This window comes from Podarcis pityusensis, assembly GCF_964106645.2.
Source record: "Podarcis pityusensis genome assembly, chromosome: 3".
NCBI classification, from domain to species: Eukaryota; Metazoa; Chordata; class Lepidosauria; order Squamata; family Lacertidae; genus Podarcis; species Podarcis pityusensis.
This window is the reverse complement of record NC_138026.1, coordinates 62,670,290-62,731,237: the sequence shown is the minus strand read 5'-3', so window position 1 is coordinate 62,731,237 and position 60,948 is coordinate 62,670,290. Positions and strand designations below refer to the sequence as shown.

Sequence of the window (60,948 nt, the reverse complement as noted above, 5' to 3'; positions counted from 1 at the left end):
GCCTGGAAGCGCCATGCTGTCCACGTCTGCTGAGTTCACTAGGGCTTACTCCCAGGAAAGTGAGCCTAGAAGGGCTGCAGCCTTAGACGTGCCGTTACGCCCGAGCCCATAAACTCGACCAGGCAAGTCCAGCAGCTTGGAAAACCTTTTGGGGCCGCAGCCTCCTGTGGTCACTTCCCCCGCCCCTGTCGCGGGGAAAGCCTCTGTCTTTAACTTGGGTGCTACGCAAAGGAGGAGAGCCGCCCCCTCCATTCAGCGCCAAGAGACCAAGTTGGTAGCTTTTCTCTAACTGTTCGCTCCTCCTTGCGGAGGCGGACCCTCGCGCGTATAAAGGGCTGGTGTTGCGCGGAAAGCAGGGAAAATAGACCCCGGCTTCTGCCCGGCAGGAGCTGTCCAACCTCAGCTGCTCCACGCTCTGGAGAGAGGAGCAGAGCCGTCCAGGCTTTCCTAGAAAGAGGAGCCGCCAGCATCGCCCAGCAGAATCGCGCGACTCTTTTCGCCTGCTTCACCTCGCAAAAGACCCAACAGGCTGGATACCGATTTCTTGACTCAGATCCTACCTAAACAGCACTTACTTGAACAGAAAGCCTTTGGGACTCCGGAGGGACTTCCTTCTGCAGAAGCATCCCAGGAAAGCTTGCCCCGACGGTCGTCTGGGTTGTCCAAAACCTGGGCTCTCCTTTGGAAGAAGAGACAGGTTTGCCTTTGAGCGCATCGTCCTGTGCCTGTCCGTCTGGGGGTGCGGGAAGGCGCAGAAGTCCGGAGAGAGCCCTGATCCTTCGACGGGCGAGGCTATGTCGTTCAGCTGGACGGGGCTGGGCAGCAGCGCGTCCGCCTGGGGCAACCTGACAGCGGAGGGCAACGGCAGCGGCGAGGCGGACCCGGCTCCTGTCCAGGCGTCAGAGCGGCTGCCCTCGTCGCAGCAAGCCCGGGCGCTCTTCATCATCCGCTGCGTGGTGCCCTCGCTGTACCTGCTGATCATGGCGGTGGGCTTGGTGGGCAACGCCACCCTGCTGAAGATCTTCGTGGGCAGGAGCGCCGTGCGCAGCGTGCCCAACATCTTCATCTCCAGCTTGGCTGCCGGCGACCTGCTGCTGCTGCTCACTTGCGTGCCCGTCGACGCCTCGCGCTTCTTCCTCGAGGACTGGCTCTTCGGCGAGGTGGGCTGCAAGCTGCTGCCGGCCATTCAGCTCACCTCGGTGGGCGTCTCCGTATTCACGCTCACTGCCCTCAGCGCCGACAGGTAAGACGAGGCGAGGGGCAGGCGGTAGAAGATACACCCGGGGAGAGAGAGAGAGAGAGAGAGAGAGAGAGAGAGAGAGAGAGGGCAGACAGACGACAGTCATAGAGTCATAGAACTGGAGAGTTGGAAGAGACCACGAAAGACATCGAGTCCAACTCCCTGCAATGCTGGAATTTATTTTGGCAGAACCGTACAGAGAGACACAGAGAGGAAGAAAGTCACTGCCAGCCACAAAAGACTGAAGGGGGGAAAAGGAAGAGAGAGATTCTTTCACATTTAACCCAGACCTAGCAGAGGGCTGGACTAGAAGATCCTTTGGGTCCCTTCCAACTCCACAATTCTATGAATCTCCGTTTGTCCTGGTCGGCGTATCCTGTCTTTCATACTTCCACAAGAGCCAGTCCAATGGGTGAATAATTTTCCTGTCTCTGGTAAAGGAAAACGCTTTCTTAGGCGAATTTCTGGCCCTTGTTAAAGGCACGGATGCTCTGCTGAGATGGCCATCGGAGCAGGACTTCAAACTTAAGTCTGTTGGCTCAGATGTAAGGTTACCCATCAAGAAGGGCTGGATTAGAGTTCTGCCTCCCTAAAGGCTCAGCGCACTGGATCATGCCTTGACTGCAAGGGGAAGGGTGTACCTGGCCCTGTGCAGCAGGTGTGCTCTCCAGAATTCCCATCCATCACTGGTCCCACTGCCTGAGGCTGATGGGCAATCAAAATCCACAGCATCAGAAAGGCACCCTGCTGGCTGTCCATGGTCTGCAGTGTCCTTCTCTAGACCACTAATTAACGATGGAAATGAACCGCTGCTCCTGTGTGGCTGTGCTTATGTTGTAGCAATCCCATTCTTAATTTTTTCTTTGGAGGTGAAGCATCTCTTAACAAACACACACACGTTTCCATATCACACATAAATAATGCGTCAAAATTGCTGAGACAAAGGATGGGGCTTGCTCACTCACCTGGCATTAAAGAGGGCTTATTTTATTTCATTCTTCATTTATATATTACCTTTCCCTCCAAGAATCTCAAGGTGGTGTACATGGTTCTTCCTTCCCCCTTTTCTCCTTGCAACAACCCTGCAAGGTAGGTTAGGCTTAGAGATAGTGACTAGCTTGAGGTCACCCAGTGAGCTTCATGGCTGAGTGGGGATTTGAATCCCGATCTTCCAGGTCACAGTCCAACACCCTAACCATTGCACCACACTGACTCTTGACAACTGCATGGAGAAACATGGCCATCAGTCACAATATCTAAATGGAGCTTCCCTAGTTAGAGGAAGTGCACTTTTGAATCTCAGGTGTTACAGGGGAGAAACAGGAGCCAATGGTTGGTTGCCTTTGTGTCCTGCTTGTGAACATCCCAGAGGCATCTGACTGGACGCAGGTGTAAACAGACTTCAGGACACAAAGAACTTAGGAAGGATCTTACCCATCTTTCAAATCTGGAGTGCTGCGTTCAGTTATGGGTGCCACCTTTGAAGAAGGACATTGACAAATTGGAGTGTGTCCAAAGGACTGTGAGAGGTCCAGAACCAAGTCCTTTGAGGAACACTTTAAAGAGCTGGTGTGTTTATCCTGAAGGGGAGCTGTCTTCAAATATTTTGAAGGCTGTCATGCATGAGATGGAACAGATTTATCCCCTGTCATTCAAAAGGGCAGAACTGAAATCCATCATTAGAAATCACAGGAAATAAGATATAGGCTCAGCAGCGAGGAGAAATGTCCTAATGGTACAAGCTGTTTGGCAGGGGAACAGGCTGCCTTGGGAGGTGGTGGGCTTACCTACACTGGAGGCATTTAAGCAAAGGCTGGATGGCCACCTGTCAGGGATGCTGCAGGTGCATCTTGCTCTGTCAATCCATCACTGAATATCGGGCTAGCTGACCCCTAGGCTCCCTCCCAATGCTATGATTCTATGAAATATTTGGCTCTTCAATATACTGGGAATGGAATCTTCTACTCTTGATCTGAGCTAAACACAGTGTGAGCCGAAATTAATGACCAGAAATGAGTTCTGTGCAATACTCAAAGGACTGGGATATAAACCATCCTTTCCCATTTATATAAAAAGCGAACCAGGTTGTTAATAATCATTAGTGTTCAGGACTTTATGCAACTGCCTAAATGCAAAGAAGAATCTCACTCCCTATGAGGTTGGCAGAATTAAGAATATACATAGACTCAAGGGAGAGTGTCGAAGATCAGCAATGACCAAGCAAGCATTTTGCTACATGTAAATCAAGTAGGGTTCATCAACAATGCTGGCACCAACTTGCTTTCCTATTGAAGCCAAACAACTGTAGCTTAGGTAGCAAAAGAGGCTGCAGCATATATTTGAAGACAGTGTGGGGCCACTTCCTTTGAAAGAAAAAAGTATTTTCCAAAGCAGCAAACCATAGAACTGAACTTTGAAAGGCAAAATAAAATAACATCATGCACAATATATACCATGCACACTACATTGTGAGTTAGTGGTTCTCCTTCAAAAAAGAGCGAGAGGTCATTTATAAATTGCCATTATCACAGAAACCAAGTGTTACTATACCAAAAGGACTCCTGCCTTGTAGGAGGCCAAACGCCCTGCACACCCATGTTTACAAAAGCTATGAATGGAAACCAAGACGAGTCAAATCTTCTTGTTCCACTGGATGCTCTATTTTTGACAGCCACATGCTGTCTGGGTAAGTGAAGTATCACCATATTCATAGTATATGGCAACATGGAAAAAGGAACCAGCCCTTTTCTTTTGGGGAAGCTGTCTCTCGCCCTTGGTTTTCTGTCAACATTAAACTGATCCTAAGGGTAAGCTGAGCTGGCAGTTTTCAAGAGGATGGAGATGCAGCCTTCAATTCCTTTATCACAGTCATTTATAAAGACATTTAACAGCAACAGGTCCAGGACAGAAATGTGCAGCACCCTACTTGTCAGTTTTTTTCCAGGATGATGAGGAACTATACACAAGCACTCTTTGGGTTTGGTCAGTCAGCCAGCTACAAATCCACCTAACCATTGCCTCATCCAGTCCACATTTTACCAGCTTCTCTGCAATAATATCATGGGGGACTTTGTCAAAAGCCTAACTGAAATCAAGATACTCTATGTCCACAGTATTCCCCTGATCCACTCCTTAAAAAAAGAAAAATGAGATTCATCTGACATGACTTGTTTTTGAGAAACCCATGCTAAGTCATAGTAATCACAGCATACTTTTCTAAGTGCTCACAGACCTCAAGGACCTTTCTTGGTATTGACGTCAAGCTGATGATACCTAAAACCTCTGGATCAGAGTTCGCCAACTGGAAGCCATATGGCTCCCTGCCCCCCCCGATATTTCAAGAGGGGCACAGGTGAAAAATGCATAAATGGGGGCCACAGCATGAGGCTAGGGGGGTCACAGAGGGAAGTGAGAAGTGAAGAGTGGAATTCATATATATATATATATATATATATATATATATATATATATATTTAAATCCTGATTGGCTGGCTATCTGCTTGGCCAATCTCAAGCGAGTAAGGGAGCGGCCCACCAGGGCCAAGAGCTCCTTTTTGCCACGTGGGTTTTCTTGGAGCAGTCCTGGTTTTTTTCCGGCAGGAGAAGGCAATCGTTGAGGCTCCCATTTTGACCAATGTGATCCAGCCTGTGATCCAGAACCCCCAGGTCAAGTAAGTGCGGTGGTGGGGTGGCAATCGGTAGGGCTGGGTGAGCGGGAGCTGCTTGTTGCTGCCACCAGTGCTGGGCCCGGTGGGCCTGACTCTGCAAGGCGCAGGGTGCAATCCCACCCAGCATCTAGTGGATCAGGGCCTTTGGATGTTGCCGAGGGGTGCAGGGTCTATTGGCAGCATCAGCCCAGCTCTGCAGGGCGCAGGGTGATATCCACCCCAGCACCTAGCCAAGCGGGGTTGTCTGGTGCTGCTGACATGCATCTTGTAAATAACTATGTGTCTACTCAGAAGAATGTTGCACTGAGTTCAGTGAGTCTTACTCCCAGGGAAGGGTGAGGCGGGCTATAGTACTTTATCTAGGCAGCCAGGACTCCTCTAGATGACAAGATCTTTTTGCACCAGGGCAGTGAGGACCACTCGCTTTTTAAAATTCTCCCATATATACAGAACTCCCTGTGCACCTTTTAGACTGTATCTGTAGATTTCCCCCTCTGTGTCAAATAACTGGGGTGAAATAAGCGTTGTTTACTTTTTATGATACATGGAAGATGGATTTCACTCAGGAAGTTCTGGACTCTCCTTCCTTGGAGGTTTCTAAGCAGAGGTTGGGTGGCCATCTGTCATGGATGCATTAGCCAAGTTTCCTACATAGCAGGGGGTTGCACTAGAAAGAAGACCCTTGAGGTCCCTTCCAGCTCCATGATTCTATGTTTTTCTGCTTCAACAACATTTCATTATGTTCCTATCATTTTGTGTAATTGAATTTTGTATATATTATAAAAAGTATAAACAAAACATGTTCTATTTACAAACAAAACATGTAAATACCTACCTTTCTACCAGTGGGGGGCAGGGACATAGCCAGGATTTTTGTTAGGGTGGCAGACTTTTGTTGGGGGGAGGGCAGAACCTCAGATTTGTATTGACCTGTATTGATTTTTACTTATTTTGGGGGCATCTGCTCTCCTGCCACCCCTTGGTTACGCCCATGGGGGGCCATAGGAAGGAAACAAAGTCGGAAGGGGGGAAAGATTGGGAAACACTGCTCTGGATGGCCTCTCAAAAGTTTTGTGTATTATCCTTATCACAGTTCTTCTTACTAAGATTTCTTACCTGTTCTTCACTCTAAGGATCCAATGAAGGTCAGAACAAAATATTAATATGAAGATATGGAACTGTGGTGCCCTCAACATCATTGGTGTTGAAGTGGAACAGTAGTTCCCCACTACTACTTTCTGGGCTTTTACCTCCAGAAAGGACTGAAGCCTCCACAACACACTGCACCTCCTAGTTCTAGTATTGCCTGGCAGCCCAGAAGGCTCTCATGGTTGATGATACTGCAAGATGCCAGCCAAGCGGTCCAGCTTCTCTGTATACAGCATAATGCAGGAAGTGGTCCTCCCAGAGGTATTTTGTTGCTGTGCAATACCCAGCAAGGTTTAAGAACGTAAGATGAATCCTGCTGGATCAGGCCAATAGCACACCTAGTCCACCTTCTTCTTATACTGGCCAGCTTTATGCCTATATAAGTACACAAGCACAACCTGATTAAAGAGCACTCTCCCTGCTCCCAGAAACTGCTTTTCATATTTAACTAGCCATCTGCCATGGATGCTTTGGCTGAGTTTCCGGCATTGCAGCGGGTTGGACTAGATGACCCTTGGGATTCCTTCCAACTCTACAATTCTTTGATTCTATGAACTGTCACTTGGGGAGTGGAATAAAGTCAGGGGTATTTTTTTATTTCCATACTAGGCCCAGTTTCTCCTTAGTTCACAGGGCTCAATACGGTATCTCATACTTTCCTTTCTTGGACCCTTTTTTTTTTTTTTTTTGTAAAATGGAGAACCAATGTCAATCCAAACAAGGTTTTAACAGGTGGCAAGATTCTAGGATTTTGTCTAACTCTACAGAATCATTTTGTCAATAGGAGTTTGAAATTGTCAGTCAGCTGGACAGGCATTTTTGCTGAGTGGCATTCACATGATGTTCCAAACAAAATGAGATCCAAAATACATTTTGTTTTGTTTTGTTAACTTTCACTTATATATAGACCTAATTATTCTTTACATGTTCTTTTCCCACTTCCTTATCAATTAATTAGTCCTGGACATTTTCTGTGTTGCAAGCCTTTTGGGAAAACATTCTTACACTCTTGTTTCCATGCTATTTAGAATTCATAGCCATGACTCATCAAAAATGTGCCTCCATCTGAATGCCAATTTCATTGAGAAATGGAAAGGCACGAAGTTCCACACAAAAAATGAATCCTGATTGAACCTAACCACTTCTCTAGCCATTTCACATGAACCCTTTCATATTATCTATGAACATATAAATCGTTTATTTGTGCTGGTAGTAGGGTTGCATTACTTCCCTGCAATTTCCCTGTTCTTCAAAAGTGTCCTGTCGGAAAATGTATTTGCTTGTAAAAATGGGTATACTTAGAAATTAACCTCCAGAGTTTATAGAACTACTCTAAATAAAGTATCCTGAAAACTGACCATCCATTCTCCAATCCGGATGTCATTAGTAAGGGATTTGTTTAATGGAGCCACACACTTACCTATCAAAACTCCCCCATATAACTAAAACGGCAACACTCACAAACAAGAGGGAGGTCTATCAGCAGGCTTGGGGGAATCCTGAGGTCTGCAGAAGTACAAACACACACACACACAAACACAAAAAAACATGTTTGGGAAAAGTTGGAGGAAGCCCCTAAACAGTTCACTAAGGACTGAGCATGCTCAGTGGGCATGGAATGTTCACTGACTGCTATTGGTAGGACAGAAACATTGGGTGGGGGAGGGACTTGAATGGAACCTCTTGCATGGCCGGCTGGAATCTCAAATGCAATTCTGTTGCAGTTTCCACTTGTTAAGATACTCAACATACTCAACATATTATGTGGCATTATCTCTTTCTCTGTGAATGAGTATTGCACTTTCTGAGTGAGCAGAAAGAAGAAAAGGAAATGAAAAGGAGACAGCAAGCATCTTTCAATAAGGATAGGTAATAGTTCATCTCCACTGAAGAACAGAGATATTTTGCACATTTCATTTATTCTGGCACTCTATGTATCCAGGCTACGGCTCTGAAATCTCCCCACCAATTTGCTTTGGCAAGCCTGTTTACTATCGCAGCCCTAGCCGTCAGCATTCTGCAATATCACAGGGAGACTTTATCTCATTCCTCCTTTTAAATTCTTGTACCTGCCACAGACCCTTTCAACGCCCAGAGAGGAAACATGTTGCATGGTCCCATGGCATCAATAATATTACAAGGTTAGAAAACCAGCATTTCCACCATGACTGGCCTCACCTTTCAGCTATTTGTGCTTGCAAGCAACTGATATGCGGAGCTGACCTTCTTTGCTAGTAATTATGTCTCTAGGAGATAGGCATTGATCTTGCTTATCTGAGCATGTCTGCTTCAAGACGCTTGATTCGTCTCTATGCAATTGGAAGAGCCCGTGCACACAGCCAACTATATCAAACTTTTTAATGGCATTCGGAGATGCATCCACACTGGGGAACACTGATACCCTGAAACATTTTCACTTCCTGGTCTGCAATGTACCGTGTCTGCTTCAGGGCACTGTAAGGAACTTGTTTGGCTTCTCAGCTTTGAAGTAGCCATGCCAGCCATGAGAAGGAACAGTAACACATTGTGGCTGCTATGCAGGGGGTGCTTCCAGGGGCTGTGTGGGGTGGCTGATGAGCCCTTCGTCTTTTGCCACTCACTCTGCAGATTACATGGTCATCTCCAGAACACAGCAGACCTTTTCTGTGACCTGTTTGCAGCAGTGCAAAGCAAACTGCCTGATTGGGCTTCCTACAGTAAGCACAGGCTTTTCTGTCGGGGCTTCATTTCCGTTTTCAATCTGTGTGGGGGATTCCTTTCTTTGGTGACAAGATTCTCTGCAGGACTGAAAGGCTCATGTTTATGTCATTTATATTTTTAGCTGGTGCAGGAGCCCCTACAAGTTAAAGACACCCTCCCCTTTCCCACAGACTTGACCCAGCTTGCTACACCCCCCCCCCAACTATTTGGGCGGGGGGAGAAAGCATACATTCCGGGGCTAAAGCTGAATAACTTCCTGTTTAATTTGGCCTTTAGATATAATTAATAGGGCTGTGCACAGACCCCTGATGCACCCTGTGGCCCCCATCTGTGGCCCCTGGATCAGACCATTTTGTCTTTCATTGGGAGCCACCCATCCCAGATCTGTCCCTGAAGCAATTAGGGGGCAAGGCTAATGGATTTTAAAGGGTTTTTATAAATGCTATTTTAGTATACAATTAAAATAGGATATGGAAAAGGTCTGGAGGGGTTACACCAGCATTCTGAGGGATCAGATACTCTATAGATAGGGTGGGAAGGAGCGGTCTGGCAGGAAAGGCACCCACCCCACATTTCTGCACAAAGATGCAGCCGTCCAGTAGGCTTCTCTTTCTTCTGGTTTCTCTGTATTCTTCTCACTTATGCCTGCTTCTCCTCCTTGCTTGATGCCCTGCCACATGACAGCCCTGGATGGCTATGGGCTTGTTGGTTTGTAGTGGGGGAGGGAGAGAAATAAGGAAGAATGGGACTGAACAAAGCCGGCAAACATGGACCCTTGAATTCCACTCCAAGCCCTGAAAGAGCACGCACATTTTATGGGGAGCGAAACACTGCCTCAACCAGACTTGAACATGGCACAGTTCCCTCCAAATAAGCCCGGTTTGTCTCAGGTTTAGGGCCTTGGCTGAATTAGGGCTGAACACAGCCCTAATAACTGAAGACGTAAGAGCAATAACTGAAGACATAAGAGCATCTTCTGTGGCTACTTTCCCCCCACATGTACAGACTCCGCAGTGCTCAGACATTCACCACAGATCAAACAGTCCAGTCCCTTTGTGTAATAAAATGGCATCTGTGCCTGTGGCATACATATTGTCGCCCTGCCTTAGAACCAGCACGTTAGCCAGAAATTTAATTCTCCCCTGCTATTCCTAAGTGGTGCTCCTGGATAAGCAGGAGCATTTTGTACATCCCTCAGTATTTAGGACGATTATTTGCATTTGATAGTTTCCTCTCTAGTAAAATCAGGGAACTCCGAGACGGAAGAGAAAACCATGGGGGTTTTGAGGAAAAGGAAGGGGTGCTGTACTATAAGGGGGCACTGTATGTACCGGGGAAGACCTTGAGGGGGAAGGTACTCAAACAACTCCACGACAACCCTACAGCTGGGCACTTTGGACAGCACAAAACCATGATGCTTGTCACCAGGCAGTTCTGGTGGCCAAGGGTGAGGGAAGATGTATGGGAATATGTACAGGGGTGCGACCTCTGCCAAAGGGCAAAGGGGGAGAGGGCTGCCCCCGCAGGGTTACTGGAACCCTTACCCACACCGGGAAGACCCTGGGAGGTGGTGTCCATTGATTTTATGACAGATTTGCCCAGGTCAAGGGGGAAGACAGCAGTCATGGTAGTAGTCGATCTACTGACGAAGATGTGCCATTTCATAGCTTGCTCACATGCGGTGACGGCAGAGGAGACAGCCAGGGTGTTTGTGGATCACATCTTCAGGTTGCATGGGACACCCTTGAGGGTCATCTCAGATCGCGGGAAACAATTTACTTCCCGGTTCTGGAGGAAGCTCATGAGCTTGCTGCAGGTCGAGGTGGGCTTCTCGACGGCGCGACACCCAGAAACCAACGGGCAAGTAGAAAGAGAGAACAGTATACTCCAGCAATACCTACGCTGCTACGTCAGCGAGAGACAGAACGATTGGATAGAGAAACTAGCACTGGCTGAATTTGCGTACAATAACGCTGAACATGTGTCCACGGGGATGAGCCCGTTCATGGCCAATTATGGGTGTCACCCCAGGGCCTTCCCGGGGAGGGGGGAGGAAGGGTGGAGTGTACCTGCGGCAGAGCAGTTTGTGGAAGAAATGGAGGCCTTGCACCAGCAACTCAAGATGAACTTGGAGCGGGCCAAGGAAGTTTACAAGAGGCAGGCAGACAAGCGCCGTCGGGAGGGGGAGGCCATACGGGTGGGAGACCGAGTGTGGTTGTCAACCCAAGGGTTACCCCTAAAGGGAGGGTGCAAGAAGTTGCAGCCAAGGCGGCTGGGACCCTTTGAGGTAACACAGCAGGTGAACCCTGTGGCATTCAAGCTCAAGTTGCCTGACAGCATGAAGATACATCCGGTGTTCCATAGGTCCCTACTCTCACTGTACCGGGAGGGGCGGGAATTTCCGGGGCGGGAGGGAGGAGTCACCACCCACCCGCGGGTAGAGGAGAGGGAACTCCACAACCAAGCCACGGAAATACTCGATTCAAGGTGGCGAGGGCGCCAGGTGGAGTACTTGGTAGCTTGGGAAGGAGAATCCGGGTCAGAAAACACGTGGGTCCCCGCTGAGGCGATCAATGATGGGAATCTAGTGGAAGAATTCCACAGCCTGTTCCCAGACAAACCAAAACCACTAGCGAGATTCTGGGAGGAAGAATTTGGAACCACAGATGACGAAGAGGAATTTGTGGGTTTTCCTGCCTCCGAAGAGGAGGGAGGGGAGGTGTCAGAGGGAGAAGAATCAGACTGGGAGGCCCACCCCGCAGCAAGAGTTCGGAGCGGGTGGGAAGCGGGTTTTGAATCCTCAGAGGATGGCGACAGCTCCTTCAGGGGATTCCCCGCATCATCGGCCGAGGAAAGGGACGAGGTTGGATCAGAAGGTCGGGCCGAGGGTGGAGGGGATCCTGGGGGGGAGATGGATGTCAGGGAACTGCCATCGGAGCTAGAGGCGGAGGGAAGGCTCCAGAGGGATGCCGGAGAGGGTCCCAGTAGGGAGAGAGGCAGCCCGTCCACTGGGGAAGGAAATCAGTGTAACACCAGTAGAGAAGGGGGGCAGATGGGGGAATCGGAGAGGAGGCTCCAAGACTCCTCGCCGGAAACCAGCGGAGAGAGTACGGGTCCTCCGCTGCCCACACCCTCCCTGCGCAGAAGGCTTCCGCGCAGGGAGACTAGGTGGAGACTAGGCGTCAAAGAACTTTTGTGCTGGAAGAAGTTTAAGAAACGCCCACTGACGGATTCTGCCAGCGACTGAGACAGCCACGGAACTAGAGGCTGTCCGGTCAGAAAGGGTTCAACCAGGTAACCTAGCCAGGAGTGGTGGCAACTTACGCACGAGCAACCCCGAAACCCATTACAATAAGCTTTGGTCTGTAAGCTGTACATGCATACAACTCTTGACAGAGTTCTTATTTGCCCTTGTATGGCACCAGAGCATCTCTCTTGTGAGCATGTGAGATTTTGGAGCCTGTGTTTTTTCCTCTCTCCCACAACGCTCTGCAAAGGGCTGTCTAGATTTACATGGGGATTTAGACTTACTAAGGGGATTTCCTAATCTAATCAACATGCTTATCGGCTAACACAATGGTTAATAAAAGGAACAAATCTCCAGCTCCAAATTCCTGGACATCATTAATCATATCTGTTACCGCTGGGAAAGTGTTTAAAAGTGTATTTGTTTTTGTTTAGAAACAAATAAAAAATGTGAGGAAGAAAAAGAAAAGAAAGCTTGAAGGCACTTGCTGCTTGAGGGCTGAAGACAAATAGTTTTCATTACACTTGCCAGACTGGGGTAGAAATAATTGCAGAGGGCGGGGGAGCTTGTCTCTGTTATGTGAAGCTGAAATGCATGTCCTTAGGGACCAATTTACGGATCAACTGGGGTTAGTCCTCCATGTAATGAATTTTCATGAAGGGTTGCGATGGCATTATTTCAACATCCTGAAGTGAGTCAAATGCCAACTGTACTATTGGCGTTAGCTGTGCTAAAGGGAAACTAGTTTTAATGTTTGTATTTAATTTAAAAAGGATTAATTTATAAAATAAAATGGATAAGCAGGAGATCAGGGCAACTTGAACGTTGTTTTCCATGATGTCAACGTCTTCTCCCCCACTCCTAAATGTGGTAAGGCTGTCAGAAGATACTAAGTGGTGAAGAGGTGGCACTCTGCACATGTTCATAGTTTCCAGGGGGAGGGTTGTAGCTCAGTGGTAGAGCCCCTGCTTTGCAGGCAGAAGGTCCCTCGTTCAGTCCTTGGCCTCTCCAGGTTCTACTGGGAGAGATCCCCACCTGAGAGCTGCTGCCAGTTAGTGCAGACAATGCTGAACTAGTGGACCAATGGTCTGAGCTTCCTTTGTCCTACTATATTATTACTTCACAAAGGACCTTGGTAATTTTGGTAGCACGGCACCCTGTCTGAGGCTGAAATTTGGAACCCCCAAATGAGTTTTCTTAATGATGGATCTTCTCAATCTTGTGCCCCTTTCACTTGGTGCCCTGTGCGGGGGAACCACCCGCATCCCCCTTATATCCAGTCAATTAGACCCTTCTATACATTGCTAAATGTGGTGACTACATATCTTTTCTGTAGCCAGTCACTTGTTCATTTGTTGCATTCTTCCCTGTGTCTTTCTCTGCTTCCAATTCTGCCCGCTTCCTGCAATACAGAAGCAGATGGGGAATGTCTCGTCAGGTCTCTTGAATGGACATACGAGGCTCCTATTTGTTAACTGCAGAAAGCCATCTCCTTTCAATAAAAGCTGCATTCTTTGAAAAAGAATTGACTCTAATTTTCCCTCATATGCTTTTAGGTACAAAGCAATTGTCAATCCAATGGATATTCAGGCACCCAACTCAGTCCTGTGGACCTGTATCAAAGCTATTGCCATCTGGATAATATCCATTCTGCTAGCAGTTCCTGAAGCAGTATTCTCTGAAGTAGCAAACATCAACGACGCGGATAACGTCAATTTCACAGAATGCATAAGGTATCCCTTGAAGGATGATTTGCACCCAAGGATCCATTCAGTGATGATACTTTTGGTATACCTCGTTATCCCGCTCACCATCATTAGTGTTTACTATTACCACATTGCAAGGACTTTAATTAAGAGTGCACATAATCTGCCTGGAGAAAACAGTGCACAATCTAAAAGACAGGTAAGTGGCCCATATGTAAGCTAGAACCTCTTATGGTCATGCAAGCCAGGCCACTTATTATTTCAAAGTACTAAGTGGTTACTAAGGCATTTCTACTTATATTGTTGCTCATATATTACCCCTGAGAGCCAACTCCCTCTCCACCAACTTGGCTTGAGAAATACTGTACCACATTGACTGTCTGCTGAATGGCAATGAAAGAAGGATAAAAATATTTGCTCAAGGCAGAATTCTTGCTGGACTTTGTAATTTAGACTAGTCTGAACCTGTAGTGGATTTTCACGGGTTCCTGCAGCTTCCATTGCAGGATTTGCCTGGGTATAACATGATCCCCCTAGTGCCTAGGCCCTGCACAGCAATGAAATAATATTCTGTGTCAACATCAAGAGGCCTCTGCAAAGGTCTAGCGGGGCTCCTAGATGTCAGGGCCCCCCTGGATTCCAGTTATATTCTGGTTTGGAGCACATTACTGATTGTGTTTCAGATTTCTCTGCTGTACTTTTCCCTACTCCAGCTAATAAGAGACACAATAGTTGTTGCTTTTTACAAGTCTGAATTACATGTTTAATGAGAGGAGTAGATATTGGTTTAGTAATGGTGATTGGTTTCATGAAAATGAAAATGAAAACAGATGGAGTAGGCAATTTATACAGCCCTAAGGGAAGCATTGAAAATAGATCACAAACCAGTGGACTGTAGATAATTTGCACACAGCTATTATAGGCTACTGCTTTGAGCACTCTTCATTAGAAGTAAAGTCCACCCAAATCAATGTGTCTTGTACCAAGAGGAACTGCTGTGGAATAATGTATTTGGACAAATACAATTTGCATGAAATTTTTATAAAATTCTCATATTTGTGAACAAAGTTAATATAAGACTATATTTATTAGTAGAATGTGCTGCACTATTTCACAATAAAAAAATTGCAGGACTTCACTTTTTTGGACCTATTTAGGCCAATGGAGAACTATCCTGTAAATGGCAAGAAACCCTCAGAAAAGGGTTATTTCTTTACCTTTGTCCCTCTACTGAGTTCTCATCAGTCTATAAACAATTGTTGGATGGTCCAGTGCTGCATACACAGTGATTCTTGTCTAATTATGCCTCCATGTGTGTCCTCTAATGCAGACTTCTTCATTTTTGGGTTCCAAGATGTTGGACTCTCAACTTGCATCATCCATGACCATTCTTGGGGGTGATGGGAGTTGTGGTTCAGCAATATCTGGGGACCCAAGGTTGAAAATGTCTGCTCTAACAGAAGTTTGGCAGAAGGTGTGCTTTGACCTTTTTGGGATGGGTGGAAGAACTGCATCAAAGGATGCCCCATGCTCCCTTTTAACAGGTAGTTGGTGAAATTAAAGATACAGTCCTTGAACGCCTTGGTACTCGTCTGTTTTGGCTCCCAAACGCCGCAAACCTGGAAGTAAGTGTTCCAGAACATTTTTTTGGAAGCCGAACATCTGACATGGCTTCTGTGGCTTCCAATTGAGTGCCAGAAGCTCCTGCAGCCAATCAGAAGCCACACCTTGGTTTTCAAACTTTTTGGAAGTCAAAAGGACTTCCGGAATGGATTCCGTTCAAGAACCAAGGTATGACTGTACAGTAGGATGGTACAAAGTAGAATATGCAGCTTAATGTATCTGTACCTGAAAACATCTTGGAATTTATTAATGCAAATGGGTTTCATTGGCTTCTGATGCTACTCACTTTACTAACTGTATCTGAATGCATTGTGAAAGCTCATGTGGAGCATAACATTGTACTGTGACTGATTATTTCTTCTCATTTCATCTTTTTAGATGGAAACACGAAAGCGCCTGGCCAAAATTGTGCTGGTCTTCGTTGGGCTTTTTGCAGTATGCTGGTTGCCTACCCATGTCCTATACATGTACCGGTCCTTTAACTACATGAAGATCGACCCATCACTTGGCCATATGGTTGTTACGCTGGTAGCCCGAGTGCTCAGCTTCTGCAATTCTTGCGTAAACCCATTTGCCCTCTACTTCCTCAGTGAGAGCTTCAGGCGGCATTTCAACAGTCAGCTTTGCTGTCGCATGATGCCTCGTCCACAGAGATCTGCCAGCTACCTGCACAGTTCCTCGGCCATTCGAATGACTTCAATGGAGAATGCCAGGAACACTGTTACCATGACAACATTACTGAATGGACACAGCCCAAAACAAGATATAGCATTTTGATTTAACCAGTGCAATGAATGAGCTTGGAATGAGCTGGGTTTAAGCTATATATTTTTGTTGCCAATCAAAATTCCTTAAAACAGAAAATTGATGAGCAGTCCCTGATACAGGGATGATTGTTTTAAAATTTATCTTCATGTTGGTTTTGTAGGAATTAGGAATACTATTCCTCACTTAAAAAGGTATTTGGTTGGTTGGAATTGCTGAACATAAAATAAGAAAAATGCACACTATAAAAAGAAACACGCATGATAGGTTGTTTTTTAAGAAATGAAAAAGTACTGATTTACTTAAATGATAACTTGAAGGTGGGGACGCTTTGGAAACTGTGGCTGGGTTTAATATCTTCTCACAAAAGATTATCCTTTCAATCCAGAAAATAAGATATGTATACTCTGTTAATGTGCATGTGTATCAATTTGTAGCTTCACATAGCTATGCTTCTCCAGTCACCATTGAACGTAATACACATATCTAATGAGGATGGGAAAATACATCCTGATTCAGGTCACAAGACATGTAGAACAAAGCAGGATTAGAGATGAATCAGTGCCTATATATGCAAACGGAACAGCTACATATTATGCACGGTTAGGTTAGGTAGCACTGATAAATTAGGAACATGCACTAGGATTATTGGCTCTTGATTCTGCCTATGGGGCACAGTGTTAACCACCTGCCAACTGTCATCATAAAGGCTAATTCTTCTCACCCACTGCACATACTAAGATTTTAGGTGTATCCAACAGGCATTGCAGTGGACAACAGGTGAAGCAGTTTGATCATTTTGCCAGAAGGCTGGATTGCCTGACGGCTACAATGAGTTGTGCAAGCTTTTTATAACACCTCAGCTTACAAAAAATCCACACCACTCATTATTTCACTTTGCTTCATTCACTCATCTGATGCCATCACACATTTTATTTGTTTTACTGCATTATGTTTTGCACCAGAGAGCAGTGAACATCTGTGGTCATTTAACAATGAACGAATGAATAAATGGATGGTTATAAATAATTCATTGAGAACAACGCTGTTAAGTGTACCTAACTCTGACAGACAGGCTCCTGTGTTGCGACGCAGGTCATTTCATACGTGCGTCATTTTTCAGAAAGTCTACGGCTCTTTTTAAGGCCTTAAAACTTTAAATACCTCTTCTTCTGTGTTCCATTTTAAGCAATGTCAAATCCCTCCTTGGTGTTCCTCCTCATCCCTTAGACGAATAGTCCCATATGCTGTTGGTCAGAAAGGATTGCGGCATGTAACCATTCTTAGCGTGCTGAAACTATCAGGCAACCTCAGAACACTAGAAAGTCTCTTCTTCTCAAAGACACTTGGTGGACTCAGCACACCGATTGAAATTAGAGCTCTTCTCACCACAGGATCCCATCTATAGCAATGTTTTGCAATATCTCCAGTGGACAAAATTGCACAATGTCCCGGCCAAAAGCAGCTTTTGTGCTAAGGCAATTTATCTCACCTCTCAGCCCTAAATCCATCCATCTCACTTTTTAGGGCTTGCCAAGTCCTCTGAATCTGCCCCACTACCTTTGTCTCTTCACTATCTTTGTCAAATTCCTCTGCATTTATGCCACCTCTTCTGGTAGCCTCTATCTCACTAGCAACTCCATTGATCTCGACTCCTTTTCCTCTAACCTCCACTCAGCACAAGGGGCTGGAGTCAGTAGGGGGATGCAGTGTTGAGGTGGGACTGCTAGAGGGGTATGGCATCAATGGAGGGATGGGGCCAGTGGAGGAGCATGGCATCAGTGTGGGCCTAGCAACACCCCAGTTCATTTTCTCCTCACAAAGCCCCTTTATGTGTATAAAACACACAGAGGATTTCAGTTGTAAACAGCAGCATTTTTGAGGTCAATTACACACATGTCATTTCAGAGTTGGGATGTTGCCAAACATTTCTGGCCAGAGTGTTCCTTGGTGAAAGCAGCATCTTTAATAGGAAAGAATGGCCAGCTTTAATGATTGGCATTTATTACTTCTTTCATTTTCTGTGACCTGATCAGCATGAGCAAAGTTCTTCCCATGGATGGATGGAGCATGAGCTAAATGGGTGCAAAGTATGATGAGGGTAGAAGAGACTGAAAAGGTGTGACCCTCAGATCTTGGCAGAAGACAAAAACACAACAGCAACCAACATTGTCACAGCTGTGCGCTTATAGCTCCTTGTGGACAGGAAATGAGCACATCTTGACTGCATTGAACGGCAAACATCTTGTCCCAAGTTCAATGTGAGCAAAATAAATGGGTTTTCCATGCTGCGTGACATCTGTGAATTGCCCTGAAGTTCTATGGAAAGTTTTTAATTGTTGTGTTGGTATAAAATGGTGTCTTGTCTTTCCCCATCACTGTAGCTTGTGGTTCAGTAAAGTTTGTCAATGTTCAGATTTATTTGTGAGCTGACTCTATACACTACTAATAATAAATTAAGCATGGATGGACTGTTTTCTATTAGCAAGTTTGCTACAACACACACACACACACACACACACACACACACACACACACTTAATAATCCCCAATCTGGAAAGATTTAGTTGCGCTTAAGGCTGAAATCCTATGCACTGTCTTGAACAAAGTGGGACTTACTTCTGAGTAAATGAGTAAACATGTATAGGGTTGAGCTGCATGGCCCACTGAAGACAATGTGATAAACCTGCTGCAGCTAGAGATGCTGGATGCTTGGGTCCAGTTATAAGTTTCCAGGTCTCCTCTCAGAGGAGAAATGATCATAATGGAGCCCCTCAGACCATGCAAACTCCTTTCCCTTATCCAACAATGGCAGCAACAGCAATGTTCATGGAAAGAGGCAGGGAGAGCTGATCTCTTTTTGCTTAGCCTCTAATGCACCAATGCGGGAGGTGGGGGAATGCTGGATCTAGACACATCAAAGAAACGTTTCACTTAAATGCGTTGTAAACTAGGGTTGCCATATTTCAAAAACCAGTACACGCCTGTGTCACAGTGTGTGGCGTTCATATGGAGCTCCTGGTTGTCTCATGGACTATTTACCCATACACCACTAATCCACTGCCACCAACCAGGTCCTCCCCGGTAAAATCACTTAGTCTCAGTCAGGTTCTCAAGGTAACAAAGAAGAGTGTAGTTTACTGGAGACACAAACAAACTTTAACTGCATTCCAAACGTTGTTACTCTTTACCTTCTTAGTCTTATTTTATCCTGTCTCTATCTCTTCTATCTCCCCTCACACAAGAACCCACTGCACTAAGTGTCTCTCTGTTTCCAACTGCCTGCCAACCGCTTTTCCAACTGCCTTTCCCAACCAACCAACCCACTAAAACCAACCAACTACCCACCATCAACTAACTCAAACCTCGGGCTAAGCCCTTTTATAAACAGGTAGGCTCCGCCTCCGGCTTCCCTATTGGCCTACATTTTTAACCCTTTCTCTCCCTGCTGTACAGACAGTTTCTAAATGAACGGGCAAATGCCACACAGTGTTATAGTGCATAAACAACGTATATAAAGAACTTTTTCCTGGCCAATGTAGCTGAGTCCACAGATTTTGGGAGCTTGCCTCAAATGATTAAAATCTAGGCCTAACAACAATTAAAATCTGCACACCTTCAGACATCACTAGTACTAGTGCTAGGGCTGGCCCAATGCATTTTGCTGCCTGAAACATCACCTCCTGTTCCATGTGCAGAAGCTGACCAGACTGGCTGCTGAATCTGCCAATTGGTCAGTGTGTGGGGTTCACCTAATGAGCCCCGTCAGTGGAAGCCCTGAGCAAGGACTTCTGCTTGTGCAATGGGGCTTCCCTTTTCTCCTCTCCCTGAGTGCCCCAAAATTGGCTGAAGGGGAGTGTCAGCAGAATCCTCAGAGCAGCACATGGAATAAAGGGACGGGAGGGGGAATCAGTCTGTATCGTATAGTTGGAAAAGGTTCATAAATGGACAACCAAGGGAATGGAGCTTTCTTCCGCTATGAAGAAAGGTTGCAGAATTCAGGACTTTTTAGTTCAGAGGAAAGGCAAGTAAGAGGCGAGAAGACAGAAGTTTATAAAATTATGCATGGCATGGAGTAAGTGACTAGAGAAAAGTTTCCCCCTTTCATAACACTAGGACTCATGGACATCCAACGAAGCAGAGTGTTGGAAGATCCAGGGCAGATAAAAGAAAGGACTTCACCACACAGCACAGAGTCAAAGGATGGTACCTGTTCTTTCAAGCAGCAGTGATGGCCACCAGCCTGGGAGGGAGCAAATGCTATCAACTCTGAATGATAGGATTCTCAGGGTCACAATTCATTTATTAGCCATTTGACAATACAGTAGTTATCTACTTTTTCTCCATTTACTATATTTCTGTAAGAAAAATGGTCGTCATGCTGTAATATCAACTTCATGCATGGTGACAGAACAGCAGGCAAGCGAACAAGTAAGGGAGGTGATAAGTGAGTCCAGGCAAGCTGCTGAGGAAGGAGTGGCATTTAAAGGAGAGCAGAAGGAACTTCACAGAGTGGTTTTCCATTAAATGGTGCTGGAGTGGCGTTTAAAGGAAGGTGGGAAGCAATTTGGCCAAGTGCTCTATGAAGTGATGCTTAAGGAAGGTGGGAGAACATACACAGGGAATCATAGCTATATTATAACATTACACTATATACAAAGTCAGAACAGTTTCTTTCAAGCTCCTTTGGATGCTTGCTGTTCAATTTCATCAAAATTAGCTTGAGTGTTTGATACAAATTGCAATAGCTGTAAATATTTGCATATATGCTCCATGAAACTTGCAAACCTTGGAATGCCTTGCTAACTTTGCGAAATAGGTCTGGCAGATATGTTCAAAGGTGAAGCATGAAAATAAGCTCAAATTCTTGTGGGAAGGTTTACTTTAGCAGAGTAAAACAATCCCCTTTATAAGCTTATGCAGGGATTAGCTTGTTGCTGACTCGTCTGAGTTCTACTAATAAAGATGCCTTCTTGGTTAAAAATCCTTTTGAATCCCTCTTAAAGAATACACACACAAATCTGATTCATGTTACTATAAAACTATTTTACTCTCAGATTCATTCAGGTTTACAGAACTGTACCTGAAGGCAGGCTTAGGTTACATAACAAGCAAATAAACTATACCAGAGGGAAGTTGGTCCTGAGGTGACTGCAACTGAGCAGTTATCTTTCAAAACTACCAGCAACTGACAAGCTGGTTGTCACAGCAACCGGTTAGAACATGGAGGCCGTTAGTCCTCTGTTGGAATGTTGCACTTGACTGCACCTTTACATCCCACAATTCTTTCATTTTCTGCAGAAGATTTTCAGCCTATCATCTAGTATCTCCTTTTTTCATTTCATCGCAGTATGGCTGAGGGTTTCAACAACGTAAGCATAACTTCTGCTAATAGCTGCATTAGCTTTGGTTTGAGCCTCCCATCTTGGGTCTGATACGTGTTTAGGAACTTTTGACTCAAGAGACAAGAATTTTTTTAGCACTGCCCAACTATCTATAAAAGCTGAGGAAAATCAATAAAGCTCATTTATTGTGTGTGTGTGGGGGGGGGGGATCACTGCATCCAGGCATGAGTCAACTGTGGTACATTCAACTAGATTTAGCGAATGTCCAGCCATGGAATAAACTTTGCTAACTTGTTCCTTTCCAGAATGTTTTTGTTGACTGCTGCCATACTTTCCAGCCATATTTGCTCTATTGCCATATGGTTTTCCTCTACATTTACTGACATCTGTTTCAAGGTCACTGAAGCAGCTCAGTCATACTTTCACCACTGTGATCTTTCAGTAAAAAAAAAACACCTCAGAAACTATTCAACTGGTAATCCATCACTAGGAGAAATATATCTAACAATGATCAACACAGGAAACATCAGGAGTTGAATCGACTGATAAACTAAACTAAAATAACTTGGCTGTTTGATGTTGCTCAGTATTGCTTCTCAAATTGTATCAGCCATCAACTAGATAATGTCTTCACATATGGTTTTGGATAAGTTGACTAAAACCTTTACTTCCACACTGATTTTTGTGAGCACACAGGAAGGGACCAAATGTTTCATCATTTCCCTTGGAGAGAGAAGCTTGGCATCTTAACACTACAATTGCATGGGTCAACCTTTAGACTGCTTGACATATTCAACTGTGTCATTACCCTCTTATATCTTGCATAAACCTAGATCTGGAAACTTCAGATAGAGACATTCCTCTTCTCTGGGAATCACTTTATTGAAATGCTAAGCACAATTATTTCAAGTGTTTAAGACTAACAACAACTTCCAAAGTTTTGTAATTAAAGGAATGGGTACCACTTCATTTGCTATTCCTCTGTGTTAATTTTGAGAGCAGCATAGAATTTATTAGCAAATATATTAAAATAATACAGCACAGATTACAATCTGGAAAAAGAGGGGAACTAATTTTTCTGAGACCTTTTGTCTGTGATTTTTGTCTGATCAGTAATTTTGCTACTATGTGGAGGATTATATTTATTTATGATTAAATCAATAGCTCTAAAATTGAAAAGTGCTCAACAACTGAGAATAGCAATGTAAATCACAGCAGAGGCTATTTCATTTCGTGGTGAAAAACAGTAAAAATCTATGTCAAAGTTTAATACAGAATAGATCATGATATATTTATGTGGAATGAAAAGCAAAGAAATCATTTGAAATATTTGTCTTACTGGGAGTATAATTAGGAAAGAAAATTGGATCACTGGAAGATCTTTAGAAAAGGTAAGTGCAAAATGCATTTTAAAAAAATGAACAAATGAATGAGTCTGAGATAAAGGGCAGAATTTAGGGTTTATCATTAGCTTAGATTTGGAGCAGAATCCTATTCTTTCCTAATACCACCATAGGAAAGGACACTGTAAGATTCAGGAAAATTGAGATCAAGTGATCTAAGCATGATCTGTTAGCATTAGCATGAGTCAGTATGTTGTCCTGAGGCAGCTAATTGGAAGCTGTGTTGCATCAACACCAGAAAATTATAATTATGCAGCCATGCCAGCCTATTAACATAGCTACTTAGAACCAAGTTTTAAAAATGTGCAGGGAAAGAGGCAAATTATTCATTATCCTCAGATGGAGATGACAACTTGTGCTTACAAAAAGCATGGATCGGAAGTAAAAGCATACCATATCCATTGCTTAGTTCTACAGAGCCCCCGTTTTTACCATTCACTTACTGGCTATAAGATAGGAGTGCAACTAGCCCAGAAATCAAGCACAGAACAACGCAGTGCAGACATGAGCTGCAGCAAAGCATTACAGCTCATTCCCCAAGACTTTGGACTCCCATGCCTGAGGAGCAATAATTATTCAAGAGCAGAGGAAGAAAGCCGTGACTGGAAACAAATGAAAGAGCACAAAGTGCTTGGCAGAAGCAGAATGCTTGCAAAAACAATAACATCTAACCAAGGACAACAGAGCACCACAGAATATTTGAAGTGAGCCATACCCACCAATGGAGCACATGAAACTCAGAGTGGTGGGGGAGGGGACTGTGAGCTTTCTCCTTTAGAAATTAAGTCAACAGGATGAAAACAAGCAGTGCAAGACAGAAACGGGCATGTTAAGTGCCCTGATATGAAATAGCTCAGTCAGTAGAGCATGAGACTCTTACTCTCTCTTTTTTTTAAATGATATTTATTGAGAATTTTAAAATTACAAAAAAAAACAAAGAGAAAAAGAAGGAAAAACAGGGAAAAAAGACAAATAGCAATTAAACAATACAAATCGATAAAAATCAAAATCAAAAAACAAAAACAAAACACATAGCACATCAAAATCAAAAAGCAAAAATAAACCACAAAAATTTAAAAACAGATCCAATATTCCCAAATTCTTAACTGTCATTACCTTATTTCATCGTCCTCCTCACACCTCCCTTTTATGTATTCTAGTTGTTGATTATCACAGCAAATCCTTTCCATTTTTCATAATATTCTGTCATTAAATTACCTTAATCTATTTTAACCTTATCTTACCATAAAAAACCCTAAAACTTAAAACTTAAATCTTATTTATACCAATTTCTCATAACCATAGCATATTCTTACATAGTTCTTTTTAACATTTCTGCTAAAGCCAAATAATTTCGTTCCAACATTTTTCTAATACTCATTAATTTTACAAAACATTCCTAAGTAGAATTTTTGAAACTTTCTTCCAATCTTCATCCAACGTCTCTTCCTCCTGGTCTCGGGTTTTGTCAGTCCTTTCTATCCCATCCATCTAGTTCATTAACCTGGTAACCTTATGTCCGAGGCCCTTAAGTCTCTTCCATGTCCCTTCCGCAGATCTTCTTCATATTTATACCTGTACTTTACTTTGTCTTCTGCTCCTTTCACTCGTGGAGACTCCAGCTTGACAATATTACTCTCTTACTCTCAGGACTGTGGGTTCGTCCCCACATTGCAGGGGCTTGGACTAGATGACCCTTCTGGTCCCTTCCAACTCTACAATCCTATGATTCTATGAAAGTGAGGACTACAATATCATAATCATAGCATATTAAGCTAGCCAATATATTCAACAATCCCCATTTATATATCACTATTCACAGATCTTGGATTTACATTGAAAATTCAAAAACATTATCAACATATACAGACATATAATAAGCACAATTCCAGATGATTTGCCTTAAGAAAAATCAAAACACATAAACACACAACAACCCCAACAACTATATTAAAAAGCATCATGTCTGAATGAGGCATATACTTCTTTCAAAGCAGCTTTATACATCCATTTTCGACTAACATGCAAAGCTTTTGAATCCATAGGTGCCCTGTTCTGTTCAATGGCATTAATAGATAATGTTTTGTAAAAATGAAGAATTTTCTCTTACACAAAATACAATGTGAAGTTCCTCTGTGTGCAAGACCACAAATCACATGGTGTATCTTATCATAACCTGTCCTACAATATTACGGTGATGATGTACTTGTGAAGATCAACTGTGTTTGGACAAGGCAAGCAGATAAATAGGTACAGCTGTGGTGGGAAGGTAAGTGGCATTTCTGTGTGCTCTGGTTTCCGTCACGGTGTTCTGTTGCGCCAGAAGCGGTTTAGTCCTGCTGGCCACAAGACCCGGAAAACTGTCTGTGGACAAATGCCAGCTCCCTCAGCCTGCAGTGAGATGAGCACCACACCCCATAATTGCCTTTGACTGGACTTAACTGTCCAGGGGTCCTTTACATTTACCTTTACCTAGATGCCATCACTCCCATGGTGCTGTTCATGTCAGTAATGAAATATGTTGGGTCTGATAACAACATTCTATCTGTATGGGTTTGCAAATAAGTGCTGCCAGGATAGAAGCACATAGAACTCCCATGTACTATGATTCTATACTCTCTCTTGAAAGACCTTATTTTCATTTCTATGTCTGTGGCCGTACATTTCCTCTTGACATGTCATCTCACCTTGTTCTATTTTCTTATTATCTATTTCCTCTGATTAGATAAACGGAAGATATTTCTCTCTTTTCCCCCAAGTCATTTAGGCTGCACTTCTGTTGGCCTTGAGAAGATGTCCTAGGAGCCATAAGACAGAGGTTGACTTTCAGAGAATGTGAACTAACCTCATGGGGCCCCTCCCTATCACTGCAGGGACCTTTTCAGGGACCCTTGCCCTCCTGATGTCAAAGCTTCAGTGGTGTCAGAGGCAAAAAGGAACTGAGCAGGCCAGGGATGGGTCAGGGGAAGAATCAATAGCCTTCCCATGCTCCAGTGACAAAGCTTAGTGTGTGCAACCCCCACTCTCTCTGCTTGTGTGTCAGTCCCACAAGGGAACAGAACACCCAAATGGGGCTCATGAAAGTCTAAGACAACAGTAGACAGACTGGACCATCACAGTCACCTTTTCCATAGTGTGAGCAATGGAAAACAATGGAACACAATGGGAAAAAGGAGAAATAACCAAATGATTACAGAATCTGTTGTGCTTCCCCTTATTCTTTCAGTTGTGAACAAGAGGGATGAAAGATTAAGGGTAATGTTTCTGTCACAATGTACAGCTGCAGATGTTGCTGGTAAATACAGAATGCCTTGGCTTAATTTTCCTTTGGCTTTTGTTCATTTGTGTCTCAACCCTAGTATCATTTTTCAATACAATGCTCAATTATATTTGCCCAAAGAACAGCTTTATGGATTTTTTCCCATTGTCTTCACATGAAAAGCCACAATCGTTTGTGACATCAAGACAATAACTCAGCAAGAAACCAAAATACTACAATGGTTTGTTAGCTACCAATGAGCAGGAGGGAGGGAGGAGAATTTCTCGTTTAACAACAGAAAGCAATAATCTTTTACCGAATTTTGATAAACATAACAACATAAAGGAAGAAAGTACAAGGCTGGTATGCTGCTCCACATATGATGGGATGTAGAACATCGTGATGTGGCACGTACACAAGTATGTTTCTGTATGCAAGAAATGCTGAGTGCAACATGGGGCGTACACAGGGCTCAGATGAAATGATGGAATTCTGATCAAAGCTTTCCCACTCTGTGAAAAGTGAATTTTGGGGCACTATACACAGGGAGAAAAGCATTAACCCATTCAGGGTGAGGACAAAGTTTCATGCTCTCACTCTGAAGTGCCTATGTGGTATCATTCAGAGGAGACCCATTGAAATTAATGGACCCAAGTTAGTCATGTCCATTAACTTCAGAGATGGATTTACTCTGAGTAGCATTGGATACAACTTTATGTAGCCGGACAGATTTGAATAGGTAGCATCATAATATCACATTCGTTCTATGATTCTTGACAGGTTGAGAATAAACAGCGAAGGAGAAGAAACCCTGGAAAATGGTGTCAAAGCAGCAGCAGAGAAGGGAAAACACTGGTTGCAACTCAGAAAAGGCTTTTGAGGCACATTTTGTATTCCTGAAAATGTTATTTCCATGCCAATAATATTCACAAGTTAAAACACAGCATAGGGTGGGCAAATAAATTCAGGGTTTTGTATGTGCAGGAGAGACTCTTCATGCATACTTTTTGTTGTGATGTGGAATATAAGGAGGCTTGATGAATTCATTTTTTTTCCTTATTCTGGTGTGAACCAACCACCCAGACTAATATGTGGATCATCACATAAGTTACCTTTTCAGCTTTTGCACCTCTCCAAATTCTGCAATGTTATCAGCTCAAAAACACACCGAGTACATTTTAAAATGTATATTTTAAGATTGAAAAATATATATAGAAACGTGTATTTTGTGAAAACATAAATGTTCATGCAGACTCCCCCCCACAAAAAAATGCAGATTAAGGTGGGAACAGCACATGACAGAATGATGATGAATGAACACATGTGGAAGTGGCTAGAGAAAGACAGACCCATCCATCCCCATTGAAAGAGGCTTCAGATTTTAATCTTGGAATCAGCTCTAGATACAACATTGCCCTTAGGCAATGTGTGCGGTTATATATGAGGCTTCATCTGAACTGTACAGATTCAGCCCATCACCTCAGTTTCCATCTGGTCTCAATGCATAGATAAGTAAGAATGGATCTCCCTCTTCTCTTCCCCTTTGCCCATTGCCCTGATTTCAGATTCATGTCCAAAGCATAGGCTGTTGCCTTCTAGAAAACCCCTTGCACTAGCCATGTCCATTTCTATAGCACCTATATAGCCGCTAGCTGCATCATCGTTAGTGAGAATGGCAGAAAATTCTTCAAGACTGCATGGAAATCAGGCTGTGTGAAAGCCCAGTAACATTTTTAATTAATCCCGCCAAGCTCTCTGGTGTACGGTATTAGCAAGTCTAAATGGAAGGAGATCAACCTACTAATTACTGAAGCCTGTTAACTGTGCCTGGGCTTGTAAACCAACCTCATGCAGCCAGATGCATCTTCTGGGCAAAGGGGACATTAATTCTTTTCTTTTGGCAAGTCATGTGCAGCGGTAAAAGAAACCGAGATTGAAGTGGGAGTTCCTCTTACCTTCACTGTTTTTTAGTTTTTTTGGAAACGACACTCTGAGACTAGATTACCCGATTTGCTTGCTTGCCTCCAATAACAAATTCAACATTAACTAATGAGCATGTACACACTTATACCAAGGACATGCCTATGGGTTTGTTCATTTGGGGCTTGATTAGATTTATGCAGTACATTGGATCCTTGCAGTCCATATATGCAAGAGGATTCAGATCATGCTCTCGCTCCCCACTGCCCAGCAGCCCAATACACACAATGCACAGAGATGATTGCAAGCTGTCAGATTTAACTTTCCCAGCTCTGTGAGTCTTGGCAAAATAGATCTCATTGACATTTTGCCTCTGGGAGATTTGCTAGATGACAGGTGGGCTGAGCTTTGGCTTGTCATGCCTGGAGCCAAGGTTGTAACCGCTAAGGAGTATTCAACATTGTACCAGCAAGGCTGCCAAGAACTGAACTTTTTAGAACAGGAAAAGGTATGATCAGCCCTTCATGGTGATAGGCCTCACTGTGCACGCATCAATTTCACAGTGAAGAGTGTTTATGGTGCCTAGAATCCTATGTGACGTTGCAGATAATTCACATTCCCTGCTGCAGTTCGGAGTCCTGACTGCAATCCCTGCACAAGCAGCTCTTACACATTGGGAGCTCATGCTGATGATTCAAACAGACACAGGTGCCTCTTTCTGTGCTGTCGTTTTACTGCTTCCCATTGAAATGGAAAGGGCAGTCCCTCCCAGATGGGAGAGTTCCATTTGTGCATTAGAGGATCTGACCCTATAAGCATTTATTAGATTGTGGTTCATGTCCTTAAAACCAAAATCTATTCTCATTCTGCATACATAGTATACAGCTATGCAGGGCACATACAGTAGAATGCTTCCCACAAAAATGAAAGGTGTTTGTTTTCCACAGGCCTCTGGGATTTGTACCTCTGTGATGACTGTGAGATGAATGTGTGATACAGGAGATTGAGTCCACTGCTGTAATGCAGTTCTACTCGATTCCTTATTATTCAGTCTAAAGAGTACAATAACACATCCCTTTGGAGTGGGTGGGTGGGGAGTACAATTAGACAGGTGCTGTAGCATCTGCGGAGCAAGAGGTTTAAGTGTAAATACGTCATGGTAATCATTTGGCACAAGAAAAATGGGGATGTGTTTGTAATTGCATTTGTTGATGATCAAGGAGTTTCTCCTGGAGGAGTAATTTTAGCCTTTCATGATGGAACTGAGAAAGGCAGTTTCACACAGCAAGCTCACACAGATGCTGGGAGGAAATGCACATTAAAGATCTGGTTGCAAATTCAAGACATCAGAGGGTGACTGAGCATTTCATTTCCTCATGACATGTAATTTAGAGCATCTCCTAAATAGGTCTTATTTTTCCCTTAATGTGGTTGCCAAAACGACAACTGATCAGGCCTAGCAATCAATATGCCATTGATCTTTTTGTTTGTTTCTAGGGTGATGACCATGCTGAATTCCCTACCCCTTAAAAACCATTCAAAGCACCAGATTTTCCCCAATTAGTAGGTAGCCCAGTCCCTGACTGACAAACAGTTTGCATCCACAAGCTCCCAGGGGTTTTGTAGACTGGCTGCTGCCTTAGCGTAAGATACCAGGCTGCTAATGTTTTCCCCTGAGCCTTGCTGATAAGATTTAAAAACACTGAGTTTTTGCTAATCTCTTGAATTTGTAAACCATATACAATGCTTTGCTCACACTATTTGTCTTTCATCCACATCTCTGTTCTTGTATGCATACCATGCTGTTATGTTCATAATTTAAGACCTATTTTATTAATTAATTATTCATCATTTAAGACCTATTTTAAGACCTATTAAGACTGAATGCATTCAAAATGGTTAGCCATCACTGTGTAGGCAAACCAAATAGCCATCAGGAGCTATCAGTCTGAAGATCTCACCTGCTTCTTCTTCCTAGAAAGAGAGGAGGATACTTAGAGACTTTTGCCCAAGGAAGTGCTCAGATTTGATATTAGGCTTGGTGGAGGACAGCAGAAGAAACACAGAGTGAGTGAGAGTATGGGGGAGATGCTCCCCATACAGACATGCCACATCAACAGATATGAAACCTCTGCATTCCAAACCTTGACCGCCATTTCCCCCCCCAATCAGAGCAAAAAGTAAGTCGATACCATTTTTATTAAAATAGTACATTACTTGTTTTTCATGGAGTGAAGCCATCAGAAGAGCTGAGGAAGTTTTTTCAGCCTGAAAGCCACATTTTCTAGTGAGTTACATGCCAGGAAACACATATCACTGCTCGAAAAAACAATAGGCAAACACAGGCAGAACAACAGATGTGACTCTTAGCTTTGTCCAGTAGGCTACATTCCCATCAGGCAAAAATAAGACATTTCAATGCACTCTCTCTTTCTCCATCACCCTCTTTTATCATTCACACAGACAGGCTCAAAGACACATTCCCACATTCAATGAGGATGCAGAGGGTGTGGTCTGAGGAAAGGCCTGAGAGTCAGATTTGAAAGTCCACATTTGACACAGGCCAGAGGTTCCCTAGCCTACTGTGGAACAACATTGGGAAGTGTTCAAACACCACAGGCTATTTTTTTTTTATAAAAAAGCACAGAATACATACTTCTCTGATAACATCCTTTCAATGAAACAGTAGGAGGTAGCCTGCCTGCGCGAAGATCAAATGCAGATCCAATTCTTATCACTGAGGCACAAAAACTACATGTTATATAATGCAAGATCCCATAAAATATGAAAGAGTAGAAACGACCTTCACATTTATGCCAACAGAATTGATTTTGGGTGAGTTGAAAAATTGTTTGAAAGATCAAAGGGTCAGTGTGATTGCTGTTAGAGCTTCAGACAAAAGTGCTGGGATGTCAGCGGGAGGTTTTGGCTCAGTATGTGCAGCACAACATGTCTAAATAAGATTCAGAGTACATCTTTTCAGAATAATTCCATCAGAACAGGCAGGTTGCATAGAAAGTGATTAGACTGACAAGGGTGCATAGCTTTGCTTACTGTATCCATGCCTCTTAATGGGCCATCAAATGACAGGAAATTATGACAGGAAGGCCAAGAGGGAAATTTAATTAGAAGGCCAAATAACTGTAATCTTTACACATTACTGTATTTTTATTTGCATGATGCATTTGCAGCCTCTCTTCATTGTATAATTATGCTAACAGAATCATTAGCAGCTAAATGATTCACAAGAGCAGCCCAAGCTGATGCAGCTAGTTCTCCTGTTCCATTATACAAACAATTTCTGAGATCACAACAGTTTCAAGCATTTTCTAAATCATATAATGCACAAAAAACTTATTTTTAAAAAATGAAATGAAATGAAATAATGCTAGCAGGTTATACACATGAGTAGTTTATATTTTACATCTTAGTCTAGGATGTCTTCTCAATAAACCCTAATTGTTATGAAAAATTCCATTTGAGCAAAGCAATCAACTCACGGAATCAAGCAAGTGCTAGTGAAATGGAGCCGGATTCATAATTGAATCTATGCTATAAATCATATTTCCCTTATCTTTCTGTTGTCTTTTTGACAATGGCTGAATAAAGGAATATAGAGTTTTATGAGTTCTGGCAACTCATAAACAAAATTCAGTCTTCTGTCACTGATGATTTAACTAAGAACAAAATACTCAGCCTAGCAGAATGCGATTGAGATAAATTAATTTTCTGTCAAAACAGCTTTTGGTCATGCTTTGAGTTGTTCCAGGTTCTTTGAATTATCCTTTCGGAGAAGGCAAGGGATATAAAAGGCTTGTGACTGCAATTTGCTTATTATTTTTTCTAATGCTACAATAAATAGTAAGCTACAGTTATTTTAATTTAATGGGTTACTGAAAGTAGGTTGGGGAGCTGAATGAAAATGCTCGGAGGGTATGAATAATGGGTACTGATGTAGGATCAGTTTCAGTGTTGCGGTCTGAGAACATGGGCACGATGCTTGCTGTGGTGAGGTCAACTGAGTGCCTTCCAGATCCTGGCCTATAGTAGGAAAGGATTGACTGGACTGGCCCAGAGAGTGCCCAAGGCTTTGAAAAAAGTCCTTCCTGGATCCAGATGTTTTAGAAAACTATTACCCAGCTTTTATCATTCTCTTTCTGGACGAGGTGATGGAGACGATGGTGGTCAGCCAGGTGCAGGTACTCCTGGAGATTAGACCCATTGCAATTTGGCTTCTACGCTTCCCAACCAAATAAAACACAGACAAAAAAAAGAGGAGGCCATCACCACTCTCCCCTCAAACAGGAATTTCCTCCAACCAAGAAGCAGCCAAAAATTCCGCTTAAAAATAAAAAAATAGAACATTTGAGGAGCAGGAGACCTTGACAAGTCCAAATGGGTGTGTCCAAGGGGGCCATAGGGCCCTTGGGTGCCATATTGGGGACCACAGCTCTAGAGCATTCATATCAGGAAAGATACAGATTTTTGCTTTAATTCTTATTTATTCTGTGTATTGGAACTGCTGTTATATATACACACCACCCTGGCAATGGCCTTATACCAGTTCTCTCTGATTGCTATATTTATAAAGAACTTGTCATTTTTATTCCAAAGACTTATCATATTCCTCCTAGAAATATTTCTTCCTCTTTTTGTGCCCATTTTACTAATGTGCTCTGGCTTCATCCTTCAACAATAATAGTTTATAAAAGGTTGCTAATGATTTGTATTTTATTTTTCGTTTTCCAAATTTGGTCATCTCACATATTTGTTGACTTGCTCTTCTGCTCCAAAAGGGCTTCTTCTGTTCAGAGAAATTAATATGACTCAGTGGAGGCTCCTGATGAGAAAGACAGTTTTCATTCTCCGTTCCCTTGTCCCCCAACCTTCCATAACAAATTGTCAGGGAATATATGAGGAAGGGGAAGGAGGAATAGGAAAAAAAATAGCTGTCCCTCTTTCCCATGAATAGAGTTCTGCTCATTGAAAGTCTGGACTGAACTCAGTAAAAACTGCTCTGAAACCTAAAAGGGGGGGGGGATCTTGAAGACAATTAAAAGTAAAGCATGAATGAAAAAGATGGATTTTAATAGAAGCCTAAAATATATCAATGATGACACGAAATGAACATGTTGGTCTCTGCTTGTACCAAGGCTGAGAGGAAATGGCTATCTTTTATTCCCTTGAATTTAATGAGAGAATAAGGAGGAGAATGCTACTGTACTCCATCTGTCAGGAAAACAGAAGCAGTTACTATCTGCACTTTTTCAAGTACAAAGGAAAAAAGAAACAAACTACTGGTAAATGGTCCTGCACTGGGCTACTGCAGTTTCCTGAGTGAAAACTCTCCAGGGTTAGAGCTACATTTAGCAGTAGCCTCAGCAGAATATAGGGATGGGGAATAAATGCAATTCAGTTCACAATTTGAGGTGAACCTCCCTAAGTTGAAAGAATACCCAGCCATCCTTTGAAACTCACTTCTTCATTGAATTTTGCAAATCATTTCTTCAACCAAGTACTGTGTACATGAATGCATATAACTAGGACAAAGTGTGCATATAAATTCATATATTAGTGAATATAATAGAGAAAATGCATTAGGGAAAATTGTTTACCAAAATGTGTCTATTAGGAGAAGTTCACACTAAAATGCTGTTGAATTTTCATGAGGACTTTAAAAAAAATATTCACAAACTGAAATGGAAAAGTGGAGAACTGAATTTAAGATTGAATAAATGATAAACCAATGGAAGCTGAAATTGTCAATTTGCCCATCCTGAGCTGAAAATACATTGAATAAATTGACGGCACAATGTACCAAGTGTTGCCTGTGTGGTTGGAGTGGAGATACCTTATGACCAAGACCCCATGTACAACCTTCTGTTGCCTATGAGGATTTATGGATTGGGACCCTAGTCTCACAGCAGCAACCAAACAAATCTTCCTACATAGCGTGGTTAATCACTTCACATTACATTAGATTCATGAGGTTTTCTACCTTTGGTAATATAAGCTCACTATAGTTTAACATATTTTAAAATAGCTTTTACAACGATGCTCTTTTAATTAACACGGCAACAGCTGATGCTCTTCTGTTTGTCATTCATTTTGTGGCAGAAGCCAAACCAAGTGATGAGAATCACACAGATTAGCAAAGTAATTTGATTACATACTTTCCTTTTAACTTGTTTGCTATCGCTAATGTCTGTAAGTCTTTAAAAAAAAGAAGAAGGAAATTCACTCAAATTAACTGTGAAATAATAAAACAAAAGAAGTCCCCAAAACCGGGTAAATCACTAGTAGGATCCAGTTTTGCTCCTATATGGATGACTAAGTGTGGACCAAACAAATATTACTAAAAATGCAATGTTTATCACAGCAGCGTTCAAAATGGCTGCAGTGCTGCCATTCTCTGTGGTGATTTAGATCCCACCCTCAGCTTCATGTACTCACTAATGGAACAGTTTTGCTCTTATTATCCCCACAGGAACCGTGTGGGTAGAACAGTCTCAACTACCACTTGCAGCACTAAACCTAGGGTTGCCATATTTCCCAAACTGAAAATCCAGCCAGAGTTGTTGAGCATTTTTTGGGGGGTGCGGTGGTGATGGACCCTGCCACCTTCTCAAAGCCTGCCTGACTTTGAGAAGGTAGCATAAGGGCTCTTGGATGCTCCCATGGCACTGCTTTTCCAAGGAGAGACCTCCCTGCATCTCCCTTCCCCTCGCTCCAAACTGCGCTGCCTGAAGGTGCCAAGGAAGCCCTCAGAGGGAGAGGGAGTCTGGGAAGCAGGCAAAGGGAGAGAATGGGAGAGGGATCCCAGCAGCAGGGAGAGGGAAGGAAAGGAAGAGGGTCTGGAGGAGGAGGAGGAGGAGGAGGCAGAGAGGGTGCTGGGGGGAGGGGAGTCCCTAGCTAGCAGGACCCATGGTCAGGGATGATGAGAGTTGTAGTCCAAAAACAACTGGAGACCCAAGTTTGGGAAACCCTGATTTAGATCAAAAACATTGTTTAAAATGTAATTCCAATAAAATGAGATAACTAGCTTCTGGGCTATTTAAATATGCTCCAGCTGATCTTATTGAATCTCAAAACAACTTTCCATTAATATTTTGACTTCCTACAAGCCTCAGTAGAATAAAAGTCCTGTATTGGGAGGATTACTGAAGACACAGGTAAGGGGGTTCATTAAGATTCAAGATGAAATCTCGGCACAGCCCTAATGTATTTGAAATAATTTGAGTTGTGAAAAAGCAATTTGAATTTGAACATCCTACTAGAAAGTAAATCTGTTATGATTAGGGGAGAAATGTGGGAGAGTGCTGAGCAGATATTACTTGGATATTTGAAGCAGAAATATTGCTCAAGACAGCATTAGAACAAAGATTGTGGAGAGGAGACCTAATTCCATGGCAGAGCACATGTTTTTCATGTCAAGGTTCTCAAGTTCAACCCCTGACTTCTCCAGATAGAGATGGGGAGAAAAATCCTGGAGAGATGCTGCTTGTCTGTGGTAGACAACAGTGAACTAGATGGATCAATGGGCTGGCTTGATATAAAGAAGAAGAGGAAGAAGAAGTGTTTGGATTTGATATCCCGCTTTATCACTACCCGAAGGAGTCTCAAAGCGGCTAACATTCTCCTTTCCCTTCCTCCCCCACAACAAACACTCTGTGAGGTGAGTGGGGCTGAGAGACTTCAGAGAAGTGTGACTAGCCCAAGGTCACCCAGCAGCTGCATGTGGAGGAGTGGAGACACAAACCCAGTTCCCCAGATTACGAGTCTATCGCTCTTAACCACTACACCACACTGGCTCTCCTTGTGTTCCTATCCCTCTACAAAATGCACAGGCAATTTGTCCTGTGGAAACCCACAGATTCTCAACATGTGAGATGATGTACACTGGCCTTGTTCCTGACCTTAAGCAATACTGCACTAAGGCTAAGCATAAGCAGACCTGAATGCATGTCACATGTACAAAGTCTACAGCTTGTATGTAGCTCAGGTAGATGGACCAATCAACAGGGCAAACAACAATTCCCAGCATTCTTTGGTGGAAGGCACGGCTGTAATGATATGCTTTAAATGTATACTGCTGATGAGGTCTAAGTTATAGAAGGGATATTCAATGTGTCACAAGCCTAGTTTGTAAAGAAGCCTCATATTCCTGACTTTAATAATAATGTCACAGGAGGTTTGCAATAAAGTATTATTTTGTGTTATTGTTTAGTCGTGTCCAACTCTTCGTAACCCCATGGACCAGAGCACGCCAGGAACTCCTGTCTTCCACTGCCTCCCACAGTTCAGTCAAACTTATGTTTGTAGCTTTGAGAACACTGTCCAACCATCTCAACCTCTGTCGTCCCCTTCTCCTTGTGCCCTCCATCTTTCCCAATATCAGAGTCTTTTCCAGGGAGTCTTCTCTTCTCATGAGGTGGCCAAAGTATTGGAGCCTCAGCTTCATGATCTGTCCTTCCAGTGAGCACTCAGGGCTGATTTCCTTCAGAATGGATAGGTTTGATCTTCTTGCACTCCATGGGACTCTCAAGAGTCTCCTCCAGCACCATAATTCAAAAGCACCCCCCCCCCCCGCTGAAGAACTGAAAAAAGTATTATTTAGCCTCAAGCACATTGTTCTCCATGATGGGTATTTAGTATTATAAGTGCTCATTAGCACGACATGCTTTTGTGTTCCTTAAAATTAAGGACATTCATGGGCTTCTTGGACCAACATCAGGTAAATTCCAGAATACATTCCCCTGAAAACTAAATGAAAAGTCTGAAGTCTTGAGGTGTTTTTAGAAGCAACAAAGCATATATGCCATGATATGCTTATTAAGTTTGATGGGGCATTTTAATTTCCTCCCTATTGTTTAAAAAAGGAGGCAAATACCAAGCAACATGTTCATTCAGTTTCTCTTGAGGTATTTTCTACATTTTGTTTTTATGGTACTTGAGTGTTACCATTCACTGTACAGTGGTACCTCGGGTTACAGATGCTTCAGGTTACATACACTTCAGGTTACAGACGCTGCTAATCCAGAAATAGTACCTCAGGTTAAGAACTTTGCTTCAGGATGAGAACAGAAATCATGCTCTGGCGGCGCGGCAGCAGCAGGAGGCCCCATTAGAGGTACCACTGTACCTGTGAATAGCTGGGGCAGAATAGTCCCACAACTGACCCCCTGGCTCTGAGCCTTCTTCCCTTCCTCTGCATCCAACCAGTCCATGACAGTTAATATTTACATGTGCTTCCAGTCCCAGATGAATAATCACTTGGCTTCCATAACATGTTCTAAAAGTGTTCATTTATATTTTATACCTACATAATGTCCACTTAATGAACATAAACGCACAAATTACAAGAACCACAAGTAGATGATCGGTCCAACTCTGGAGCTTTTTTTAGACATTCATAAAAGTTGTCAGCATTTACCAAGTTTTATACATGCCCCTGCATTTGCTCCAGCATAATGCAATTTTCTTCATTTTACCAAATTGATTTCACATTATGTTCCCTGGAAAGAGGGACTGATAGTTAAACCACCCTGGAAATGGTAGCAATGTGAAAGATGTGCAGCTCTCAGCACCCTTAATAAATTACAGTTCCCAGGATTCTTTGTGGGAAGCCATGACTGTTGAAAGTGGTATAATACTGCTTTAAATATATAGTGCGGATGGGGCTTGTTGCGCAGGAATATCTGTATATCCCCAGCTGTAACTAAGGATTGCCTGCACAGGAGGGGACAGATGGTTGGTCCTTGGAGGTCCTAGCAACTGTTTTTGGCTGGATGGGAGCAAAACGTTCTGCTGTAAACATCAGGCAAGATGTGTGGAGCCAACAACACTTTGTGCACATTATTATGGAGATCAAAAAATGGGTGAGGTAGGATTAGTTTCACTGTCTTTCCTCTGCCCTCATGGGCATTCAGTATAACTTCTAAAAGAACCCACTAGTGGAGGAAGAGGGGTGTGGGGGCAGCGCGATCCTGGTGGGGTGCCATCGCGGCTGTCCCCCTGCCCGCGCTGGGTGCCACACCCCTGCAGGCAATGTGCCGTGCCCCCTCCTGCTCTCCGCTTCCTGGTGCTGGAGCATGAAGCTCTGCCACTGAAAGAAGCTTTCTGTGAACAAATGCTGGTCTATCTCAGTGTGGGATCATGGCCCTTGTCCCCCCCCCTGCCCCGTCTTGCACAGACAGAGACTGCAATCACACAGACTATATAGGACCAGGTTCTTTCAGAATTTATGCCGAACACACATAAACAGTGGCAGAAAGGATGGCAGGGAGTGTAATCGTACTCCCCTATTCTATGTGTACTTGTTACATATAAAGAGGGCTTCCTGGTCTGATGGCTCCATTTTGTAACTTTAGACCTTCCTTAAACATGTTGTAACAGGAAGGGGGATGAGTCACTGCAGGGTGGCTATTTTCCATGGCCTCTTCATGGGAAACTAATGCGTTCTCCAGCTTTAAAAGGATGGTCACTGAGTGTTTGGCTAAGCAGTTAGGATGCCAGGTTCTCATTCATGGGCTGAATGCCTCTCTAGCTAACAACAGCCATCCACATAATTGAGTAACAGAGAACAACATGTCAATCCTTTCTGTGCCTCAGTCAGTTGACATTTATTGAAACTAGAAAGGAAGTCACAGTATGGAACTAATAAGCTTGTTGGGAAAGAAAGACTGCAGCGACTCTTGATGAGGATCTGTAAAACTCCTTGATTTATTCTCCATGGCTCATCAAAGGCTCTAATTCTTCTGCACTGTTCCCCCACAAAATCCAATTACAGCTTTTTCACCTTTCCCAGGACAAGGGAAGCCTAACTGTTTCTGATTTCAGAATAATATTGTATAAGAGCTAGCCAGCTATCTATCAATAAAAACACAAATTAAAGGAAGAAATGGCACAATGGCTCATAGGGAAGATGGGGCTATAGCTTCATATTTCATGGGGTCCTCGAGAGCACATTCTTCCGGTGCTATACCAGCTGCACTGGCTCCCGGTGGAGTACAGGATCAGGTTTAAGGTGCTCGTTTAAACCTTTAAAGCCCTATATGGCCTAGGACCCTCGTACCTACGGGACCGCCTCTCCTGGTATGCCTCACGGAGGACCTTAATGTCTGTAAATAATAACACCCTGAAGATCCCAGGCCCCAGGGAGATTAGACTGGCCTTGAACAGAGCCAGGGTGTTTTCAGCTGTGGCCCCGACCTGGTGGAATGCTCTCTCACAAAAGACTAGGGTCCTGCGGGATTTGACATCTTTCCACAGGACCTGCAAGATGGAGCTGTTCCGCCAGGCCTTTGGTTGGGATTCAGTCTGATTCTCCTGGCCTGGATGTTGAGGGATCTTATTGAGGGGAAGGGGCAAGAAAGTGCTTCAGGGAGGAGCTGCTCTTTGTCAAAACAAGCACAGCCAGAATAATCACAAACACTGGCAACTTCTGTTTGAGTCTGCATTCCATTCTCCCTGCCCATTCCCTTTTCTACATTTAGATTTTGAGCCTCATAGCAGGTACCACTTTAGAACTAATTTTTGTAACCCTTTCTAAAAGCCTCCCCCCCCCAAAGGGTTGGGTATAAATACCATAAATGAATAATAACAGAATACAGTAGTAAAATTCTCCATTGTTTTGGGATCAAGGTTGCTGCTTACCCTACTTAACCTTATTGCGGTGCCTAAGGTTTTTCCATTTTTTCTTGGCTTTGACTTTTTTTAAAAGCCCTGCTCCGATCACAGTGGTTCAATGCACTCTCTTTAGCTTCCAGCTGGCTATACTTCTTTGAGTGCCTTGGGACTACTGCCACATCACCCATTTTTTAAAACAGTTCCTTCATTGATTAAAGCTGCTGTCCTGTTAGACACTTACCTGGGATTAAGCCCCACTGAAGTTAATGGGGTCTACTTCTGAGATCCACGATTACTCTGGAAAAGCAAAAGATGCAGAGTTATATTTCCAGCAATGGTGTTTATTTTCAAGCTGGGTTGGAAAATGCCCTCAGTAAACAGGGGAATGTTTTCCTATATATTGTAGGGAATGCATATTTAACAACATTGCCTGTATTAAAATTAAAATACTGAAAAGGGCACATTAATTTTCACAATCCAAATCCTTTCACTTGATTTTTCTATGGAAGAAGGAAACAGTGGAAGCTCCAGTCTTTGAGGAAAACTGAATTATTCTGAGTCTCCCAAAGCCTCCAGCAGAAATGATTCATGCAATCAATCTTACTAGATACATTATTCTTTCTGAAATTCTTTTAGAACCTCTCTCGGTCATAAATCTAACAGGCCTATTTGGGCAGTTGCTAACATCTTAAAGAGATAATGTTGATTTCCTCAAATGATCAGCTCTTAAGAGCAACCATGCAACATTTATTATAATAAATGACTTAATAGTTCCCCTTTCTAAATTTGCAGATAATTTAATCTGTATTTTAGCTTCATGATTTCATGGTTGATAGCTCAGTCCAAGTTTTAAAAGTTTTCTGGCAAATAAAATAAAACTTTAAATGACACAGGGCATTATGGAGTTTGGTTTGATCTGAAAACTTGCATGTGATTAGAACCCAAAGTGCTATATTCAACTGTTAAGAATACTTTATGAAGTTAATTTTGCAGGTAGCTCCTCTATCTTTGTAGGTCAGGACATCCTGCATGTGCAGTCAGTCCCTTGAGCATGTGTTTTCTTGATGGATTTGGTCTGCATTCACCAATATAACATGCTGCATGGTGGGAAAAACTCATTTAAGACCCAGTGCTCACATTGGTGCAAGGCTCCTACAGCTGAATCCCCATTGCATATATCCCAACAGATGAACGTGCATGTTAACTTTGATGGCACCTATCTTTTTTTCTTGTTCTTTTTTGGAGAATGGAGAGGTTGAATCCATCTCTTTATTTCTCACCAGGGAATCAGTGTCATCAGAGCTGACAGCACCTGCAAGCTGCCACATGTGCAGATCCTTAGGTGCCTTCGTAAAATAGGTTTTGTGATACTGATAGTCCAATCTTGTGCATGGTTACTTGGAAGTAAGTTTTACGGTATTCAACAAGACTTACTCCCAGGAAAACGAGCACTGTGTTGCAGCTGGAATCATTATTTGTTTGGAGCAATAATATCTAAACTTAAATTCAGAACTGCTATCTAAACACTGAATTAACCACCATAAACTGCCACTCTGTTTTTGGTTGCATGTACACCATAAATTTAAGCTCATCCCTCCCCTGAAAAAGAATCTTGGGAACTGTAGTTTACCCTCAACAGAGCTACAATTCCCAGCACTCTTTTTTTTTAAAAAAATAATATTTATTGCTTTTAAACCTTACAAAAAGAAGAAAGAAAAAGAAAAAAGAAAAGAAGAAAAACAAAAGAAAAAACAATACAATACAATATATAAACAATACAGAATGCAACATTAACATTAACACATTAAACAAAACAAAAGCAAAAACAATTCAAAAAACACACATCATACCATCTCAAGGTCCTCTCTTTCATTCCCTTGTTTCATTGACCTCCTCTCACCTCCCTTTTTGTATTCCATTTCTATTAATTGTTTCAGCAAATCCTTTCCATCTTTCTCTATTTTCTGTCCTGTAATTATCTTAACATATTTTAACCTTATTTTCCATTAATACTATAATACTTATTTATACTTAATTCCTTAAAATATTTCTACTAAAGCCGTATAATTCCCTTCCAACATTTTTCTAACACTCATTAATTTTACATTATTTCCATATATAAATTTTAAACTTTTTCCAGTATTCTTCCACAGTCTCTTCTCCCTGGTCTCGGGTTCTGCCAGTCATTTCCGTCAATTCCATAAAGCCCATCACCCTGGTGATCTTCTGTCCGAGGCTCTTAACTCTTTTCCAGGTCCCTTCTGCAAGTCTTCTTCATGTTTATACATGCACTTTACTTTGTCTTCTCCTGATCTTGTTCTTATTTTCCTTCCTTTGATGCTGAAAAGTAGATCTCCGGGAAATTCCCATCTAGCAATGTTTTTATTCCTTCTCGACAAGTCAGCCAAATCTCCATAGTTAGAACTGAAATTCAAAAGATATTTCCAGTCGTGTTTCAGAGTTCCTCCAAGTCTGGCAGTCCCCACAACTCCAGTCTCCTCCTGACCCAAGTCCAGGTCCCAAAAGTCAATAAACCCCTGCATGAAGGGATCTATCCAACTTTCTTTCTCCAATACAAGCGGGGATCCAATCCTAAAAGTCTGACTTTCTCTAAATTCAGTCTTGGAAGGCATCAACTTATAATCATCAAATTGCATCTGTAAGGCTGGGGCTCTCTCCCTCACCACTTGTGCCACTTTAGGTTCCACAACAAAAACTTTCTCCACCGCCTTCTCCTCGATTTGCCATGTCAAAATAGATCCCTGTATCGATTCCTGAATAATTTCTGTATTAATATTGACTTTTTGTGCCAAATTAGTCACTTTTTGTTCCAAGTTATCAATTTTTATAGTCCTCGCATCCGTCTTCTTATAAAGCTGTTCCAGTGAATCATTAATCTTACAAAATGCAACCACTAAGGCTTCTTCTGTCAACATTCTTGACGATTCAAGGTCAATCCCAGATTCTCACAGTTTTATCTTGCAGATGGAAAATTCCCCCAGCTCAGCTCTTGTAACAATTTCAAAGGCTTCCTCTAGGGGGAAACAATTTCTATTTGTATCAATCCTTTTAAGCACAGTTCAAACAATAAAATTAGTTTCAATTTTCAGTTACTTTTACTCCTTTTTAAACGCAGAAGGAGACAATGGAAACAATGTATTTCTCTTCTTTATCTTATTGTCAGCAGACAATCTATTCACAGTCAATGAGCATATCCGAAACTTCAATCTTTCTAGCAGCCCGTTTCCAGGTTCAGAGCGGTGGTAATTTGACTTTCTTCACTCTCTCCTGCAGGCTTACGCGATCTTAAGTTTCCCCCCTCTTCTCCTGCTTCCAAGGGGGGTTTGATGATTTAACCGATGGAAGTTTAATCCTTTATGAGAGACTTTCCAAGGCTTTAGCTTGCAGCCTCTTTGCTTCAATCTATTTACAAAAGGGGAAGGCGGACTTCCTGTTTGAAACCTCCCCGTTTCGGTGCCAAATTAAGACGTTTAAAAATCCAATTTTCCGTTCTACTCACGGGTAGTTGTTTTAAGATCAAATTGTCCACAGGAAAAAGTCAGCGCTCTCCAGCAACAGCAATGCAGCTTCACTCCATGAAAGAAGCAGTTGATTCGAAGCACCGCGCCACTCACCCCACGTCGCTCCAGATCCCCGAAACCGGGTTTCCCCGCGAGTAGGGGAGGCGCAAAACATGCCAGCCGAATCCTATGTCCACAAGCTTCTCCCGCCTGTGGTTTTTAGTGGGTCTCCGCCTTCGCTGTGGCGGCCAGACCCTGATTTCCACGGAGCGGATTCCTCCCGATCAGAGGAATTCCGCCATTGCCGGAGGCACTAACCTGGAATTCCCAGCACTCTTAACAAGCTACAGTTTCCGTTATTCTTTTTTGGGGGGGTGAGTGGGGAGTCGGTTTAAATGCACAATGTGTATGCATCATTATTTATAATTTTTTACTTCTCATGCACTGAGATAAGCATAGCAAGTTCCTTCGGTTTATAGTTATGCCTTATACTCAAAGAATACAAACACTTCTCATTTGAAGGACCTTCTACAACAATCTCATAAAATGGTATTGTTTGCTACAAGATAAGAAACAGATGTCATAATAGTGTTTGCCGCACAGCTGAATATGCTTCCAGATCTTGGCTCATTTTGTGAAAAAGGGGAAAGATGAATTTTTGGCTGCCGGCTCCTAGAAATCTTTGGAACACATACAATAGGCATATTACACACACTTGGGCACATTCCTAATGACAGGGCCTTAAGCCCCAAATTATGCTACTATCAGTTATTAATTTTCACTCAGCAGCTAATACAATACAATAAAAAGATGTACAGATGGTAGTGATGTCATAATATTCCCTTTGAGGACTCAAGCTATGTTGATCTTAGAAATATATTCACAGATTAGAAGTCTTTCTTTCCAAAGAACATGCAAGGGTTCAAACAGGGTAGAGGTCATGGGTATGATTCTGCTGCCACCAGAGACACCAAGCATGCAACCGCAGGCATGCTGCTAATAAGAGGAAATTTCCAGACAACAATATCTGGAGAGCCAGTGTGGTGTAGTGGTTAAGAGTGGTGGACTGGTGAACTGGGTTTGTGTCCCCGCTCCTCCATATGCAGCTGCTGGGTGACCGTGGGCTAGTCACACTTCTCTGAAGTCTCTCAGCCTCACTCACCTCACAGAGTGTTTGTTGTGGGGGAGGAAGGGAAAGGAGATTGTTAGCTGCTTTCAGACTCCTTAGGGTAGTGATAAATCGGTATATCAAATCCAAACTCTTCTTTTTCTCTTTTATCTTGTTCTGCAGCTATTATTGCTTTGGCCTGAAAATTGGGTGTGGGGAGTTTCTTCTTATGGGAAGAAAGCTAGAACTGCCATGCCCAATATTCTTCCAGAACATTACTGAGTTGGACAGCCAACAGGTTGTTGTGCTGTTCATTTCACAGTGTAGGAGGAAGCTATATAAACTCTGGTTGTGCTGACATTTAGGCAAAATACCCTTATCACAACATCAGCTACTGGGCCAGTTCTGGTCTACAAGGCCTCCTCATATAGCCTGTTTAGAATATAAAACTAGAGTACAACTCAATAGTTCAAAGTCCAGATATTTCTCTCTCTTTACTCCTCAGTTGTTTAAAAGCCCTCTCATCGCTCCTAAAGGACCATAAGCCCAGTTTTCCCGAGTCTGAACATAATGAGTAACCACGGTTCGTTGGAAATTGAAGCGAAAACCTCCCAATCTCATTTTTGCAGCAGTGCTTTAGGAGGAAACAGCCTGAGGCTGCTTGTGCAAGTAGCACCATGCTATGGTTCAGCATTAAACGTGACTGCAGGCAATGTTTTATCTCTAGGCAATATACCTAGAATACAAATGGTTTTACATTTGGATGTTATTATTTCAGAGTGGGTGCTTTTATGTATCAATATTCTTGTACAATTAGCTATCCAGATGCTTGATGGAGAGGATGGATTATAATTAAATCTACTAAAAATATATATCCCTTGAGTAAAACTGCTATTGCTCAGCTTGGTGTGCCCACAATTGACTCAAAATATATAAATCCTCTTTCTAAAACTATCCAATCACTGAACGTCACTTTCGATCCTTCATTTGCATACAAACTATCCAATCACTGAACGTCACTTTCGATCCTTCATTTGCATAACTATCTACAGTACCCCCCTGCTGGCCCAGGGTGAGAACTTCAGTACATAACAGAAGTCACAACACATTTGAATGAGTTTGTTGGGGGCGCAAGAAACCACTTCAGGGACATGTGCGTGTATGAGCTAGCCACCATCATTAAAGGTAAAGGTAAAGGGACCCCTGACTCTGGGGTTGCAGCGCTCATCTCGCTTTATTGGCCGAGGGAGCTGGCGTACAGCTTCCGGGTCATGTGGCCAGCATGACTAAGCCGCTTCTGGCGAACCAGAGCAGTGCGTGGAAACGCCATTTACCTTCCCGCTGGAGCGGTACCTATTTATCTACTAGCACTTTGACGTGCTTTCAAACTGCTGGGTTGGCAGGAGCAGGGACCGAGCAACGGGAGCTCACCCCGTCATGGGGATTCAAACCGCCGACCTTCTGATCGGCAAGTCCTAGGCTCTGTGGTTTAACCCACAGCGCCACCCGCGTCCCATTCATTACAGACATACAAAAGAAGCTGGTGCTTGCAATCCTTAAGCATGGCCAAAAGGAACCACTCACAAAAGCCTGGAAGAACATTGTTTTGGTGCTGTCTTGCACAGTACTTCATCTTTGGATACTTCCCCAAGTTTACTTCTGACTCTCTTCCCCTTTCACACAGACCCCTTAAAAATAAATCTACACTTACAGACTTAAAGCCTATTCACTCTGCAATCCTCAGAGCAGCCTTTCCCAACTCCGAAACCTCCTGATGTTGTTGGATTACAACTTCTATCATCCCTGACCATAGGCCATGTTGGCTTGGCCTTATAGGAGCTGGGAGCACAGCGACACCCGGAAAGCACCAGGTTGGAGGAGGCTGGCTTAGAGTAATAGAACAAGGCAGTGGCTGCAGCTTTTACTGAACAAGCTGCTCAGATTTATGCTGGTAGGACTCCCTTATTGTAGTTGGTGTTGAAGTAAAGTCAAGCGAAACATTTTTATCCCTGAGCTACAAAGCTCTACTCGCTTGATAAATTGAGGACACAGTCTCTGTATTAACAGTTCCAGCACTGCCAGGCTCAAACCTTTGAAGATTCCCAGAGATGGTTGAAAATGGATGCAAGACGATAGAAGGTCACTGAGAGGGGAAAGGAAAGGAGATGGGAGGAAAATGGAGTGACCTGAATAAGAAAGCAACGCTCAAAAACCAATTACAAGCTACTTTTGGATTCCAAACAAGTTCTCATCACAGAGGAATACCAAATGTTTCACTTTCCTTCCTGTCAAGATTAAATTTTATATAAACTTAAAAAAATAATATCTTCCTGCCTTTCATTTAGTAGTATCTGCTTGGGAGTATGCTAGATAACAGCAATGCTTTGAGAACACAACACTTTTCCTGTCACTGAGAGCTTTTAATAATAATCCTCCGATGCAGCTGAGGACGCAAGTTCCAGTGAATGATGGGGCCACACATGTTCTCTCCAGCATCGGGAGAGGCTGCAGACCTTACTATGATCTTGCTTGGGACTAAGCCTTTGAGGGTCAATAGGATGCCTGGCATCCTGCCTGGCTCAGCCCTTGGTCGCCTTTGAGCTGAAGAAAGTTTTGCGCAAAGGTAACCCCAGTTCTGCAGCAAGAATGGCAGAATTTCTGAAAACAAAATCAGCAAAGGATGCAAACATTTCTCTGCCTGAAATCTGCAGTAATTTTATATGTTTTATGGAAGAACTGTACTGTGGGATTTTGCAGAATTTTGTGTGGATAATTATTATAATTTTGGCTATTAAAATGTGTTCGTCCTGTCTCTTGCATCAAAATTATTTCCAAGGAGGCTCACCAATTTAAATCTCCAAACAGCAACTACTACAGCTATTGCTTTCATTATAATTCTTAATGTCTTAAACTGGCTGAGTGAGACCACTGGTCTACTTAACTCATTATTGTTTGCCCTGACTGGCAGCATGTCTCCAGGATTTCAGACACAGGGCTCTCTCCCAACCTTACCTGGACATGCCATCAGAGATTGAACCTGAGGACTTCTGCATGCAAAGCAGATGCTCCACCACTGACCTATGCTCCATCCCCAATTCCAAATTCCTGCAAGCAAATTCAGAGACTGCTGGAGAATTTCTCCCTCCTGGGAATTTGTGAGTCTTGGAATAGAGCAATGTTCTTAGCCAGGTTTAGATGAGAAGGAGGTCATTTCTGGAGAAGGGTGGGGGGGGGGGCAAAATGGCAAAGCAAATAGAGGTTAATTTGGAAGGTTCAGAGAAGACGCCCTGGCATACTAAAATCTTTGCTGCCTTAAGCACCAACAGAGAGGTGGTGGATGAGCAACCTTCTCCAGCAATGTCTGGAGGGCATCAGGTTGGGAAAGTTGACATGCAAGGACAGCAGCAAACTAAACATCCATCCACTGACTAGGGCAAGTGGCAGCTTTCCAGGATTTCAGAAAGAGGTTTTGTGTGGCGATTTCCCCCCCCCCCACTTGGGATAAATAAAGACACAGGACACCAGAATTTTAGGTTAATGGGCGAAAAATGGCCACAACTTTATTGGTTACAGGCTTTAGGCATTGGTCCTATCAGACTATCCGGCATAGAACTGGAAAGGGTTAACACCAACAGGGGGAGCCCCTGAGATGCACATCCCTAGGTGCTCCCCAAGGGGTCACTGCTTGGGGGGGCGCTTTAGGCCCTAGCCTCCATAGGTTTCGGACAAGGCAAAGCCCCCCGGAATCCTTTATCGGACTACCCTTAAATATTTGGGGGAGGTGATGGTGCTCCTCCTCCCGACTCATCTGCATAATAATACCCCCACCAATGCCTAACCGCCAAAACCAAAGGCGTTGTGACATTTTGCTACGAGGTAGGCGAAAAAACCAAATGGCTTTCAAAAACAACGCCAATTAGCCAAGTGGAAAAACTCCTACCAGGCCCCTTGCGGCGACCAACTGAGGTCCATAGCAAAGTCCGAGGGAAAACCTAGAGGGTGGGTGGGTGGGAAACCGCAGCTGGAATGAGGCAGGAAAGGGGCGATCTTGGGCCACGCTGTCCTTAAGTGACCCTAGCCCCACCCCTGCAGCCAGCCAATTGGCTGGCCCAGGGGATGACGCGGCCCAAGGATTCCCCTGATCGCGCGGGGCCGCAGCCAGCCCCGCGTGGATGATGGTGGACGTGAGCCTGCAACCCCTCCTCCTTATTTCGGGAGTGGCTTTGTCAGACAGAGAAGGATATTGACAAGCTGGAACATGTGCAGAAGAGGTCAAGACCAAGATGATCAAGGGCTGGAAGCCAAGCCTTATGAGGAATGGTTGAGGGAGTTAGGTATGTTAAGCCTGGAAAAGAGGAGACTGAGAGGAGATATAATAGCTTGCTTTCTCCTGCTCCAGTAGGCAGAACCTGAACCAGTGGATTCAAGTTACAAGAAAGGAGTTTCTGACTAAACATCAGAAAGAACTTTTTGACAGTAAGAGCTGTTTGACAGTGGAACAGACTCCTATGAGAGGTGGTGGAATCTCCTTCCTTGGAGGTTTTTAAGCAGAGGTTAGATGATCATCTGTCATGTATGTTCTAGCTAAGATTCCTGCATTGCAGGGGGTTGGACTAGATGACTCGTAGGGCCCCTTCAAACTCTACCATTCTGTGATTCTGAGTGGACACATATAAGTGTGGCATTTCAGGACCACCCCAAAAGACCATGGAGGACACCAGGTTGGTCACCCATCTGTTCCACTGAGCCCAGATTTCCATGAACAATGCTCAATAATCTGCTACCAGCACCTACCAAGTTCCAGAGAGCATAGGACTTTCTCTCTTTATAATCAAATGTGTATATCAACACAAGGGGTCATGGGTTCATTTCAAGAATTGATCTAGAACACCTTCATTCATTTAATAACATTAAACCTTTTTTAAAATTTATAGAAAACAACATCAGAACAAAGAGCCAATTGACAAAGAGTAAGAAATAGCTTTACCAACCTCTCTTGGTGTACCATACCCAACTCCTCTTTTTTATAATAAAAAAATCCTTCCAGTAGCACCTTTAAGACCAACTAAGTTAGTTCTTGGTATGAGCTTTCGTGTGCAAGCACACTTCTTCAGATACACTGAAACAGAAGTTGCCAGATCCTTCTATATAGTGAGAAGGTGGGGAGGGGTATTACTCAGAAGGGTGGTGGGAATGGGAGATTGGCACCTCTTTTTTATAGTTATTTTATTTTTAAAATCCTTGTCTTCCTCTCTCCCTGCACTGCCCACCTCTCTCTTTTAAATGAAATTCTCAACAGACACTCTACACCTGTCCCTCCCTCTGACTCCACCCGGCATTTCATCACTCTTCTCAGTTGTCAGTGCAGGATTGCACTGCTGTAAGTTGCTCACCTGGAGATAGCCAAAAGAACCTCTCTAGGGAGAACAAGAGAGAGAGAGTCCCACAACCTAAGTGCCATAAGAAAAGCACAATTCAGGTCAGTGTACTCCCATCCATCCCATCCTACCTTATCCCCAAGCAATTCAGTCACAGAAGGTCACATGATGTGTCTCGGATTTTCAGGGAAATACACATAATTATTTCTGTGTTTTGCAATATTTTTTTTCTAACCTAAAAAGAAAACCAATCCTTTTCACTATAAGCAAACTGAGGTCACTTTGAATATTTTGAGTTGTGATAGAAAATGATGCAGCCTGACATTCAGTGCAGTGGGAGTTGTTTGGAACCATCTCTAATGCAATTAATTTGTTCCTAAATAAACCATTCAGCAAATTGATGGAGTATTGAATGAACAGCAAAGGAACATTCACCAAGCAGAGTCATAATTGCAAAGGTGATAGACATGTCAGTATATCCCCTGCCTCCTGAGATGGTGGGAAGCTAGTTTGCTTATATTTTCCAGCAATTGCTGTTCCCAAGTGTATTTTTCTTTCTTTATCTACGACACATTCTATGACACATCTCATCCAATTCAAGATGTGCAGGCTATTCAAGCTGGGATATATCATCACAGCCCTGCATTCTCTTGGTTTGTGGATCAGAAAGCCAGTTTCCAGAATTGCCTCACAGATGCAGAAAGGACAGCTGATTGGTTGGGATTGGTTGGGATAACCATCCAGTCTCCTTGCCAGGCAATGGCTAACTAACCCGCTACTCTTCTATCCAAAGCTCCATGAGGCTTCACTTCACACATGCCACTCTATGTCAGTAGACACTTGCCCATTCATTTCAGTGTCTGGCGAGACACTGGGCAAATGGAATATTCCCTGAGAAAGAGGTGAATGGGGAAGCCCCAGTCAGAACTGATACACACCACTTCATCAGGACTCCTCAGCTCTCATGTCTCTTCTTCTGAATATTGGTACTATCAGCCAATAAGCCAGTGTTTTGAGATGGTGTTCCCTGATAAATATACCAGTATCTTTGCTGAATGTCTATAGATAGGACATTTTCATTCCAACGAAACACCACAAAGGTTTTATCAGAAAATCAGCTGTCGCAGTTCAGTGTTTGTGCCCTTGTTTTTATTAATACTAGAATAAAAGAATTGTATGGTAGATTATTTCATGTTTATCCCAAACAAAATGTAGATCTAATTTCATAACAATGCAGTATCTGTGAACAGCATCGGTTATATGGGCTTTTCATTTTGAGTTCAGAGCCGTAGGGTCTCTGCTGTTCTAGAGATGAAGTTGTTATCCAAAGAACTGTAAAGGAAATGCCTTTTTCAGGAATGCCAATGAATATCCTCTTTCGTATTCAGTGACAAAAGAAATTGTAAAAAAATTGAGAATGGCCACCACGTTTGCCTCCTCCAACCTCTGATTGGTTGGGTTTATACAAAATATGCACAACTCATTCTTTGCCTCCTAGCGCTTGGTCAGGATACAGAATCAAGGTGGGGTAGTGATGTTAGGAGTTCCATGGAGCTGTCATAGAAGGGATCGTTGGATTCTTAGGACGAATGCGAAGAGCTCAGGGAGTCAGAGCTGGAAAACTGTGAGGAGGGTCCTACCTAGATGGGGGAGCTGTCTGAACCCAGAAAAGAGACCAGTAGTCTTGGGAATGAAGACCTGGATCCAGAGGCGGGTCTAAGCAGGAATGGTCCACCTCTGTGACATCGGACATCTCTAGTCAGATACCTCTTGCTGTAGAGTGGCTCCTGATGCCACCTTCTGTCAGGGCAGAGCATGAGAGTAAATTGTATTCTGAGTCTCCTCCTCTGTCCAGAGATGCCATGAACAACCCATATACATGCAACATTTGACTATTCTGAAGAACTAGGTAAAGGTAAAGGACCCTTGGACAGTTAAGTTCAGACAAAGGCGACTATGGGGTTGTGAGCAATCCAATAGAGCAATCCAATGGATTGTGAGCAATCCAATAGAGCAATCCAATGTTGGTCTATTCAGAAGTAATTTACTCTGAGTTCAATGGAACTTACTCTCAGGTAAGTACATGCAGTGACAATTTTTCACATTTCGATTGATGTGCACCCACTGACAGTCGGCCCCTGGTGAAGCTCCCCAGCTGGCAAAGCCCTCTGAGGCCCAGGGCAAGTGTACCTGGCTATCCCCCTCACCCTGCGTCAACTCTGCCTGGGCCTGGATGGTGGTGATGCATATTTCAATGGATCTTCTCTGAGTAAGGCCAGCATTGGATACCACCCTGGACTGACTGGGGTCACATTGATGTATATTTATACTACAACATATATATGTGGAGTTATGCGCTCAGAAATATGTCAGGAATAATTTTGGCAGCACTTGGAATAGCTTATTTCTTGAATCGCAGCAGATGTAAATTTCATATTAGCTAAACTTCTCCCACTATTCCCAGCTATAGATTTCTGCTCTGTTGCATTTCTAACCTGGGTATTGTATATGGAAGGGGAACGAACACATGGAACAAAAATATAATTTCAGAGTTTTATGCTGCTTCAATTTGTATTCTTGTTACTTCCTCTGGCAGTGTGAATTATTTGACCTTATATGTGTTTTCCCAGCCACATTGATATGTTTGTCTCTGATATCACAAAATGGAATAAGAAACAAAGGAAGCCTCTGGTCTAGTTCATTCTTGACATAACACAAAGATACGTATTGCCATCAGCACAAATCACTTTTTAGAGTGCAACAAGAACTTTTGCAATGGCTTTCCTACTTTCCAGACAGATCAAATGTGTCTCTGTCTTATTTTGTAAAACCAAACTGAAATTCTGCTTGGGTTTCATTCATGCTCGGTTAATGTAGATATTATACAGCAGAGTCAGAAACAAATAACTGAGAAACTTATATTCATCACCAGCTTCTGTTGTTCCAGGGACCTTTGTACTCTGGTATGCACAGACTCTTGCTTACTTGAATGCATGTCCAAGTTCTTAGGTGAAAGATGAATTTGTGCAGCTTTTGTTTTAAGAACTGCTTGCTATAACGTGGCATTTTAAAAAACCCTTCAGCTGTATTATTTTAGGGTAAATGTTGTTCCCCTGAGAGCTTCAGCAGGAAGAAGAAGCTAGTGAAAATCACACTCCCCTCCTTTCAGCCTCTCTATGCATCTCATGAGCAAAGTTTTCTTCCCAGGAATTTAGGATCCAATCCCACCTTCCAGCCAGGAGCAGCAGGGCTGAATCCATGAATGCTCTTGCCATAATAAATTAGTCTTTAAGGAAGCCTTTGCCAATCTAATTCTCTCCAGATGTTTTGGACTACAACTCTCAGCACATCTCTCCTTCAAGGCATCACTAGATTTTGTTACTATTGACCACTAGAATCCGGGAAGCATGTCGGTGGATTCTAGATTACTGTGTTCTACCTCCACTGTCAGAGGCAAACATCAGTTGCTGGGAATTGAAAGTGGGAAGAATGCTGTTGTACTCAAGCCCTGGTTGTGGGCTTCCTATGGGCATCTTATGAACTGAACGTTGCCATTTGTAGGAGAAACAAAATAGAATAAACTTGCGACCTCATTTTAACTAGAGCTGTCTTTCATATCTACCTTCATTCTGTGGTCCAGAGGCAGATGCCATTTACATATTTTTCTGCCAAATGAAATTATAGATTTACATAAAATAAATAGGGTTTTAAAGAGTATAAAAGGAGTTCTGAAAAAGTAACCATGCTTATATTGGATGTCGTTTTCTTAAAATGCATTGTCTGTACTGAATTTCCTTTCCAGTAATGCTATTAATTCAGGTAAGTTAGAAGTTGATGCTTTTCTTCAGAGCAATGGAAGATTAAATGACACTTGAATATTAGTTAGCACCGATCTGCTTCTATTTCAGGAGCTGGGTTAGATATAGATAATGAGTTTTCATCCACAATGGATTGTTTGCTCTGTGCTGTTAGATTTGCTGCAAGATAGCCCAGTGAAACAAATACAATCTTATCATTTGGAAGACACTTTCCTTGCAGTGATAAGTGTACTTCCTACTTCACAGAAAATCTGTTCCATGTGTTAGAATTTGAATTTGTTCATGATAGACTTATTTACATACTTAAGAACAGATAAGAAAGAACATTCTTTCCTGAACGAGGGTTACATACTTTTATTTTATCACTGAATGTTTAGAAATTTGTTTATGTTGTTTGAATAAAACATATGTTACCTGAAAGTTATTAGTTAGAACTTATTAAATACAATTCTCTCTGTTCGGTAAAAAAACCCAAAAACCCATTATGAAAACTTGTTTATTTTAAAAGGCTTAATCCACTTTTCAGGGGGTATGGCCCTTATACAGTGGTTTACAAAATGTTGTACCAACCAGGGTGAAATCAGATTGTGGCAGTCCTCTCATGCCGTTCCATTAGCACAGCTTAACAGCCAAATACAGGTGGTGTCTTCAGGCTTGTGGAAGCTGATACACGTACTTTGTGACAGTTAAACTCAGTACTTCTTTTCTAAAAAAAATGTTTAGGGTTGATTTTGACTCAAGAAAATCACCATTTTATAGTTCAAATTGGGGAAAATAAATACAGTAATTGGACAAAAGTACAAAGAACATGCATTACCTTATATTACCTCATATTATCACACACCCACATTCCACACTACTTCACACATTAAAGGTTTGCTTCCATCTGAGACTCAGGAAACACAGGGAAAGGAAATGAAGCCACCATCAGAGGTGTTAACAGCGAAACTGACCGATCACAGTGCTAGATTCCAACTCCTACTTTACACATTAAATGCTTGTTTCCGTCTGAGACTCAGGAAACACCATGACAGGAAATGAGGCCGCCATCGGGGGTAGCAATGGAACTGACAATTCACTGTGCTAGAGAAGAAACTATTTTTTAAAAAAATTGTTTCTTCTCCCATTAAATTCACAAAATGTTTAGGGGTATGCGTTCCCCTTGTGTACGCCCAGAAAAAAAGCACTGGCTAAACTGATGTGTTGCCACTTGCACATTTGCTCTCAAACTTCTCATATCATGAGCAACATAATTTACTGATTCACCATTAATTTAAATGCTGCAGCAGCAACATATTTAAAACTCTAATATTAATTTTAGTATTTTAAGGCTACAGCTGTATAGGCTACAGCTGAAAGCATACATGAAACTTGAAATGGTTTCTTCAAGATCCACCCATAAGCACATTTCCTCATCAGGCTACTACATATCGCTTGCTATCTGTGATGCTTTGGTATTAGAAATATGTCGGAGCCCGCCGTTACAAATGGTGCTTTTTAGCATAAAATAAAGACCCAGAGGCCAGCAATATTTCCATGGACGGAGGGCAGCTCAATTCATGCTTCTTCCCCTTCCTCCAGTCCGTTTATTACTCTTTGTTCCTCTCCAGCCGCATGGCTGCATTCCAATGTCTCACGTTACCTACATCCGGTCAAGGCTTTAACCCACCCACAAACGATATAGGGTTACACTGCCCAGAGGGGGGGGGGAACATAACTCCATATGAGGTCATGCATTCCATTGTAAAGCTCAGAGTGCTGGTCAGCCGAGGTCAGGGAGCACCCTGCAATATTACAAGCCTTTACCATGGCTATCTCTCCCACATGCCCTCTTTCTTTATTTAATTAATCAGTACCAATACGGTTATATCGAGAGCGATAAGCGGCTCATGTGAGACCGGAAGCGGGCCGCGGACTGGAGAACCATGCAGTATATATAGAGATTATAGAAAGAATACATTGTATACAGCAACACAAAATAACGCAAATAACTACTATAATGATCACTAAAATCAATAAATGTCGAAGCCAACTTCCATCCGGAAGCCAAGAATATAAGAATTCTGATTCCAAGCTGCATGGTAGCTTCCTTTCTAGTTTATTAGCCATGCACTGGTGTCACTTCTATAGCACTGAAATTGGTCACTGTATGTTCCTGTAAGAGAACAAGAGCTATTAAAAGTGAAATTCAATGTATATTGACAGTTTGGATATATGCCCCATGATTCTTTCCCCTCCTTAATTTGAAAATAAATGGGTGCAGGCTCATGGAGGGTCAAGTGTACTGGGGGCCAAAAAGATTGCTTAGGGGATATAATATTTGTAAATTGAAAAGATCCATTGACAGGCACATCATGAAGCATTATGCCTGAATGACTGGCAAAGGGCGGCATGTGCATACATAACCAACATTTAGAAGCATGCAATAAACTGGTAAACATAATCATATCTTGTACAAAAATATTATTCCTCCATATCTTATGATAATTTTCTACCCTAAAAGTCTTATTCAACAATGCTGTTCTTATAGTTCGAGAGTGGCTGAGCCGTAGATGCTGCCAGCCAGAGTAGGATTCAGGCGACAGCTGCTTGCCAGCCGATAAGGTGAAATATGGTGGTTTCAACTGGACTGGGTCGTCTGCTTCTCTTCCTTGTATAATGGTGCAGCAAAGGATGGCAAGGCAAATGGTTAGGAAGGCGCATCCGCGGTTAAAGACTCGCCATGGCCGCACGCATAGAGCTGGAACCCACAAAGGCTTGTCCTCGACGTCCACTGCCACGTCCCCACATGATCAGCGGGACAGGTCCATGCCACGCAGGATCAGGCAAGCGTCGGCACACCACCAAGAGGCGGGGGAGTGCCTCCTCCTTCCTAAAATGCAAGTCAGCGGGGTTATGGGTCCTAAGATATGGATATAAAGGGATGGCTAAGTACAAAAAGAACTTGGTGAACAGCTGAAGGGATATCCGCTGTTGGTATGCTTCGGCCGCCAAGCTGTTTAAGCAATAGTGTTTTGAACGTCAGGTGTGCTCTTTCCACCTGCGGAGTTAAAGGGTATGCCATGAGTTAATTTCACATTCCACAACATACAAAATTCTGAAAATGTTTTAGAGATATATGCTGGACCATTATCAGTTTTGATACGCGCAGGTTTACCCATGACTGAGAAACAGCGGATAGTGTGCTGAATGACATGCCAAGCTGTTTCCCCCCTCATGGGCGTAGCCCATATGAATCCAGAGTGGGTGTCCACCATGAGGTGAACCTTGGAGAGTGGAGCCAACACAGGTGTGTGTGTGACATCCATCTGCCAACACGCCAATGCAGACGTGCCCCTAGGATTGACAGCATCAAAAGGAATGGCCAGCTGAGAAGCACATTGGGAAACTATATCCCTTGCTTGGGCCAAGGGAATAGAAAAATGCTTTGCCAATGCTTTCGCAGGAAGGTGAAAGGTGTTATGACCTAGTATAGGATCAGAAAAGAGAGAAAAGGTAGAAATGTTCTTCAGTGCTGCATCTGCTCTTGCATTGCCTCTGCTAAATACCCTGGGTGCGATGTGTGGGAGCGAAGATGTGCAACATAATAAAGGAACTCTCTGTGCTGAAGTAAGCTCGCAGGGAAGGAAAACAAGTCAGAATCCAAGGAAGGAGTTATATAAGATATTGGTAAAATAGCAAAAAGGCGATATACATACTGAGTATCCACAATAAGATTGAAAGGTTGAGTAGAAAAGGATTGAAAGGCAAGAATCACAGCCGCTAGCTCTGCTCACTGGGCAGAAGACTGTGAAGGGGTAAATAACCATTTCCATTTTCCTCCCTCCTCCCACGTCACTACTCCCCTACTTCTTGTTCCATCCGTGAAAAGGGGTCAATGCAGAGGGGAGAGGTGTGAGAGATAAGGGGGTAGCCAAACATAGGTGACCTGTGTCAGAAATGTCAAACGGTCATCCTTTGGAGGGTTAAAAATGATGACACCTATAAAATCATCTAAAGCAATTTGCACGGCAGCATTTGTTATCAATAAATGCTGCTGTTCAGTCTGTGAGAAAAGTAAATAAATTGAGGTAACATCATAACCGCTTAAAGCTTTGCTCGTGAACGTCCTTTGATAACAATGTCTGATGTGGATTCAATTACGGAATAAATGTTTTTTGGTGGGGTGTGCGGTAGATGTAACCATTCTATAATGCAGATAGTCTTCTTCTTGTTCCGTCTGAGCATATAAAATTCCTGTTGGCAACAATGGTGTAGCAAATACTGCCAGATGCAGCTTGTGTGCAGCACCTCTAGGTGGCGCATGCAGAAAGGTTTCAATGCTTCACTCACAAATTGTTGACAAAGTGTAGGGGAGTTCCGCATGCCTTGAGGCAGGACAATCCACTGATATCGCTGGTTGGGCTGCGAATTGTGATATACTGGCAATATAAAGGCAAACTGTTCCTTGTCTGCTGGAGCCAGTGGGATGAAGATGGTTCAATGTGGCCGAAAGTCAATTGTTCAGAAATAAGCTGTTCAGAAACAAGATGGTGCCATTGCTGCGGATTTTCCTTTTGGTGGAGGCCACCGTTCTACCCACACTGAGGTATCGGTGATCCTGGTTTGCCACGCTGGAAACGTTGTATCGGTGGCTACAGGCTGGTTTTTATTTTGCGCTGCCACCAGCAGATGAGCTGCTGTACCTACAGACTGACAAATGCGAAGCATGGCTGCTGTGTCTGTGGCAGGATTGTGTATTATCGGTTGTAATGCAACCTTACAATCCTCATTGGCATTTCCAAAGGCCAATTGTTTGATAATTATTTGTTTGGCTTCAGGATTTTCAATTTGGCTACTCACTGCTGTAATCAGCCTGTCCATAAAGGAAGAATATGATTCTCTTGCCTCTTGCCTGATTGAACTCCACCTTGACTGAATACTGGTGGGTTCTGGGATTTTTCTCATTGCTTGTTTAGCAGCAAGAGCAGTATCCCTCAATAAGATCTGCAGCAGTGTGGCTTGTGCTGAAGCCTGAGCGAAAGGCTCACACCCCATCATGGCATCCATGACGTCTGCAAGGGTAATATTTGGATTATTTCCCCTGATTTGTTGTAACAAAGCTGGAGCACGGCAGGCAGTTTCCCATTCGTGGTCAAACAAAACACCAGCTGATGGGGGTAAAACTGTACGTGCCAAAAGCTTGATGTCATCTGGAACCAAAGGCTGGGCTAATGTGGCTTCCAAAAGAGCCTGTGTAAATGAGGCTTGAGTTCCTGCTGGAGCACCAGCAGGGGGCACAATAACAGGGAATGCCACAGTATCCTGAATTAAGGAACAGGCAAGAACTGCACATTGAAAAGAGGTAGCTGGGTCTGCCTCTGAAAGTTTAGGATTATAGCCAGCCAGACCACGGTATTTTTGCAGGATTGGGTCCTCTGGTGAGGCACTGTAGTCCGGAGGCTTGGGGTCTGGAGGTGCTGGCAGGGCAAGTATTGGAACAAACTCTAACACAGCAGACTCTAACACAGCAGGCTGGATTAAAGAAGCTGGAGGTTGTGTTGGCAATGCAGCCAGGGAGATATTTTTTGGTGATAAAGCAGCCATAGCATATCGAACCTTGCACCATGCATTTAAAATCCGAGTACTGATGCTGGGGAGCTCATGAAAATGTTCACCAATCTTGTCCCAATGTTTTAATTCACATGTTCCATTTGCAATTACACCCAAGTCCCAGGGAGAATGTTCATCAATGGCCAGAATAAGCTGTATCAAATCACCCTCCGGAACTTTCAATTTGTTGGAGGAGAGGAGAAATTTTAAGTCTTTTAAAAAGTTCTGTTGGGGAATAGTCAAAGAGCTGCCCATTTTTCAAAAATCAATATAATAGAAGAGAAGGGATTGGACTCACCAGGGATCCTAAGATGCGTCAGCGCTGTGCAACCCTTGCCGGGCGTGGTGATCCGATGATATCCACTGCTTGGATAGAAAAACCTCTCACGGTTTCTTTAAAAATCCTCTTAGTCTGCCTCAGACTGTTTGCTTTAATTTTTGCCTCTTTTCTTTAAGTTGCCTCTTCTTTTAAGTTGGCCTCACACGGGGCACCACTTGTCGGAGCCCGCCGTTACAAATGGTGCTTTTTAGCATAAAATAAAGACCCAGAGGCCAGCAATATTTCCATGGACGGAGGGCAGCTCAATTCATGCTTCTTCCCCTTCCTCCAGTCCGTTTATTACTCTTTGTTCCTCTCCAGCCGCATGGCTGCATTCCAATGTCTCACGTTACCTACATCCGGTCAAGGCTTTAACCCACCCACAAACGATATAGGGTTACACTGCCCAGAGGGGGGGGGAACATAACTCCATATGAGGTCATGCATTCCATTGTAAAGCTCAGAGTGCTGGTCAGCCGAGGTCAGGGAGCACCCTGCAATATTACAAGCCTTTACCATGGCTATCTCTCCCACAGAAATACACACACACACACACACACACACACACATGTTATTGGTTTATAGGTAAGCATATAACATTCAACAATCAAACCCTTCTTTCTTGTCTGCCCACTAGATATTTGGCAACATAGAAGGAAAAAGAAGAACGTCACCACAGAATACTTCTCCATAACCGAGCATAGGTCATTGCTGGATGACATCCACAAGGCATTGGAAATATATTTATAAATATGTACATAAAAATTAATATACAGTCATACGTCTTGTTACGTTTGCTTCAGGTTGTGTGATTTCAGGTTGCGTCCCGCAGCAACCCGGAAGTACCGGAAAGGGTTACTTCCGGGTTTCGCTGCTTGCGCATGCGCAGACGTGGTGAATCGCGACCCATGCATGCGCAGACACGGGTTGCGTTCTGCTCATGTTGCGAACTGGGCTCCGGAATGGATCCTGTTCGCAACCAGAGGTACCACTGTATCCCCATCTGCGCTATGCATTTAAAGCAGTATCATGCTACTTTAAACAATTATGGCTTCCCCCAAAGAATCCTGGGAAGTTTGTTAAGGGTGCTGAGGGTTATCAGCAGAGAGCCCTATTCCTCTCACAGAGCTACAATTCCCAGAGCCATTTAACAATCCCTCTTCTCTGAGAACTCTGGGAATTTGTAGTTCTGTGAGGGGAATAGGGCTGTCTCCTAATAACCCTCAGCACCCTTAACAAACTTCAGTTCCTAGGCCTGTGTTAAATGTGCAGATGGGGCCAGAGAGAGCGGTGTTCATACCACTTACTCTCCATTTTATATGGAGGAACTATTCTCACACATAGGATAGGAGGGGTATATCAGTCTTAATCTGACAAATGTTGGCTGCTATGCAAGTGGCTGGGCTTCCCTGCAGGCTGCGATATAACAAATCACAAATGAAAAAGAATTAAAAAAATAAAAATAAAATCCAAATGAGATGGAATTCACGACTCATTTCAATTTCACTTCAAGGCAGCCTGGCACTCTTGTAACAGACCTGTTAGCACTGATAACATGA

At 43.2% G+C, this 60,948-nt stretch overlaps 1 protein-coding gene across 2 annotated transcripts; it reads left to right on the top strand.

The window, feature by feature from the left end:
* The first annotated feature begins 373 nt into the window (after positions 1-373).
* On the top strand, positions 374-27,091 carry NMBR (neuromedin B receptor). Of its 2 annotated transcripts, XM_080998580.1 has the most exons (5): positions 374-1,243; positions 13,561-13,909; positions 15,712-19,489; positions 22,798-22,834; positions 26,886-27,091. In XM_080998580.1, the coding sequence occupies exons 1-3, from the start codon at positions 795-797 to the stop codon at positions 16,108-16,110; spliced, it is 1,197 nt and encodes a 398-aa protein (XP_080854706.1). In that variant the 5' UTR covers positions 374-794; the 3' UTR covers positions 16,111-19,489; positions 22,798-22,834; positions 26,886-27,091. The 2 variants fall into 2 exon arrangements, with proteins under 2 accessions (XP_080854706.1, XP_080854705.1); XM_080998579.1 differs by lacking the exon at positions 22,798-22,834.
* The last annotated feature ends 33,857 nt before the right edge of the window (positions 27,092-60,948 follow it).

Bases quoted from the DNA above. Each gene is read 5' to 3' on its own strand.
- NMBR (XM_080998579.1), top strand. From the start codon at position 795: ATGTCGTTCAGCTGGACGGGGCTGGGCAGCAGCGCGTCCGCCTGGGGC. The intron at 1,244-13,560 runs GTAAGACGAGGC...ATATGCTTTTAG, and splicing joins ACTGCCCTCAGCGCCGACAG to GTACAAAGCAATTGTCAATC. The intron at 13,910-15,711 runs GTAAGTGGCCCA...TCATCTTTTTAG, and splicing joins GTGCACAATCTAAAAGACAG to ATGGAAACACGAAAGCGCCT.